This window comes from Podarcis vaucheri, assembly GCF_965113315.1.
Source record: "Podarcis vaucheri genome assembly, chromosome: Z".
NCBI lineage: Eukaryota > Metazoa > Chordata > Lepidosauria > Squamata > Lacertidae > Podarcis > Podarcis vaucheri.
Window position 1 is genome coordinate 25,346,217 of NC_138758.1, and position 72,089 is coordinate 25,418,305.

The 72,089-nt window shown below is 44.2% G+C and overlaps 2 long non-coding RNA genes across 2 annotated transcripts; both read right to left on the reverse strand.

Annotated features, from left to right (window-relative positions):
• Positions 1–13,447: 13,447 nt before the first annotated feature.
• LOC309523391 lies at positions 13,448–16,222 on the reverse strand. The gene is made up of 2 exons (XR_014215343.1): positions 15,929–16,222; positions 13,448–14,318 (listed from the first exon to the last, which is right to left on the reverse strand). It is a non-coding gene; the product is annotated as an uncharacterized lncRNA (long non-coding RNA).
• A 24,090-nt stretch (positions 16,223–40,312) lies between these two features.
• Positions 40,313–43,375, reverse strand: LOC309524130. The gene is made up of 3 exons (XR_014215812.1): positions 43,056–43,375; positions 41,050–41,141; positions 40,313–40,419 (listed from the first exon to the last, which is right to left on the reverse strand). It is a non-coding gene; the product is annotated as an uncharacterized lncRNA (long non-coding RNA).
• Between the last annotated feature and the right edge of the window lie 28,714 nt (positions 43,376–72,089).

Here is a 72,089-nt window from a genome sequence, read left to right on the forward strand (position 1 = left end):
AGGCTTTTTGGTGTGTTTGCTTCACACTACTGACATGTGTGCTGCTCCCAGCTCTCTCTAAGGCATGATTTATACATTATCAAAGCAAGATGGTTCTGATTTCAGAAAGGTAGGGTGGGGACAGTACCACCTTCTGCATGGCCAAATCCATACTGCATCTGTAGTTTATGCCATGAAGTTCTCCCAAGCCATAGATAGAATTGACCTGTGTATGGGTCATGAAAACCCACATCAACTGATAGGCAACTCTCAGAAACCTTCTCAGACCAAAATCTAGGGCATAGAAAAAATCCCTGTGTTCCCCCTTCCCGCACCCCCTGAGGCCATTCCCTGCCATTTCCCAATCCCAAAACACATGCATACACTCTTCTCTTTCCATACCCCCCAATATCCCTCAGATGAAAATGGGGACATTTGTCACTTGCCCCCTCCTCACCCACTCATTTTTGTCGTCCCCCGCCCCAGCACTTCCTATCAGAGAGAAGGAGACTGGCAGCAGTGGCCATGGAAAGGTCATGGGGAGGTAATGGGATGCTCCCCATGACCTTTCCGCCACTGCAACTCAGGATAAGCACTGGCTAATCCTCCTCCCCAAGCTCAACGGCAGCAATTCTGGTGGGGAAAATAGGAACATTCCGGGATCAAATCAGAAGCTTAGGTGGCTTTTGTAATTCCAGGACTGTCCATGGAAAATAGAGACACTTGGAGCGTATGGCTTTCCTTACCTCTAAGTAAGTAGCCACCACAAGGGCTTCCAAAATTCATTTTTGTTGTCCTTCTGTTAGTCCCCACAATGCAGGAATTTTAAAATGTAACTTGTGTGCTTTTAATTTTTGATTTTTGTTGTTTTTAAATTAACCAACGTAGGATGTGCCTGGGAAAGAGTTGCTGGGGGGGGGGCTTCTGAAATCACAGTGGTTCTGAGCAAGGGGAAGTATAGAGGGCACATGAGATATGGGGCACATGGCAACAGCAGTTAGTGACTGTGATGTACTGGACATGCACATGATATTATACAACTATTTAGATGTACCATTATTTGTTTTTGTATCTGTTTTGGAACAAGTTTTGTTATTTGAGCTTTTGAATCATATTTATGGGTCTGGACAGTTTTTATTCCAATAGAAGTCTGTTTTTATCCATCCTATTGCTTCATGCTGCACAGTATGACTTGAAGAGTGAAAATGTTCCTTTGGGTGATTAACATTCTGTGACCTTTTAAATGTGTTTGAAGGGGGTATTTTTTGTTTTGTTTTGATCTTATGATGTATTTTGTGTTCTCATTTTGTATTTTTATGTTGTGAACCATCCTGTGATCTTCGGGTGAAGGGCAGTATACAAATTTAATGAATAATAATAATAATAATAATAATAATAATAATAATTGCCCATTCATTGTGGAACATACAAATATTAAATCAGAACTAATTCAAACATGTTCTGTGGTGATTCCTGTATTGAATTGCCTGCCCACCAGTTCTGACAGTTGTTCTCAAAAGTATAGGGGGGGGACTCCAATAAATTGTATAGGTGAGACCTTTTCCAATGCAGAAGCCTTGAGCTTCAGTTTGCAAAGATGCACATATCCTTTTTCACAGGGTAAATCTTAGAGCAATGCTCATTTCCTCCAACTTTGCCCCTCTCTCTTTTTCCCAAAGTTCCTTCCTTGAAGTAGATTGGGCTATATGAAAAGAATGTGCCAAATATGTTATCTTCTTTTTTGCTTGGTTCCCTTAAACTCTACAGTGCACATTCTCCTTTTTCTTCCCTCGCTCCCTTTTAACAGCCTCCCCAGCTGCCCTCATCTTCACACATTAGGCCTCATTAAATGTTGGATGCATTCACAGAGACGCATGGGAAGAGGTATTCTAATAGTCCCCATTTGCTAGGCCCCTAGCAGACCCCGTCTACACACATACTAATAATGATGATGATGATGATGATGATGATGATGATGATGATAAAAGTTCCTCCTAGCTTTTTCCTCCTGTTTTTAGACAAGCTTTGGAAAACTAATTCAGTCTGACATTAGAGCCTTTTACTAACTGGCCATTTGTAATTACACTACAAGAGAACATACGCAAATTGAATGCAGTGGAAGCTTTTCTGATACACAATAACTTTCCAAGGATAACTACATCATTTTTCACATACCTTCCAACTGTGCCTAATAAATTGCGTAAATGTTCTTTCTCCCCACAAACACCCTGCATTGTGCTGGCTCCTGATGCATGCTGAACTTCAGACTGAATCTCTGCTTGCTGACAGAATAGTCTGCCATATTTCACAGATTAAAATAAGGAAATTCTTGTGGATAATGGCATGGGGTCAACAAGGGAATTATGGGGGTCTGCCACCTTCAGGAATATTCCAGTCCCAGCCCCAGCCCAATTTCTAGCTTGTTTTTAAAAATATGTTTATCACCCTTTTTACTTAGGGAGCTATAAGGGAAACTGTGTGTGCTTATTTTGCTCAATTCCTCCCTAAGCAGTAAATCAGCTTTCTAAAATATTATTCTCCTCTGTCATGCATGCTTTAGTTGAGATTGCTGTAAGGCAGGAGGTTGAACTGTATGACCCTCAGGGTCCCTTCCTACTCTACAATTCTAGGATTCTACGATTCAGCTAAATCATACTCAGAGTAGACAATGGTTTTGGTTAAGTTGGATCAGTGAGTCTAAGTATGGCATAATCAAAGAGAGAGAAAATGTATCATCATTTTTAAACAATAAATATTTGCATACTATTTGGATACACAAATTTCTATTTACAGATGCAAATTCAGAAATTTCTAATTTAAATAGAGATACACCTAACCATAGGTAACCAGGTGTCCCTGCTGCTGGCTCAGTCTGCTATCAAGGTAACTCAGTGTTGATGGACAAGTCCAGTGCGTCTGCTCTCCTTTTTTATGCTTTATCTTTAACCAGGAGTGGGGCAGGATGGCCCTTCATGTAGAAGACACCTTCAAATAGAGCACCCACTATCCTCCAACAGCCCTCTGTAGGTGACATCCTGCTGCTTCTCAGTTCCCAAGTTCCAATATTCCTCAAATATCCTGGGAGTGACTGCTCAGAAATAGGACTTTGCATCTGATAAAGTGGAAGATTCATTATTTTTTTGCGGGGGGGGGGGGGTTCAAAGAACCACGGGATTAAATTGTGCCAGGGTGGAGCAAACAAAGCTGTAGAACAGAGTGTTACAGGCAGGGGGCACCAGATTTTAGCATTACACAGAGTGCCACTGAAATTTGAGAGCCCAAAGTCCACCAATAGTGCCAGATGCCTTGTTTGCATCATTTGTGAGCTGGTGAACCTTTAAAATGATGAATTTCCATTTGTTGCTTCTGCTGAAGAGAATCTGCCAGTGTTTGCTTGCATCTGCAGGCACATTGAGCCGGAAACATCAGGGAACCATCACAGAACCGTCAGATGTACATGAATCAACTATGTATAAATAAACAATAAACTATGTATAAATGCACTAACTAGTTTAAGAGCAAGAGAGAGAGAGAGAAGAAATAGAAAAGAAGGCTCTAGTGCTTGCCAGTTGTTCCGTTTATTGGCCAGAAATTGGAAGACAAAAACATTTTTTCTTTGTAGTGAGCAATGGGGAAGAACTGGAGGCTTTCATTTTAAACAGGAAGCAGAACATTCAGGAGGTGAGTTCAGAGTTCCCATGCAAAGCCAGGGTCTCTCAGACCTCATCATGACTGTGGTCCTTTTCAAATGCATCAACTGAAATCATTAAGACGTGGGTTTTGGCTGAACTGCGCTTACTTTTTTCTTCCTTCACTGACCTTCACAACATCTCCCTTTTCAGATACTCATTACTGCTGCTTGAAAGGCATATTAGTTTGTCTAATGGTCACTTTCCTTCAGCAAATATATTTTCTCAAACAGGAGAGTGAGCTCTGACATTTTACATGGCTACTCCTTTCTGGGCCATTCAGTTGCATGAATGAATTCCAATTTCTGGGCAGTTTCCAAACTGAAACGGTGGTTTGGTGTGACATGGGCATGTAGCACTGTCACCCTGACAACCTCCATTTTAGAAGCCTCCTGCAGCAGGCACTTTTTCCTGTGGTGACATCATGCCACCTGTAATATTGGCCGCCTCACCCTTGCTTGTCTGATGCTGAATATCTCACCTTTTGTCAGGGTAAAAACTCTGCTATCACCTGTCTTTGTTCTTGGACAGCACCTCTTTAAGACCATCTCTTGTGGAGGCTGTCTTGACTTCAAACCCCACATTTACTAATTTCAGAAATTATAAGGAGTAAGAGAGTCATTACTTATTATCAGGGCTTTCTTGCCTTCCAGAAATCATTACACCACCTTTCCTCCAAAGAGCTTTAGATGGTGTATATGATTTTCTTCCTCCTCATTATATCCTGACAGCAACCTTATGAGGTAGGCTAGATTGAGAGATGGTCACATGTCAAGGTTCGTGGCTGAATGGGGATTTGAACCCTTGTCTCCCAGACCCTAGTCTAACACACTAGCCAGTACATCACTGTGGCTTTTTGCCTTCCACTTGCTACAGGCCTCACTGCTTACAATTCCCCCACTTAGGATAACATTATATGCATCTGATGGAGTGAACTCTAGTGCACTAAAGCTTATGCCATAATAAATTGGATACTCTTTAAGATGCCACTAGACTCTTTGTTGGTTTTGAATGTGATGCCAATGAAGAGGAATAGGCGGCAGATGCTTTTAAATTAAGTCTAGTGCATTATGTAATCTTTGCTCACACTTAATCTCAGCCTTCTAGCACCTAATAAGAAGTGGGAAATTACATTTATGCTTTGCCAGCCTATCAGTTCTGTCAAGTTGAGGTAGTTTTGAAATCTATCCATCATTTCCATGCACATAAAATTTATTGTCATTCAGCATATTTTATATATCCACATACATTTTATTTCAGGGGTGTTTGGCCAGTATGTTTATTTCTTTAGGCATTTATAGATGTGGTGCTTAGCATAAGCCAAAGAATGCTTTAGCACTAAGAGGCTGCAGAGCTTGATAATATTAGGGAGACATTGTATAGTGCCGCTTGATGACATGAGTGAGTGGAACAGATTGCTTCCACTTAAGTGCAAGTAACAGTCAAGTAAGATCTCAGACAAAAGGTATTAGGAATTTACAAACTCTTAAATTGGGCTTCTCTGTGAATCCTCTGCTAATGCTTTTTCTCCATCTAACTTTCTCTCTTTCTGCCACCTCTTTTGCTCTTTCCGCACCATGCATCACACATTAGATTAAGTAAAGGGGTTCAGGTTTCCCACTTCTGCTTTAACAGAACACGACTGGCCCTCTCATACCTGCTGTTCACTGCTTGGCCCCCACATTATGTCCTGATGGTTTGGGAGAAGTGGGACACCAACTGTGGGCAAAGCAGTGGATGCAGCTCTTCCCCTCCCACCCTGCACCTTACATAAGAAGAACTTGCCACTGGTCCATCAGGCCACTGGCCCATCAAGTCCAACATTGTTCTCACAGTGGACCTGAGCACAAGAGCACTATCCCCCAATCCTGGGATTTCTACCAAGCGTATTCGGAAGCATTTCTGCCTGAAGCAGCATAGCAAAGGTACCATGGCTAGGGTTTCAGCAAAAAATGCAGTTAATGGCTAGAATCACCTGATAGAGGTAAGGTGGGTGGAGGAAACATATTGAAAAGAAGTCCACTCCCTCCGTTGTAGCCTCACATGTGCTATTGACTGAAACTTTGGTTAGGGAAAGGAGACAGCTGCCTCCAACATCATCACAGTAAATTACCGCCTTCCCCTGGACCATCATGAGATGGTTTAGGGACCACCACCCTTAAATCATACCCTTGTTTCCACCCCATCACCTCAAATTTGGCCAAAACATCCGTTTTGATTGAATTTGGTACAGTCCTCATCATTACAGATAATGAAAACCAACAAAGAAGGTCATGATGAATTCTCGTTTTTGCAGCTGGGAAACTCGGGTTAGAAGCAGTGAGGCATACTCAAGGCAAACTCAAGAACTGGCGACGCCTTGCAAGAGGTGGGATAGTCTGGCAGCCATGCATGGGTGAATATTTTTCTATCTGAAGTTTAGGTTTACATTTCCACGTACGTTTTTGTTTTGTTTTTTAAGTCCTCATACAATCAGAAGTGAAGGCATAATTGTTGGGTGCGCTGATGCTCCCCAATGCAACAATTCATGAGGGAAGTTTGAACATCCTGTAGATTTTAAGCTCTTTGGGCCAGAGCAGCCTCTCCTTAAATTCTTTCTGAAGTGCCACTTTGTGTCATTAATAACAACTAAACAAGCAATATGTGTGCATCTAGTCATGGGGAAGGTCTGCAAGGAGCAGGGCCGTCTTAAGCATATCCTGCACTGTAGTGCAAATATCTCTCTGGCGCCCCCTCCCCCATTTTCCAGAGTTGTCGACCTTTTTTAAGGGGGTGGGACTTTGGTTTGGCTCGTTTACATCGCATGGTCCGATGCGTGCTTGGTGCTGCACATAAGTAAGAGGCACCCAGATCGCAGCCCAGACAGCCTCCCTGTGAAGCCTCCCTCTAAGCGCCCGGTGCCCCTTACCTGCCCCTCTGGGGAAATCCTCATGACCAGCAAGCAGATCAGCTGGCTCAGATCAGAGAGGCGCGCAGGCATTGACATGGTCATAGAGGGGCAAGAGAGACACACATGCCCCGCCCCACGCCCACCCCCAATTGCACCTGCCAGGCACCCAGGCAGCCCCGGAGGGAGGGGAAGCAAAGGGGCTTCCCTGAGCCAGACACAGCGTGCTCCAATGGGTGGCTGAGAGGAGAGGAGAGGGCTGCCCCAGAGCAGGGAAGGGAAGGCGCCCTGACGCTGCTTCCCGGACACTCAGCCTGTGGCGCCCTCCAAAATCTGGTGCCCTGGCACCCCGCGCCACTAACATCTATGGGTAAGACGCCCCTGGCAAGGAGGCTTGTACTTGTGCTTGCTTGAACATGAAAAGAACCCTCAATGTGCTTGTGGGTCATGGTAAAGCAAGATCATGCAAGGCATTTTGTTAAATAGTGGGTAGACATGGCAGACGACACAGCGATTTCTCCAAAGCAGCTCTTTATTTTGTAAGCTAGAACAGAACTGAACCGCAAACAGCTCAGCCGGCCTGCTTTTATAGGCAGCCGGCTGTCAACATTGTAGCAACAACAACCCAGGGTTTCGCCGCCTAAAATAACTGACATGGACCTGAGTGAAAACTATCTACAGTATCCCCCTGCTGGCCCAGGGTGAGAACTTCAGTACATAACACATTTCACTTATGTTCAAGTGGGCAGAAGTGAAAGCCTCCCGTGGACTTTTTCCTAAAATGTCCTGGTTTTCAGGCGTAAAAATGGTGTGGGGGGGAATTTTGTCAAATTAGCAAAAATGTCAGGGAAAACCCGGATGTATGGCAACTCAATGGGAAAAGCAGCAGAAACAGCTTAAAATAACTATTTTCGGGTTTGTTCCTCCAACAATGGTTTCCTCAACAATGTTGGTATGTTGGGGTCTTCCTAAAAAACAAAAAACAAAAAAACCACCTCAACAGGAATTTTATTTTTTGAAATATGGCAACCCTATTTTTCCCAGCCAACGTGGACCTGTTCAGGGACTGAGCATGATAGGAACATGGGGAGCAGGATTTCCTGCATTCCACCTACAGATTCAGTTTCACATCTTCATGCAGGCACAGTTCGTACCTGTAGATACGCACACATCCAAATACAAGAGCACAACAAACCCCCACAACAAACACTCTGTGAGATGAGTGGGGCTGAGAGACTTCAGAGAAGTGTGACTGGCCCAAGGTCACCCAGCAGCTGCATGTGGAGGAGCAGAGACGCGAACCCGGTTCACCAGATTACGAGCCCACCACTCTTAATCACTACACTATACTGCCTCTCTGGTTTAGGTTCGGTAGTGTTTGGGGCCCCTGAGCTGCCGGTTACTTACCTGACAAAAGAGAGAGAAAAGTGCCTTGGATGAGATGAAGACAGTTGAAAACAGTTAGTTAAACTGTAATGATCTTCCTGTAAAAAAAAGAAGAAAAGTCTTGTTTGAAGATAATGGTGTGGGAATGAATAGGGTTGAAAGAGGTTAATTATAAATCTAATTTAGGAAATCTATAGATCAAAGTATAAAATGCAAGCATTACCTTGGGTCACGTATAGTTAGAGAAACTTAAATAAAACAGAACATAATTTAGAAAGATCTTTTGTTTAAAATGTTGTACAGGCATCTCTTTGTTTTGGCAGCTTCTGCTTAGTCATGAGAAAACAGAGTATATAAGGCTATGGCCCAGAGATGGACCAGGATGCAAACAGGAAAGATCTGTGCATCTCGCTTGGCTTCATTCTGTTCTACTTTTTAGCAGCTATTGTAACAGTCTTAGATTAAGAGAAACCTCTTTACCTTATAATTGTTTTGTGATTGTTGTGTTATAATCACCATATGATGCATTGACTCAAAGTTGTTCGAAGTCTAAAGGAAAACAAAATAGTTAAGAAATTCCATATCTTATTCTTTGGTATAACTTAAATGTATGCTCTCTCTCTGTTGGACCCTTGGGAGCAAGTTTTGCATTAATGTGAACCAACCTAATTTCCACTTCCCAAAACAATATACAAACTGAAATACAAATATCCTTCAAAATCTGCATTATTCTGAATACTGCAATGCAGTCATCCAACCTATAAATAAATAAATGCAGTAAAAGCATATATCAGAGGAGTGTGTGCAGAAATATGTGTTGGCATCCTTCTGTCTTGGGAGACAATGGAAGAGTGTGTCTTAGCGGGTAAAGTCAGAGTGTGTTGGTGAAGTTGGAAGGTTGCAATGCCTTCTGTGGCTTTAGAAACCGAGACGGGAGAGACATGTTTTGTTGCATCAAGATCAGATGAAGGTGCCTGGTTGTGCTTTTGCAGATGCACCATGGCATTTCTTCTGTCTGTTATCAGAATCTGGGGGAATTCTGAATACTCAAGTTTCAGTTCCGATGCCACACCTGATTTATGACATGTTTATGACAAGTACATGACACTTTTTCCAAGGTGTTGTGGGTAACCACGGGCAACTTTTGTTCAGGGTTTCTCTCTCCTTCTTTTATGATGTAGTTTGAAGTCTTGTTGCAACAATAAAGAACAGGCCTCCTGGCCACTGTTTTGCTTCACTATCTTGGCCAGAGCCTTTTGTTTGACTATCCAACTTGAGCAAAGGGTATTCCTCGCTACATCTCTGTGCTCCTCCCAGAAGCAATTCCTTCTCTCGTCACTGCTGTGGATACACAACCGGACTGTCTCCAGGCACTACAGTCATTTGCAAGGCATTCCCACACGGCAGGGTTGTGGTTGCCAGCCTTCATGTCATGTTTGCAGATATCTTTGTAATGCAAAGTTGGTCTGCCAATGATCCTGGAGCTAACTCCCCATAGAACAAATCCTTGGGGATCCTGCCATCTTCTACTCTATGGTAATGACCAAGCCAAAGTAGATATGGCTGAGACAGGAGTGGGACATGTGTATATTAATGGAAATTGTCCTTTGCCTACAACAGAATTTATGTAGGATATTTTTGGATATTGGTGTAAGTCCATGGCAGGAATGGGGAACCTTTGACCTTGGACTCTAACTCCCATCATCTAGGACTAGGGCTGATGGGAGCTGCAGCCCAACAACATCGGAGGGTAACAAGTTCACTATTTCTGGTCTAGGGAAAGGGCCCTCACAGTCTCACTTTCTCTGTGCAATCTTAAATATAATGGACTTTTCCCACTAGAAACAAATAAGATAAAGCGTGCAAAAAATACCGTATTTTTCCATGTATAAGACAAGTTTTATTAACCCAAAAATTAGGTTTAAAATTGGGGCTCGTCTTATACACGGGTAGTGCTGAGGGGTGTTTTCTTAATTTGGAGTCCCCCCAAAATTGTCGTTGTTGTTTAGTCGTTTAGTCATGACCCCATGGACGAGAGCACGCCAGGCACTCCTGTCTTCCCCCCCAAATAGGGGGTGTCTTATACATGGGAGTGTCTTATACACGGAAAAATACGGTAATCTAGTATTAGAGTAGCAAAGTCCCCGTTTTGAAGGGGGCTTTTTTGCTGGTGGTGAGGGCAACAGTTTTAGCATTTCTGCCAGGTAATGGAGAGTTGTCATTCCAGGAAGATTCTAGAAGAAATTGAATTTACCTCACCACCAACCACCAGCGTTCTTGGTTTTCTGCTGGGTTCATAGCTGAATCTTATTTGGCTCTTCAAGAACACAGGAAGCTGCCTTATACCAAGTCAGAACAATGGGCCGTGTAGCTCAGCACCAGCAGTAACTCTCCAGGGTTTCAGGCAGAAGGCATCCCCAAATTTACCTGAGGCACTGAACCTCAGGGCTTTTGCATACAAAGCAGATGCTCTACCACTGAGTTGCAGCCCTTCACTATACCATCAGACCACTGAACCATCTAACTCAATACTGTCTACACTGATTGTCTGCAGCTCTCTGGGGATTTTAGATGGGGGCCTTTCTCAGCCCTTCCTGGAGATGCCAGGGATTGAAACTGGGGCTTTCTGCACAAAATGTAAATGTTCTACCACTGAGATACTGCCCATCTCATTCAACCTTCTTCCTCATCCCAAGTAGACCGTTCATTCCAAGGTGAAACCAAGATTCCTGGCAGACAAGCACTACCGCACCAACTCTGGGAAGACATGAGACAGAGAAACAATGATTAGTCCAGGATAGAGCCCTGAGACCCTTGTCAAGCAAGAATCCTCCAGCTCAGAAATCTTGACAGGCTATACTGCTAGAATTGGCAAAGCAGTGAATGTATCTGCTGAAGAATAATCTCCTAACTGTAGTTATTACTATCATTAGCTTTACAGCTATTTGGGGATATTACTGGCCCGTTGGTGTGTTTTATGTCTATTTAATCTTCTGGATTTTAAATTATTAATTATTGAATTGTTAATTTAGTGTTGTAGACAGTATTATCATTTTAATTATGTATCATGATTACTGTATTGTCTTCAGACTGTCATTTGGTTGCAAACCACTTTGAGCAGAAATTTGTAGAAAATGCAACATGGGAAAAGAAGCAAGTTTGTGCATAGGGCTGGTCCACCCATGAGGCTGGTCCACCCATAAGGTGACTGCCTCAGGCAGCAGGATCCATAGGGGCAGCAGATGTCAATGTAGATCTTTATTCCCCTTCTTGTTCCTGATGTAGATCTTCACTTACTCCTTCTTCCCTAGTGAGGAGAAGGGCACCATTTTGTGGTTGGCCTCAGGTGCCAAAATGTATTGGGCTGGGCCTATTTGTTTTGTGTTTATACATTGTGTTTAGGATTGCAGTCTATATGTCATTCAATGAGCTGGATCCATGTGGGTGTACAGAAAAATCTACTTGTAATGTATTGAGCTGAATGGTCAAGGTAAGAAATGTGGCTCAGAAAATATATTTCATTATGAGAAATTCAGATGAACCAACTTCATTGGTCTGGATGGTCTTTAAAGGAGGAGGAGAAGCTGGTGGTCTGTGTATTATTAACTCTTCAGGATCTATAAGTTGTGGCAATGATTGTGTGATTAACTATGGACCCCTATTTTCCCCAGCTGTGTCCCCCCCCCCAAATTCATGTCTGGCTGAGATCCCTTTTGATACTGGATTAAGAAAACTGAATACAGCTCAACAAGCTCTAATCGATGCCTCCAAAATTGATATTCAAGAAACATCCCCACTTTGCTTCTAAACAAATAATTTCATCATAAGATAATTCTCAGCAAAACTACAATACATTTTCACAATGTGTTATGGGAGCTGGGGCCATTCAGTTCTAAATAATGGTTTCTTCACTCGACAAGTAAATTGAAATTGATTGGTTTCAGTCTCCTGTGCAGAAGCACACAATACCTGTGCACAGCAATGCGATTGACTTCAGCACAACAGACCCCAGCCTTCCATTCTCAAGGACCCAGGGCAGAATTTTGCAATCACTCCCCTTCTGTACTGGAATCTTTGTGAACCTTGACTCTCTTTAAATGTCAGCTGGTGACAACAATACCTTTACAGAAGGGGAATTGGCCTCTTGTGTCGGAAAGTAGAATCCTGCATGTGGATATAGGGCAAAACAAGAAGAGCTTTTTAAACAATAAAAATGATGAATTAAATGAAAAGGTTATGCACCTCCTTTATACATTATAGGCGAAATAGATTAAAAAGTCTTGGCTATACAGAGAAAATGTGGCAATCCGTTCAACCTTCTGTGTGTTTGTGCAAGATGAAGCAGTCTTACACACATTTACCTGAAAGTAAGATGTATTGAACTTAATGAAACTGTTTCCAGACATGATAGCATTGTGCTGTGTATATATGTGGTTCACCTCACAGACACCCCAGTTATCAAGAAAGACACATCACTTTTCATTTACCCCTGCCCCAAGGTCACATTCCTGTTTAGTCACCACCAGTTCTGACCCTTGAGGTTACATGTGGAATTGCTGCTGCTGCTGCTGCTGCTGTTTTGGCCTGAATATGGGTCACTTTACACTTGCCTATATGGAATTGCATTTACCATTTTACTGCCGATTCAGCCAGTTTTGAGAGGTCCTTTTGGAGCTCTTCATAGTTTTTGTTTGTTTGCTTGCTTGTTTGTTTTAACAACCCTGAACAATTTAGTATTATCAGCAAACTTGGCCATTTCTCTTCTCACTCTTAACTCTAGACAGTGGCATAGGAGGTGCGGTGGGTGCAGACTGCCCCAGGTGTCATCACTAAGGGGGTGACAAAATGGCAAAAATATGGTGTGTGTGTTTTTTAAAAAATGGGGCTCATGAAACTTTTTAGTTCAGTCAACATACGTAATGAAACGCGGCTGGCACTGGGCACCACACCACAGGGACCAGCACTTACCGCAGGGCCTGCAGCATGCCTGATCCACACTTCTCTCCTGGGAGTGACATGGTGGCTTGGGCTTCACACTGCCTGAAACGGCAGCATAGGGCTTGCGTCTGCCCACCGCCTCTCCTTCAGCTGCCCTACAGCTGAGGGGGAGGCAGCGGAGAGGCTTTACACAGTGCGCCCTGCCCTGGCTTGCCCCGTCCCCATGGGCTCCACCCCCAGGTGCAGGACGCGTGCACCACCCTGGGCAGCCGAGCAGCTAGCTACGCCGTTGACTCTAGATAACCTATTTACAAGTTACAAAGCACAGGTTGCAATTCTGAGCCATTGGGAACTCCACCTTCTACATCCCTTCATCAGCACTCTCCATTTTTTCCTGCTCTCTGCTTCCTTTTATGCAACCAGTTTCTGGTTCACAAGAGGACTTCACCTGTTATCCCATGACTGCTAAACTTACTCAGGAATCTCTGGTGAAGTACTTTGTTGAAAGCTTTTTGAAATTCCAAGTACACTATGGCTTTTGTGTTTTTATTTTTTGTTTTTATATATATATAATTTTTATTCATTTTTAAACATATTAATTGTCATACATACCACAAAGCTTTACATCTTATACAATCTTTTTGGACTTCCATCAACACCTCTGATGATCCCCCATTTTTATCTTTTCTTCTGCATTTCTTAAGTTCATATTGGCTTTAATTATCTTCACTAATGTCTCCCTTTTTATCCAATTATGCAATGATTCAAATTATTCACCTCACAAAACTTCTTGCAAACCTACAAATGTAATCTGGTCATCACAATTACTTTTCAAATAGTCCGTAAATTTACACCAATCTTCTGTGAATCTCTGGTCCCGCTAGTTTCGAATTCTTCCTGTTAGTTTGTCTCGTTCTGCATAGTCAATCAATTTCACCCTCCAATCTTCTTTCGTTGGTAATTCTTCTTGCTTCCATTTTTGTGCCAATAATATTCTTGCTGCAGTCACTGCATATAAAAACAGCTTACAGTCCTTTCTATTTATATCATCTCCTACAATGCCAAGTAAAAATGCTTCTGGTTTCTTAATAAATGTATATTTCAAGTACACTATGGCTACTGGATAATCTCTTATATGTTTGTTGATATTCTTAAAGAACTGTAAAAGGTTTGTGAGACAGGGCTTAACCTTGCAGAAGCCATGCTGGTTCTGTTTCAGCAAAGTTTGTTCTTTTTATATGCTTAGTTATTTCTTCGTTAATGATATTTTCCACCAGATTTCTCAGGACAAATGTTATGCTAGTTTGCCTGTAATTTTCAGGAATTTCCACTTGGGAGACAAAAATTTATGGCAGATCCATGTGCATGAACTAACTTTTGCAGGAAGGGAGTCTGAGGAACTGAGGCAAATACTGGTGTTGAGAGATGAAATTCTAGGCCTAAGAGACAATAAATAAATAAATGGACAATTCACCATGTCTGGATGGCACCCACTCAATTGTTCTCAAAGAATTCAAATGTGAAATTGCTGATTTTCTACCAGTTTCTTGGGTTGCTGAGTTTGTTTTTTCTAAGCACTCGTGAAAATTCACCAGCATTTTAGAACTAATTTCTCCTAATATACATATTTTTGTATGCCATTTTTCTTATATACACATTGTACAAGCACATCTCAATTTTAGTAATACATGCATTGTTACACATATTTTTCTCCAACATACACATTTCTGTACAAACTGTTTGGAGAACTGCATTGAAAAATATGCATAAATGTGAATTTTGAAGTATAAGCTGGTTTTGGTTTGCATATATTAAATGAAAGTGTAAATCAGGTTGAGTTTGAAGGAAAATACTAAATGAACCGTGTCCTAAGTTGTGAGTTAAAGAAGGCTTACATTAATTTGGGGGTTCTGTATTTGGTTCTGGTGGTTTACAGTCACAGACAATGAAATGAGCAGCTTAAAGATGATCTTTCTGAATACCCATGAAGGGCAAGTTCTCTTTATTAAATTCTAAGTCATCTTACTCTTCTTCAGAGATCTTTGAAAAGGATCTTATATTAATGTTTTAGAAACGTGCAAATTAATTTCAGTATAATTGTTGAATTAATAAGTTAAGAGGTACATGTTTAATCAGCCAAAGATTCTTTCATTGGCTGACAATCTTCATGCATTATATTAGTTTAACAATTAAGCCAAGCTTAAAATAGCAATAGGGATTCAGTTAGTAATTGACTGCTTCTTTATTCATTCAGCCTCGACCTACCCATTACATGGAATTCTATCCTTCTTCTACTTCTTTCAGTCAGAATCAGCCTAAGAAGGATGTGAGTCCTGCTAGAGGAAGGGTAGGCAGCAACTACTTGATGCTTTCTCCTCCAGTCGTTTTTTCAGTTCAAAATCACCCTCCCTACTGTGGGGAAAGACTGAGGTTTCAAGGCTGACAAAAATCTCAGAAAGTTATAAAATAGCTAGCTATAAAATAGCTGTATTTACTCCTTGGAAAGCCTTTTATGGCCAGGAGGGGGGTGGAGTAGTGAAAGTAAAGGTGTGCATTCTATGTTTACTGTATGGCGTGGTGGTTTGAGTGCTTCACTAGAACCTTGAGAGACCAGGATTCAAATCCCCACTCAGCCAGGAAGCTCCCTGGGTGACCTTGGACCAGTCAGTATCTTTCAGCTCAACCGACCTCACAGGCTTGTTCTGAGGAGAAAACTGGAGAACAATGTATGCTTCTTTGAGCTCTTTGGAAGACAGGTGGGATGTGAATGTAACAAATAAATAAACCCACTTGTATGCACCTTGTTTGCATTTTAAAGCCTTTCCCAAAAGCCTTGCTTTATGGCAGCCCTGCTTCATGTCAGAACTAATTCTGCACACAGGGATTTCATTTCTGACTCAAGAGGGCACTTTCTGCTTCACAGGGCTATTGATATCACAGGCTAGCATTTAAAGAAAGTCTGGGTTCGCAATGGTTCCACTACAGAAGGAGAAGGGTTGAAGAATTCTGAGTCCAAGCAGGTACCAGCAGCTGGATTCAGACAACATACCATGTTGTTTTCAAGCATCCTCAGTGATAATTTCAGAGTCCAGGTGTTATGTACTGAAGTTCTCACCCTGGGCCAGCAGGGGGAATCTGTAGATGGTTCAGGTCCACATATGGAAATAAGGGATCGAAAGTGACATTCAGTGATTGGATATTACAGAAAGTTGTTACAGTTACGTTGTACTGGAGCTCTATATAAGCAGGCTGGCTGAACCCTTCAGTTCAGTTCTGTTCTGGCCTGTGAATAAACAAGAGCTGTTTGGAGAATCGCTGTGTCATCTGATATGTTCACCCACAACTTAACGCCAGGTATGATGGTTTATGTCTACCGCCACCTAACATTCCTTGGCCAGCAGATTTTTAAATGGTTCAGAGTGCCTTACAAGAAAACACAGGCACATACATTAATTATCAGCATCCAAAACTCTCTCATTCCAATCATTTAGCAATCCATGATAGTTTAGTTGGTGGGCATGAGACCCATGATCTCAGGGTCGTGGGTTTGAGCCCCACGTCAGGCAAAAGAATTCTGCATTGCAGGGGGTTGTACTAGATTATTCTCATGGTGCCTTCCAACTCTAATTCTATGATTCACACTCAGGGCCAGCAGTAGACATTGTGCCAATGTGCCATCCAAAGAAACTGCTGTCCCACTTACTTTCTCTGCCCCTTGTCAACTGCACAGCTGCCACTAGCATGGTAACAGCACTGACCATGCATTGACTCCAGTTCCCAGTCCCTTTATGCGGAGAAAGGGCTAGGGCTCCTTCAGAGCAAGGCATTCTGGGCAAGGTGGCCCAGAAGATTGCTTGCTCCACCATGGCTTGGTTGCTATGACCATCCCTACTTGCACTGGAGCAATGCCTCTCAATCTCTCCTACAATTAGGAGCATAATAAACTGCCTCCTACTGAGTAAGACCACTGATCCATTTAACTCAGTATGGCCTGCTTGGACCTGCAGTGGCTCTCTAGTGATTCAGATGGGATCTTTCTCAACCCTATCCGGAGGTGCTGGGGATTGGAATTGTGAGGTGGGGGTGCTGTTCAGGGAGCTACAGCCCTTCTCCTGTTAATCACTCTCTCTTAACAAGGAGAGGAGATGGGATTATCTGCTACTGTGGCCTATACACATTCACACAAACATCCACCACTGTCACATCTTAGAATATGGAATTTGGTAGAGTTAGTGGACAATTCTTTAAAATACTCTAATTCCATTAGCAATGAATGAGCTAGGCTGGAAAAAAACCCCAGCATTTGGTTACTGATAAAATCAATTCAAATTAAACTACACATTAGCATTGCAATATTAATATGCACATATCTGTATGCAATTGTCCCTGATATACATATTCTTGCAACACATTTTCACTGATATAATTCATTTTTAAATGTTATTTCCACTTTACCATAAATATATTCATTTTAATACACCTTACTTAGCTACATTTCAAAATTCAGAGAACTGCACATTTCAAAGATGGCAGAAAGCAATCTGATCTGAATTTATCCCCCATCTCTAGTGATTGCATATCATTGTTCTGATGGGGGCATCTGGGTTAAAAACATGACAGTCTACACTGCTGGAAGTCAACATCCAGAGACCCAAGGTTGAAGAACCATATTCCAGGGTGTTTCTGGGTAAGAGGATCATGGCCACTATCAGGTAGCAGCCAAGGGAGAGTAGTCTGCAGCCAGCCAGTTTTGCTCTAACTTTGAATATCACTTTTACCCTCAAAATTAATTTGACCCCATTTTCCCACCTCAATTTTGACGTGGAAGTTCTCATTAGAGAACTTTTGTCCCTTCTTAACTGTCCCTGAGACATGTTGGAGCATATGCCACTCAGAAATAATTCCAGGTATCCGTCTCTTCATAAACAGCCTTGTTAATACCATCACTTCTAGTAGATTAATTTTTTTAATATCTTCTCATTCCAAATTTAGTGCTGCATGTAGGAGTTCTTACCTTTTTCCAGGTTACTCAAGCAGAAGTATTCATTTAATTCTCCCAAACGGAGTTATAAGGGTTTAAAATTACCTTCACTCTCCTGCCTAACCTTTCTGTCTCTTTGCTCATTTATTTCTCAACCAGTGGCAATGGACTGATATAAAAGATAACACAATCTGTGTTAATCAAGCCATTTGTGCGGAGACAGAAAATACTGTTTGATTAAAGGGGGAGGGAATGTTTAATGCTGAGAGAGAGAGAACTGTGCAAGCACGTTACTGCATTGACACAAACCACTGAATGTCACCTATATTAATTTTTGTTTTGTGGAACATGCATATTCTTAGGATCAATGTCCTTTAGAAATATGTTCAATCTAAAACCTAAAAGCTGTGCTTCTGTGCTAAAACTTCTGCAAATATTTATATTACTGAAAAGTTGCCTTTTCCTGGTTCCAGAACATATTGTTCAGAGGGTGCTATGTGAGGGTTCACCACTGAAAAGGCCCTTTCTTTAATCACCACCTCCCCAACCTCTGACATTCTGAGGGGAGCCTCGGTAAATGATCTTAAGACCCAGGTGGGCTGATAAGGTGCTGGGGTCCCAATCTGTGTAAAGCATTATAGGGTTTGGGGGTGTTTTGTTTTGGTTTTGTTGTTTTGTTGAACAACCTTAAATAATATTTTGTGTTGAGAAAACTTGAAGAGCTTGCTGGATCAGACCACTTGACTGACGTAAGTAGTTATGCTGCTAGTAGGTTGTTAGGTTTTGTAAGGAAGTTACAAAAGTTGTAAGGAAATGAAATATTGTTTTTTAGTCTTGCTCTTCACTCTGGGAACATGGTTTCAATGAAGAGTGGAGAATAAATCATTTAAACAGGATAATTAAATAATAAATTATACTATGGTAAAAATTGTATTAATTGCTCTCCATTTTTACCCCTGGCCCTGCCTACCAATTGTTGCCCATACAGAGATGTCTGAAAAAATGTTTCCCCACTACTGCTTTGGTTAATGATTGCTGGAGGCTGTAGTCTACTCTATGCATTAAGGATCTGTATTTGAAGTATTTGGGGTTTTAATCATTTTTATCTTATTTACTCTTGTTATTAAGTGGAACTTTAATTTGGATGGGTTGCATGGCCCCCCACCCTTATATTATGATGAAGGGCAGGCTACTTCGAAATATTTTAAATAAATGCCAGTAAGTATAAGCAGAAGCAGGATATTTTTCCAACTGAGATTATTCACTAAGTGAATCTATGGGTGAGGCATTGATGATTGAGCAGAACAAGAGTGGCTTTAAACTTCACTGCACACACATATGGCATCAGTACAAAAACAAAGCAAAGATCTGAATAATATCCACATGCAACATTTGTGACATCTTAAAACTGAGATGTCTATTCAGTACTTTAAATAACATTTATCTTTTTAAAGGAAATCACATGCTAAATAGGGGGAAATCTTAGCAATCAGTAGGAAACTTCATCCAGGAAACAGCTGTTACATATCTTGTGTGTTTGTGTGTATGTATAACATTCATTTCCAGCTTTGCCCCTTTGATAGTCTGATATTGAAGAAGCATATAATTGTATTGGGCCCCTCAATGCCTCTTCTGGAAAAAGCTTGTCAAGCACAACATTATCTGCCATCTCCCTCTCTGATGGTATGACTAGCCCTGATCTGGGGCAAAATCCAGGCAAAGGGGGTTTCAGAAGTATCCCTGGTTCCTGAGACATGAGGAAGATCTCCTTCAGAAGTCCCACTAAGATTAATGGAAGCCTTGCAAGACCACCATGTTGTTCACTTAGCAATTTGACTAAAAGTTCAGCACAAACTCAGGGTGACTGTTTAGAGCCTGCCAATGCCCCCTGAGCAAGCATTCTTGTTATTCTGGAAGTAATTGTGAATGTTAAAAGGTATGATGTGAGCTTTGCTACAAAAAGAAATACATAACACTAAAAATACCCCAGTGATCCATGCACGTTGCCCATCGTGTCTGACAAATTCAATTAAGTCAGTCATACATCATTTCCCCCAGTGTTATTGATAGAGACACAGCAGTATTGAATTTTAATTATTCAGCACGTATCGATCCCACAATAATTTGGCGAGAATGATTTTCAAGTTGTCAGTCCCCTCAAGAGGCAACAGCTATTATCTAATTATATATCACACAGTGTCATTTGAGCAAAAAGGAAAAAAGTCTTGCAAATTTTTACAGACAAGAGACTCACACATAGCTCACAGTGACATGGAGTGGCTGTAAAGAAGAAGTGGCAATGGCCTTTTCATTTGTATTGAGAGGGGGAAATGCCATGTCAGAATTACACTTCGGAGAAGTTCACATTTTATACAATTCACTCGACAATCGCCGAGCAAAGGCCTTCTTCCACAGATCCATGTGGGCATACAGCTATGTGCAGTGATATCTCCATTCCGTAACCTGTTATCATCTCTCTCTGAGGTTGAACAAAGAAGATTATTGAGCCATGAGTAGCCCCACAATACACACAGCATTAATCACATGTAATTTCCCCATGGGGCTAAATGCAGCTGGGAAGATAAGGAATTTAGAAGCAGAATACTGACAAAGGGGAAAGAGTATATACTCCTTTTAAAAAAAAATGCTGTTCTAACTTTTAAAAATATGTTGCTCAAGTTTTAAAAAATGGAACATGGGGAAAACAACATAGGATTAACAACATGGCCAGTTTGATCCATGCACATGCACATGCACTCACAGACCGATAAGTGGTGTTCTCAGATATGTCCATGGCAAGTGGTCAGCCATCTGACAGAGCAAAGGTGGCTAGCCTGCAGTCCTCAATATTGATGGACTCCAATTCCCACCAGCCCCAGCCAACATGGCCAACAGTCAGGGAAGATGGAAACTGTAATCCAGCCACCTGTGTGGCAGATGCACGTGTGGTGGCCTTGCTCCTGAAAGAATAATTGGTCATACAGCCACATGTTGTGAATGCAAGGTTCCCTAAGGCAGTGTTCTTTGACCTTCAGAGCCCAGATGTTGTTGAACTTCAACTCTCATCACTCCTAACCATCGACTAGGCTGGCTGAAGAACATATTACCAGTTATGGATGTGGGTAAAATTCCTTCCCAGGCCCATCAACTAGCAGCTAACAGAAGTCTGAAAAAGAGGCTGAAATCTGAGGGAGGGAAGGGTAGATAAAGGTTGACTAGGGATAAGAAGAGGATGCACTGCACTCGGAGCTGTACCTAGGTGATCTTGCGCCCCTGGCAGAACCGTCTGGATTGCGCCCCCTAGCCACAAACAAATTAGTTCTTCTCTCCGCCTCTCCTCCAACTCCCTCACACACCCATTCAATCCCTCACACACTTCACCTTGTAATAAATTCTGATTGAAGGAAGACACCAAGATGAGGAAGGTTGACCTAGATGACGGTATATAGGCGTCTCCCTACTTGTGCGTAGGTTACATTCCAGGACCTTGCATGCATGTGAAATCGCATAAAGTGGGGAGCACCCCACTTTCATAGGGAGAAGGGCATGGGAGCCAATTCCTCGGGGCCAAGTTTCTTTCACCCCCTGACTGCACTCCTATTCCTGACTTTTAAGGTCAGGGGAGAGCTGAACATGATGGAAGGTTCCCCCTTGCTCAACCCAGCCCTACTCCTACTCAGGCAGTAACCAGCACCTAGTTGACCCCCAGGCAACATGGAGTGACTTATGCTTCAATAGAATTGGGTGCTGGGCAGGGAGGTAGCAGATGCCCCTCCCATTATTACTGTGTGTGATGCACAAAGTGCCCCATCCCAGGGGCGTAGGAAGGGGGTGCAAAGGGTGTGGGTCGCCCTGGGTGTCATCCTGAAGGGGGGTGACATTTGGGGTGGCCCCTGCCTGCCTGTGACTCCCCCAAGCCCAGCAAGCGGTGAAGCAGTGAACCAGTGTGGTGTAGTGGTTAAGAGCGGTAGTCTCGTAATCTGGGGAACTGGGTTCACGTCTCCACTCCTCCACATGCAGCTGCTGGGTGACCTTGGGCTAGTCTTTGAAGTCTCTTAGCCTCACTCACCTCACCTCACCTGTTGTGAAGGAGGAAGGGAAAGGAGAATGTTAGCCGCTTTGAGACTCCTTAAAGGGAGTGAAAGGTGGGATATCAAATCCAAACTCTTCTTCTTCTTCTGCAGCTCTCCCCCTCCCCCCGGCTCGCTGTAAGCTTGGAAGTCACAGGGTGTTGCTGAATGTCACCCCCTTTCAGCCCGACCCATGACTTGGAAGGGAGGGATGCTACTGAGTCTCATATCTGGGTGAGTAGAGGCAATATCCAGCAGTTGCTGCTGGGGAGGGGAATAATACACTTTACTCCCCTGTGTGGAGCGGTTGTATCCAACTAAGTTCTACTCAGAGTAGACCCAGTGAAATTGATGAGCCAAGTTAGTCATTGCCATTCATTTCAGCAGGTCTACTCTGAGTAGGACTAGCACTGGATACAACCCAAGAATTCCCCTTACCCCGCATTAGCTGCGATGAAGGAAAACAGGAGACATAGTTGCACAGCGTATTTAAGTGTAACATGTAGTCTGACCCTTTGAAGTGAAGGAGGACTCAGCAACATCCATCAATTATATTGCTATAACTGCATTATAAACATGTGGCACCAGATGGCGATGTAGAGCAGTGATTTGCCGCCAATGGGATTTTCCATTGACAGCTTTTATTAGGTGTTTTTCTATAGCGTTTTTTAAATCAGTATACAGTAGATCTAACCAGCCTGTCTGTGTTAGATCTCCTGAGCTTAACAAGTCTTGCACAATTCCCCTTCCCCAAGTCCTTGCATTTTTGGTGTGTGTGTTTCCCCCCCAGCAGACAGACCCTCTGCTTAGCTTTCAAACGCTCTTCTGCCTAGCTACATTTTTCAACTTCTCAGCTGGATGCCAACTCTTGCAACGCACAACCCCTGAACTCAGGGTGATTCTAGAAGTGATCGTGCTGGGATGAACTCAGCTGGAATGAACACACACACACACACACTTTCTTCATAAAGACAAATGGCACAGCAATACTCTCTTGGAAACAGCTTTATATAGCAAGGACAGAAATAAGCAGCTGACCACAGCTTCCTCCAACAGTGTTGTCTGAAGGGCTAGATTGCAGCAAATGTTACCTTGAGAGGTTTCTTTCCTTTTTTCTGCAAAAACCTTATAATATAGAAACAGATATAAAATAAATGGTGGGTGAACAGAGCCTCCAAATGGGGTGGTTAAATATTTAGAAAATGACACTCAACTTCCACTCACTTCAAATGGAGTCACATTTCAAAAAAAAATTAAAAGGTTACTGCTGGTTTGAGGGCAATTTAGGAACTAGATATATTTTTCATTTTGAAAGAGAGACATTCAAGAAAATCTGGACCATCTAAAAAAATTGAGAGGGAAATGACATCAGGAATTCAGCACAGAAGACTGGAATGGCAAACTTGCGCAAAACAAGAGTTACATATTGTAATTACTAACAGGTTAGTACTTATTTAAGTGGATGTGAGCATATATGCCAGATTCATTGCCACCTTGAAGATTCTCTGTATTCTTCATTATAATGCGAGTTTGTATTTCCCCTTTCCCATAATCTGAGTAAAGTTGCTGCATATGCCCATGATTTGTATTGAAGCACGTGAAAATTAGTGGTTTTGGCTAGGTGAACAAAATAAGGATCAAGCAGACTCAGCAATGGAGAATAAGAAGGTAAAGTTTATTGCCAGGCAATAAGGACCAGTTGGAATATCTTCCAAAGAACTGGGACCCCGATTGACAGAAATACAGGGGTCTTTATACCTGAGCAAATCACAGCAAATCATAGATCATAAGACAATCATGAGGGACTCATAACTTGGTCAGCAAAAATCAGCCAATCAGCAAGCAGTTGTCACGCTTCTAGCTCCTGGTCTAGCACTGGTCAAGCGCAGGGTTCCAGTTCTGCTTTCCGATGCTTGTGGTGACGCTCTGTCTAACCTTTCCCCTAGTTATGACAGGACAGGGAGCTTGGACATTTTGTGGTTTTGCTCTTCCTGTTCTGTGGATTAATTTAGCCTGTATCTGAGGGGAATTTGTACCAGAATCTCTGATTCATGTCTTTCCCCTTTGTCCGGGGTACACAGATGTTTCTAGGGGAAAGGTCGGTTCCTAACTTTGCTGTTTCAAGCAGTTTGCAGTTAGCTAAGGCACAGCTTCCCTTTTGATTCAAAATGGATTATAAGTACTGTAATCCTTGATTCATGTAAGCATATATGAATATATATTGAATATATTGATTATTGATAACTGGTTATATGGATAGTATAGGGGTAGCCCTTCCTTCCTTGCCTCAGTATATGAGATGAAATATTGCAGTTCAACAACCTCTGGGTGCCACCAGACTGGCAGCCTGTGGTGTAGATCAGAGTAGAACTGGAGAGACTTTGAAACTCAGTCATTTTCTCTCTGCTTAACCAAACTTGCAAGGTTGTTGCGAGAATTAAAATGGTGGGGAGTAGAAAAGCATATATGTCACATCGTGAGCTGTAAGAAGGAACGTGGCTTATGAATATAGTGAAGAAACAGAGTCCATGGCCACAATTGCTGCCAAGCACTACATGAAATTAATAATAAAACTATCCCATGTATTCGTTAGCATGGAAACACTCAACAGAATATTGAGGATAGGGGTGGGGAGTGGCTCAAGCTGAACTTTACTACAATGCATACCCTGTGATTCCTAAGCATTCGTCCATACTGCTAAATAATGGGTGCTTGCTGAGATTATCCATTGGCAAAGGAAATATACTCTGTATAGGCTGACGAGTGCTCTTATTAAATGACATGATGAGTCTTGCTACTGGAAATTGATCACCTTGGGTTCCAATTAATACCTGACTGTTCCAATAATTATTTCAGAGCAAATTTTTTTTTATAAAAGAGAGAGTGAGAGAGAAAGAAAAGAAGGAAAGAAGCAGTTTAAAACCTGCCAAGTTGTTCAGAGCCCCAATCGTCACATTTCCGTCAATAAATGTGAGCAGCTTTCCAACAGAAGCTCACAGGTGCACCTGAGATCAACATCTAGCTGAAGGCAAAAGGAAAAAAAAAATAGGGCAATTAAGCAAGGGCTGTGAGATGTTTGCAAGGCAAAATGCTCTCTGAAAGGCTCCATCAATCAAAACCCCTTATTATCTCTGAATGTGACATCAAATCCATGTAAAGTATAATACATTTTCTTGTCAGTCAGACACCTGACATTATGTGTCATGTATCTAATTATTCAGCTGTATGGGGAGGGGGAAATTCAGTACTTTAACTACTAGCAGAGCGAAGAGATGGGCAAACATCCTAGAGCATAAGAAAAGCCCTGCTGCATCAGAGCAAAGCACCATCTGGCCCAGCATTCTGCTCTCATGGTGGTCAACTGGTTGCCACGGGGGGAACAGCACCTTCCCCTGCTCAAGTACCATGAGACTGATTGAAATTGTTGCCTCACCCTATGGATGTATTCCCCCCCCCCAAAAAAAGAGCTTTGTTGAATTTTATGAAAATGCGTGTTACACAAATGTAACAAACAAAAACTGAATGCAATATTAGGCACAATGAAATCAGTAAGTAGTAGGAAAAACCATTTCGGCCATGAATTGTAAATGGGGTAAAAGAATAAAGACTCCAAAGAACCTAAACGTCTTTCGCTACTCAGCTTCATTGGATAACCCAGGTTGCAATGTTATGAGAGGAAGAAAAGCCTCTTTCTGTCTACTTTCTCCACACCATGCATTTTATACATGAAATGAAAAAAGCCCCAAACGTTGTAATCTGGAGAAGAATATACTGTTCTTACAGACCATTATGCCTTGAAGTGGCTTCAAACAATGTACGGTACAAATACAAAATTGCAACTAGGATTGTGCATCTTGCAGGAATTCAGCTTTAAAGTGGAACATTTCCTTGACAAACAAAATCAAATTGCAGATGTGTTTGTCAAGACAAGATCTCTTCACTCTCTGATTTGTTTTGACATCCCACACTGTATCCCATATGGAATGATAGTGTTTTGCTTATTAAGAATGTGGAGAAATTTCCACCTGTGCACTCATCAGTGGCACCCAGTCTGTTATCCAGTAGAAGGAGAACTTCCAGTTGTTCATAGATGACAGTTTTCTAATGGTATATTGGTCAGCAATGCCTGCAACAACTATTGAGTGCTGTACTGTACTGAGGGTTTCATATGAAACTCCCTAATTCAGAGGTCTGGGGGATTGCTGAGGATGGAGAAATGAAGAGGGTGAACTCTTAACGAACTGAAACATTCATCTAGAGGAACTTGAGCTTAACAAGTTCATTTCATAAATGGACAAAATTATACTAAAGCCAATTCCTTTTTTTAAGGGGGGAAAAGGTTGAAATAGAGCTAGTTCCTTCTTAAAATGAACTTTTCAGGCACTAGCTTTTGCCGAATGATAAGACATCTTCAGTAGCTTTGCTCTCAGTCCCTGATCAGCTGAGCTCTACACATAATGCTCAAATCTGCATATGCCAGTTGGCTGCCTGAGAGTTCAGACAGTCTGCTTCAATTCAACTGAAACCTAGAGGATTGTGCTACAAGGATGACCATCTTCTGACATCTGTCACCATGACCTAGTCCTGCTGGCTGCAATGACCTCATCTTTCTCCCCCCAAAAAACCTCTTGCTGCATTAATAATGGGAGCACCAGCAATAATAGCACAGAACGATTATTTAATGAAGTGTGGGGAACCCCACCAATGGAAGTTTCTCTTTTAAATCCAAGTTACAATTATTTTTATACTTCCAGTCCAAGAACTAAAGTAAGTACCTGAAGTTAAACAGAACCTCCTGTTGTGAAGGCAGACCAGATGAACTGACCTGGACCCTGGAGTCACCATCTGTGCCCCCTGTGTGAGAGATACAGACTGCGGCAACACGAGAACAGGCCTTTTCTGAAGTGGTTCCCTGTTTGTGGAATGCTGTCCCCAGGGAGGCTTGCCTGGCACCTTTAAAGTCTTTAGGTGCCAGGCAAAAGCGTTCTTGTTCTCCTAGGCCTTTTGCTAATAAAACAATCTTTGGCCTTTTAAATTGTGGCAGGTATTGTTTTTGCTTTTTACTTTGTTGTGCATTACTGTGCTTTTATATTGTTAACTGCCTCTTGACCCTTAGATGAACAGCAGCAGAGAACTTTAATGAGGAAGGGGAAGAAGAAAACCCAGAACATGGTTGAGATTAACAATTGCCAAGAATCCCAAGCTTGCTTACTTTGGAGTAAGCCCTCCTGAACTGCCTTAGCCCCTGCCTGGACAGCCAGACAGAAGCACCTCCTCCCAGATGCCATTAATGGGATGCCCCTTTCTTTGGAGGGGCAGACAGAAGCTTACAACCTCCCCTCCAACCAAGACTAAGGCCAATCCAATGCCAAATCACCAAAGTGGTGACAATTGCGATGAGGTAGGAAAAACCCTCAGATGGGGCCAATTTAGCCTGAAGGAAAATTTCTGCCCGGCTCCAAATATGGCAACCAACAATGTCCATAGCAAGGTCAAGTAAAACACAGAAAGAGAGGGTGGGTGGGGAATCCAACAAGGAACTGCACAAAGGGGAAGAGGCCTGTTTATATGCTCCAGGAGCGGATCCAAGTGAAGCCTATTGGCTCAGTTGGGGCTGCCCCTGGCTAGCCCCTGTCTCCCAGGTCACCTGCCATGGGACAATTCGGCCAGCAGACCTACAATCTGCTTCCCGACCAATGGAGAGAGCCAGTTTGGTTCCCCGTCAGCCAGGAAGCTTTCCCCATGCAGTTGCCATGTTGGATAGCATGGAGGATGCGGTAGCTGGCCCACAACACCACAGCACCAGAGATAAAGTAAGCCAACTTCTAGATACATTGAGCTAAAAGAAGTTCTGGTTCTTTAAGCAGAGAAAACAAAAGCCCCATGAAAAGCTTGTCCTTGTGTCATGAAGATAAGATGAATGGAGAAAGAGAGTGGATACCCTCAGAAATCCAGTCTCTGTGCCAAATCTCAAGCGTATCTGGAATCCTACACAGATGTAATTCCAAAAAACAAACTATCCACTCAGAGCTCCATGTCACAATACCTTTCTGCAATCCTATTTATGGTGTACATTATTGAGTGGCCAGTGTCTTAGGAGTCACATAAAAGAAACACAAAGTTTTTGTGAGTGAATGAGAAAGAAAGGGAGGCACCAAACCTGGAGAATTTATCCAATCTGATTTTAAGGGTAAGAAATTGGGATGCTAGCTTAGCCTTCTCAGAAGGCAGCTGGCCCCCCCTGCAGGTCAATCTTTGTATTAGCCTCCTTAGTCCTGGTTGTGTGGAATTCTGCTTGGAATAACCAAATGCAAGTGTACAGCTGAACAAGTCAGGGGCTAGTTGCCTGAGTAGTCTGCCAATTAAAGTGAGTTTAGAAGAAAGGCTGACAGCTTTGTGATGAAGCCCTCTAAATTATTTACTTGCCTTCTGAAAGAAGCACACCTAGAAGTGTTTTCTCTCTCCCTCCTACCCTCTTTCCTTTTAAAGAACAGCTTTGATACTTTTGCGAGATGAAAATAAGGTGAAAAGAAAATCATCCTTTAAAAAGATTCCTGAAGCTCCTCTTGACTGGGGAGGAAAAAAAGCCAAGCTCTTGTCTCCTACCTCTGAGTGATAGGAGATTCATTGTCTGCCTTTCAAGCTGTCTATTGTGGTTGAGACAATCTGCTCCTCCTCTAGCAATCCTATTGAAGCAACATAGCCATTTTATTTTATTTTTTGAAAAAGATTAATTGACTGAAATGCAACGAGACTGCAGAGCCCCGTTTTGCTCATGATCTTCGGGGTTGCTTTGTGCAAAGAGGTCAGCCCTTAGCCACGTTTGCATGGAATTCTGGGAGATGGAGAAGGCACAAAAGCTATTTCAAGCCCCTGTTTATGACAAGGCTTTGTAGCCACAGTAATGAGACGGTGGGCTAAAGCGTGTATTATTCGAAACCATTTTGCAGTCTTGCAGCATGGAAAATGAAGACTGTGCCTGAAAGACTACCGTCTCTTTAATTCTGTTCGGAGGGAATAACGATGAAACACTCGGCCATAAGAGGATGTAATTGTCAGTGCAGTCACTTTAATCAAAGGCATCTGCAAACATTAACTGACAACTTGCCCATTGTTTCAAATTTGTTGCACTCTTCCTAGTTATTTTTTCCCATTTAAAGCAATGATCCGAATCAAAGGGCCAACTACATGCGGGTGAAATATCATTATCGATTGCAAACCCCAATCCCATAATGACTTTGTCTTTCAGTAAGTATTTAAGCAGACACTGATAATTACACAGCTCTATACAGATTTAGAGATAAACACCACCTCTAGTCATTGTAGCATGGATTTTTTTTTTTCGAGGGAGGGGGCTGGTCGCCTGTTGTTGCTACTCCAATTCCCATTAGCCTCTGGTCTGGGATTCAGGACTCTCAAAAAATCACCATAGGTGTGTTATAAATAATAATTGTCTGGAGTAGGGATGGGGGAGAAATTTGATCCAGCTCACATTTTAACCATGAACCATAATTTGCACTTCCAAAACATTACATGAACTACTGTACAACCTTGTTTCAAAATTAGCATGTCTCCAAATTTTGGATTGCAATTTTGCAGCCAAGTAATATGTTTATACTAGGGTACAGTGTGCATTAAAATCTACATGTTGGTGAAAATAAAGAACAACAATGCATTATATTTAGGGAAGTTGCTTTGGGGGGAACATTGCATACAAGCATTACGAGAAATTCACACTAAAATGCTGGTGAATTTTCATGGGAGCTATTATTCATAAAACAAAAGCAAAATCACAGATTGATGTGGAAATGTGGAGAATGAGTTTAAGAATAGAAAAAATGGGAAATGAAGAAAAACTAAAATTGACAGATTAACCCATTCCTAGTCTAGAGAAACAGAAGAAGCGCAACAAAGAATAAGAAGACAGCTGTCACAAATCCCAACTGTGAGTAAATTTTGATAAGCAAGAGCACAGCTTTACTTTTGGACTATTTTTGCAGCATGCCTGCATGGGGCTGTTTCTAGGGGGTGAGTTGGAAGAGCATCATTCAACATCTGCCATGCAGACAGGTGGCAGGCCAGCAGGGGTTGAATGTCTCCCAGGGATTTGTATCACGGCTTGCCCTAAATTATTAAATATGTCCCTTTTCTCCTACTTGTGAATTCTGAGCAATGAGGAGCAGGGAACAGCTTATGCAAACTCTCCCTCAAGAGTAAAGTGCAGTAAGAGCCAGTATGCATTGTGCAATAAAGTACAAAAAACAGCAACAGGAGATCATTCAAAAGCACTGTTTAGCTATTGCTTCTCATCTCCATCACTTCACATTGAGAAGGTAAAGTCCATATTCACCCCAACCATCTTGCCTTCCCAGTATCAGTTTATTATATATACGTTCTCATTGCTTTCTCAGTAAATCAGTGCTCAAATTACTGAGAGGGAGATCCCTAATGATATCCACAAGCCCCACTCAACTCCCACCAAGATTTAGCCAAATCATTCCCCCCCCCCCACCTAGCCTTCTAAGTGGAGTAGCTAAGGCATACTCCGCAACTACCCCGGAAAAACTGGGAAATCCCATTTTTTATCATGGGAGAACTGCAGCCATTCTGGTTGCTGTGATCTCTTATAACTTCAAAGCACAATTTCACTGTGCCTGGAAAAACTACTTTTGGGGTGGAGCCATGGCATGAAGTTGCATGAGATCACAGCAACCAAAATGACTGCCATGCTCTCATGATTAAAAAAAAAATGGGAAGATGGTGTCCTAGAAGACGGCATCCCAGATTCTGGCTTCAAATTGTTGAAGGGTGTGGCTAAGGCAGCTTAGCCACACAGGAGCATGGGAAGCTGCCTTATACCGAGACCACTAGTCCATCTAGTTTCCCGTTGTCTATACCAATTGGCAGCGGCTCTCTAAGGTTTCATACAGGGTGCTCTCCTAACCCTAGCTGGAGATGTTGGACATTGAAACTGAGGCCTTCTGCATATGAAACATGTGCTCTGTCACTGAGCTATGGGGCTTCCCTGCCTCCGGTCTCCCAGTAATGTAAGTATTGCAATAAATTTGGCTAGATTTCACACTACCCAAAGTAAGTTACAGAATCTGCCCTTGGAATTCTCAAAAGCTTTCTTTTCATGAAGGAAGCTTACATTTTTCTTCCTCATTTTCAGGACACTTGAGAACTGCTTTAGAATTTCCATGGATGTGGGCTTTTGAGTTTCTCTTGTACATGTGAGGGGGCTGAGGGTGGTGTGGTGTATGTTTTTTTCTTTCTGGTCAATTTTTCTCAAGCATTCTGAATCCTGCCTGCCTAACTACACTTCTGGATCTTAGGGGGTGGGGTTACTTCATGCTGTCTTCTCCTGGGTTTTATAATGAACCACAGGCACCAGGGAAGGCTGAAGAATGCAGACCACCAGCAAGATGATCTGTAATGTGAAAGGAAGGACACTCACAAACACCCCTCTGCCACCTCATAAGTAGGTAAACATAACAGAACCACGGCACTCTACATGACAAATTCATAGAAGGTTTCTCTCCTTTTGGACAGTTTTCAGATTCTCATCAGTAGGTGGGGAATGGCTGGAGGTATGTGACCAAATTTAGGGCGCAGCTATTTCAGTACCAAAAGAAAGTATTTCAGGGGCCTTATTGCTTGCTTGCTTGCTTGCTTGCTTGCTTGCTTGCTTGCTTGCTTGCTTGTAGAATGTAGACTACTGATAAGACAATTGCAGGATGAAAGGAAGGACACTCACAAATATCCTTCAGACACCTCAAAAGCCACCCCATGAGAATTTCATTGAAAGTTTCTCTCCCATTTGATAATTTGCAAATTCAAATTATTTTCTCATTAGTAGATGGAGAATGGTTGGCAGGGGAACATGAGAAAAATTTCTGGCACAATGCTAGCTTTTTCCATTTTGAAAGAAATCGTTCCGGGGTGGTTGTTTCCTTTCTGTTTGCTTGTTTGTTTGTTTGTTTGTTTGTTTAACTCAAAGCAGCTCTGCATGCATCTGAGAGCAAAAAAAAGGGAAGCAGAAGCTGTTTCACTTTTACCCTTCTGGCCATTTTTATTTTATTTTATTTTATTTCAAATCACCCTCTGCACTTTTTTATATTAATTTGTTGTTTATTTGCTTGGGCATTTCTGCACTGCCCAATCAACTGTGTCCTCGGGGCAGCTCTCAATTTAAAAATCAATAAAACACAAATATAATCAACAGTACTAAAAAACAATATAGGAACACCTGCAGCATAAAACCATACAAGGGCATAAAATCATTAAGTGGTACTAATAATAAAAAAGAGGGGGGAAACAAAATAATACTGACAGATCAAAGCAGGCAATAAGAAAAGCCTGGGAGAGGGGAGGGAGGGGCCTTGCACCAGTAATGGTCAGCAGGGCTGGTGCACTTACCTGATCTCCCATCACCAGTATCACTGCAGCTCATTGTAGCTGACACAATGCAAACCCACCAGCAAATACAATCTAGCACTATTGTTGGTTCATTTGCACTGTACTGACCTTGCCGGCCCCTCTCTTCACTGCTCTCCCTCCTGGTAAGTTGCTCCAGCATTCCTCAGATGAAAATAGGGTCATTTCTCACTCCCCACCCACCCAACTGACTCCCCCCCTCATTTTTGTCCCACCCACCCCCAAGCATTTCTACCACCACTTTGCCAACAGGACACAGCACACACATCCTCCACTGTCCTGAGAAGACCCCTTAATCCTGATTTGATTTGATTCTTTGGTAGATTTACAAAAAAGAAAAGCAGACACCAATAAATAAATTTCAGAAAGGTGCAAGACTGAACGTGGATGCACAAAGCATTTTAAAAAAAAATCAAGACTCCTTGCATTCCAGTCCCCCTTTCTTCCCACCCAGGGAGGCCCTGACCTCTGCCTGCACCTCAGAGCCAGCACTTCATGCAAGTCTGGGCCCAGCAGCAGCAGCCTCTTCTCCTCACCACCACACTCCAGTAGCCACTGGAGTGTGGGAGGAGGCTGATAGCAGTGGCCATGGAAAGGCAGAAGGATGCTCCCTCACAGCCACCACTGCTGTCCTCACAGTCACTCGGGCCAAGCGCCAGCTCATCCACCTCCCCAAGCTTTGAGGTGGCGGAAGTGGTGGGGCAAACAGAGACCTTCCACGATCAAATCAGCTTTCATAATTCTGTAACTGCCCCTGGAAAATAGTGGCACTTGGAATGTATGGCATTGTGGCTATTAACATGAGGTCGGTTAAGTGTCCCTGCCCCACTGATCATAACTGTTTTGCATGTATAAAGGGGGAAAGAAAGAAAGAAAAGTGACCCTATATCTTCCCCTTCCCAACAGCTTGGGGAAAATTATTTGGAATTGAAAAATGGCCTGGGGAGGATAAGATTAAGCCGCTTTCCTCGAAGGAACTCAAAACGGGATATATGATTCACTCCCTTTTCTCCATTTAGGTTAGGCTAAGAGGCAGTGGCTGCTTCAAGGTCACCCAGTGAGCTTCACATCTCAGTAGGGATTTGAATTCTGGTCTCCCAGATCCTAATCCAGCATTCTAACAATTACAGTAATCTAGCTCTCTTCCTGAGCATGATTTTTCCATGCCGCATAGAAATAAAATTTGGGTGTAATTTGAACCTACCAGTGCCCACATTTACAGTGATCTCATTGCTGTGTTTTATACTGGCCCTGCCACCTAGCCTCTATGCATTTGGCAGAAGATCTGTAAGGGGCATTGATGGACACGCACAAGCACACACACACCATGGTCTTCCACAAATCAGGAATCCTGATTACACAGAATTCTCCCTCATGCAGTTGTGCTGGCTGGGGCTGATGGAAGTTACAGGCCAAAACCTCTGGAGGGCATCAGATTGAGGAAGTCTGGACTACACTCCCTCATGGTATGGAATTAGAAACTTGGTACTGCAAATTGCAAACTTTATAACTGTCGATATTGCTCCCTGTCTCAATAGGCCACGATAATTTTCATGAGGCTGCATATGTAAATCAGAGGGCAACAACTTTTTAGGCCCATGGTCATATATGGATTTCTGAGCAACCACCATAGGGGACTGCCCCCTCTGGTCACTTCTCTCTCACCTCCTGCGAATCAGCCCATTCCATCCCTGAAAGACGGAAAGGGAGAAGCAGCAGGCACACAGACTTTGCTGTCCCAAACAATCTGAGTAAAAGTCAGAAAGAGCAGAATTACTCTGAGCCTTGAAAAGCATATTAGACCTGAAAGAGAAAACAGGAGTCCTTCTTTAGCTCTATGTATTTCTCAGTGCAGAGAAGGATAACCATTGGCGGATGAATGTGGGGGCGATCCGAACCAGGTACCATCTGGGGGGGTGACATCGCCCCCGCCCCCAATGCTTGGCACTCACCGCGCATCCCCGGGGTGCTCAGCACTCAGCGCACACCCTGAGACACTCGCCGCTCGCCATGCATGTCCCGGGACACACACCGCTTGCCACGCACCCCCCCAACACGCGCCACACCCCCATGGTGGCACACCATGCCTCCTGGGACACGCACCACACACCCCTGGGACTCGTGCCAGCCATGCCCCCAGATATACACCACTCCCGGTGCTGGAGTAGGCAGCTTTGCCACTGAGGATAACCACTTCCTGTAAGAGGCTAGTGAGGGGTGTTCAGACAAATTGTGACCTCAATGATTCAGTTGCATCATATTCACGACCTCTGAATTGTTTAAAATGCTTGTGCGCAGAAAACAACAAGCCCGTATTGACAAACTAATAATGAATGAGATTTCAAAGAAGGCTCTAAGGATATTATCTTGGAAAATAAAAATAAAAATTTTATCTGAATATACCCACTGTTGCATTTTAGCAGCAAATAAAGAACCAACCCTGTGTCTTCTGCATATTTATATCAGAAATGGGAGGGGCAAGCACTGTCTGTTTTTAAATCAGCACAGCACCCTAGAGACCGGGGATTAAAGAACAGCAGAAAGAATTCTAATCCTCAGTGTCCTCATTTTCATTTTCTTTTCTTTTCTTTAATTAACTAAGGGAGAGATTCTGCAACATTTACTATTGCATCAGACAATAAAGGCAACATCAAGACCTTGTAAAAGGTACCATATGGATAAAGGTAAAGGTAAAGGTACCCCTGCCCGTACGGGCCAGTCTTGACAGACTCTGGGGTTGTGCGCCCATCTCACTCAAGAGGCCGGGGGCCAGCGCTGTCCGGAGACACTTCCGGGTCACGTGGCCAGCGTGACATCGCTGCTCTGGCGAGCCAGCGCAGCACACGGAAACGCCGTTTACCTTCCCGCTAGAAAGCGGTCCCTATTTATCTACTTGCACCCGGGGGTGCTTTTGAACTGCTAGGTTGGCAGGCGCTGGGACCAAACGACGGGAGCTCACCCCACCGTGGGGATTCGAACCGCCGACCATGCAATCGGCAAGTCCTAGGCGCTGAGGCTTTTACCCACAGCGCCACCTGCGTCCCTTACCATATGGATAGTCAAGCACAATTAAAACATAGGGGGAAGGGCCATAGCTCAGGGGAAGAGCATCTGCCTTGCAAGCAGAAGGTCCCAGGGTCAATTCCTGACATCTCCAAGTAAGGTTGGGATATCTTGCCTGAAATCCTGGAGAGCTACTGCTGCCAGTGTAGGCAATGCTGAGCTAGATGAACCAATGGTCTGACTCAATATAAGGCAGTTTCATATGTTCCTATGTAGCAGCCACACTAAGTACCTTGCACTGCAGACAGGGATTTCTGTTATCCAGAGATTATGTACAAATCTGGTATGTGGATTTGGAATATTAGCATGGCTTCTACACAGGGATGGGTAAATCTCTTGATTTTAGCTTCTTCCTATTCCTTGTTGGTTTTTTCCCCAGTTTTAAGTTCAGTCCCACATCATTTTGCAAAATATATTTTAAGTCCTCATTAAACTTTGTCAAATTTCCCTTAATGCAGACATTGGTGTACAGAATGTTTCATAGTATACCTATTTTTTTTCCGATGAAAAGCATGTAATGCTATTTTAGTAATATATGCATTTAAGTGCCCGCTTTAGTCCAGCAGGTGTTTTTTTGCACACATTATTTAGTTGGAGAACTGCACTGAAAAATTTGGAGATTTGCAGAATTCAAAAGAAAGAAGTGTGGCCTAGGAAAACTCCCAAGGGTTAGCTGGCTGGAGAGTGGTTTGGAGGGCCACATCCAACCCTCAGGCTTGGGGTTCCTCACCCCTGAAACAGAATGTGTCTTTAAACAGAGGAATGTCCTCTGCAAAGTATGGTGTATGGTCACCCTAATCTCACGTGACACCACCCATCACCCTAATAGGGTCAAGGGAAAGGACTCTTGCTACACTATTCAGACATCAATACCTGTCTTCATCCATTCCCCTCCTATTCATGGTGACACCTAGGATAATTTCACCTGCTGCATGTCAGGACCAGTTCTAAGGGTGTGGGTAGTGTAAAGGAAGAAAGGCAGTGAGATGAGCTGGTTAATTCCATGCATGTTCACTCTAGGGTTGGATCTGCTACTACAGATTTCAGTGGTATTTGCTACCAGGGCAGTGTGCATAAGACTGAAGTGTAGGGACTGGCTTCCATTCCCCTGTGGACTCCGTACACACTGGGATTCATAAAATAAAAATAGGTGGCCTAGCTTCCGTGGACAGGAGCGCATGGGAGACTTGGGAGCTGTGGCTCCCCAGCTGTTGTTGAACTCCCATCAGTCCCAGTCAGCTGGGTCAATAGCAAGGGGTGGTAGGAGTTGGAGCTCAACAGGAGGTTCCCTGTACATGACTTATAGATACTGACAATCTAAACTAGTTGTGAAGCTGGACAAGAACTTTACTGTCTCCTTTAAGGAAGAGCAGGCAGGATAGACACAGAAAACTAAGCTTGGTGACACCAAGTGGCTAAACCTTTTAATGGCATGACCCATGCACCCTGCCTCCAGGATCCCTGTAGCCCATAAATCTTATTTCCGTATACTTTTTGCAAGTAAGTTCTATAACTGTGTGAGTGTGTGTATGTGTAGTGCCACATTACTTTTACCGTTCTCCAATTAATCACAAGCAATATTTATGCACAGAATATCCTATATTTCAATGTTAGCCATAATGTATGCATTTTTCAACCTTTTAAGCTGTTTGTGCAGCCACTGATTAGATGTCTAATTAAAACTTCTGTTGAGTTTGTCAGGTTAGACTTTGACTTCATCTAGCAAAGAGGCAGAATGGAGTAGTAGAGAAAAGTGCAAGGAGGGTCACTCACATGAGCAAATTAAAAACTGAGCAATGCAGCTTGAAATTCATTAGCATCTTGGCTGGGGAACACACAGGGCTGTTCGTTTGATCGGAGGGGGAAACTGGGCTATTCCCTCACAGAACCTCTGATCCTAGAGGTCTATCACAAAAATGAGTGGAATGATGAAATGAATTTATCTGCCTGACCAAAGGTGATCTTAGTCCTGACAAAGAATCAGCCAGCACCCTTTTTTAAAAAAATGAAAGTACCCCTCTCTTACTCTCTCTTTTTCTATTTAACCTTCTGAGCAACAGCAGCAGTGGCAGCTAACTTGAATAAAATGGGGGGGGGTGTCAGGTAAGCCCTGCTCCTCATAATCGATCATTTGATGTGGTGCACGAACACCATTTGAAAGGCAATGCCCATCAACTTTCGGGGAGCCCTGGTCCCCTCAAATATTTTATTGGGGGGGGGCAAAGAACCCTCAGCCCCTAAGAGCTGGCTCCTATACCTGAAACAAAACCAAAAACTATGAAAGTGATACTGATCCGAGGAATGTGCCACACCAGAAAGGGATAGTTCTGAAATTCCCCTCATTTGAATTGTTCAAGTTCCAAGTTGTTTTGATTTGATTCCAAAGCAGAAGTGATGCAGCTGGGAATTAGGGATGTGCACTGACCACAAGATTTAAGTTCAGACCTTAATTCAGTGCTTCAGGATTCAGCGGTTCCAAAAACAGCCCACCTCAGTTTAAAGCACTTGGGAGGCTGCCTGATTCAGTCGGAGTCCAAGTCGACTTTGCGGGGTGTGCTACAGGTTTCCTTCCCTGCATTTCCTAATGGGAAATACAGTAGTACCTCGGGTTAAGAACTTAATTCATTCCAGAGGTCCGTTCTTAACCTGAAACTGTTCTTAACCTGAGGTACCACTTTAGCTAATGGGGCCTCCTGCTGCCGCTGCGCCACCACCACACAATTTCTGTTCTCATCCTGAAGCAAAGTTCTTAACCCGAGGTACTATTTCTGTTGTGTTTTTTAAAAAATATTTTTTATTAACCAACCAACCAAATCAAATCAAATCACATCACATAAATTCCGAATTACAAAGCCGAATTTTAATTTTTTTTTGAGGGGACCCATATTTCAAGTTCCAAAGGGGGATTCCAATCGTCTTCTTGCTGCTGCATCAAATCAGTCCAAATAAAGTTCATAATTCTATCCAGTCTTATCTTGCTGTTTCCACATCTTATCTTGTTCGTATATTTTTTCTTTTTTTCTTTATGATCTCTTCTGATAATCTCCTTAAGCAGATAAACCCCAATTGTAATCCTGTGTGAATTTTTCCGTTCGTCCAATTCTCATATCAAGATGGTTTCCATATATCATCACTTTCATAAATAACATCGCTCTTTCCATCATTTATCTCGCAAACTGTCGTTCTTAAGTCCCTCTGAGGAGTCTCACACACAATACAAAAGCAGCTCTATCCCTCCTCCCAGACTCAAGTCCTCCGACAGAGCTTGCCAACATGGCGACGGTATTTTTAACTGCGTCATTCCAAAGCTCTTATACATTCCACAGTCTTCTTAAAACATGCTTTGGTTAGAAAATTTATCTCCACACAGTCTTAAATCCACAGCTTAAGTCATTAAAACGACCTTTCTGACTTGTGAGGGGGGGATTCTTGTTTAAACACATAGAGGAAAGAAAGGAAAGTTTTTTTCCCCTTCCCCATCAGTCCCTTTGCCATACTGAGTTTTGGCATATCTTCTCATGATTTATACTTGTTCTTCCAACTCGTCTTGTTTATCAGAGATCTCTTCAGTTAGCAGTCTTTACTCCCCCTCCTTCCTTGAAATATGTGCATTCGCTTCCTCCTAATTGCTTCTTTTGAAGTTCTTGCAGCTAGTGGTGCGGATCGGAGACAGCGTCCAGGAGCACCGAGATCCCACAGGAGGGCATTCTGCCTAGTGCCCCCATCCCCACAAATTCGGGGGTGGTATAGGACACAGCAGGCAAGGGCAGCCCCCCCACAACCTTGGGGGGTAGGGAGGCTATTTACTCCCATCACAGCCTCCTAATTACCTCGTGCGGGTCGGAGAGATGTTATTGTCAGCCATCTTCCGATGCACCCCTAGTGGCCCCTCTGAGGTACTATTTCTGGGTTAGCAGAAATAGTACCTATCCTACGGCCATACTACCCTGAACACGCCCGATCTCGTCTGATCGAGGTACTATTTCTGGGTTAGCAGAGTCTGTAACCTGAAGCGTCTGTAACCCGAGGTACCACTGTAATAATAAAAGAAACTATAACTTTCATTCTTTTTTTATAGAAGTGGGTATAATTTGCCTCTTTAGAGTGGATAAAGCCTGCCAAAGTACAGAAAAATAAGTGTAGGGATTTTTGTGCTAGGAAGCTTTGAAGTTTGGTTTCTTTTGTAGCCTTTTTTTTTTTTGCAAAATGTCATGGAATTTGCAGGTGTGTGTGTGTGTGTGTGTGTGTGTGTGTGTGAGAGAGAGAGAGAGAGAGAGAGAGAGAGAGAGAGAGAGAGAAATAGCCACGAGCACATATAGGCATAAAGAAGAAAATAATAATAAAGGCAATGGGTTTACTGATAAATAATACAATAAGTAAATATCACTCAGGATAAACTAAGGTGCCTTTGTTTGAAAAAGCCACACACCCACACAAATAACAAATTTATAACATAACACTGAGAGTGGCTTAATGAATTCACTTGAAACAGACTAAATAAAACAAATTGCATTGAACTTAAAGCAAACTCCTCAGACCAGAATAATTTGAAGGTGAAGATGTGAGGAGGGTGAACCCACTGCCTCTTTTAAGAAAAACAACACAAACAACACAAGATAAACAACAGCAAGAGTCATTCAAAAGGAGTAAATGAAAAAGAACTACAGAATTTGAAAAAAGGTGTAGGTAGAAGAAGGAACTGGGTTGGACTTAAGCAAAAGAAAGGTCTCCCTTCAACTGCTCCACTAGAAATCTTTTCATAATGTTACTGTCCCCCATAGGCAGAATTTTCAAAACAGCAATAAACACATGGGATCAAGACTATATATTTACATCAATATCCCTCCCACAAACCATTTGGATTGGAGGGTCCGAGTGAAATCACCCCCTCTGATTACAAGTTTGACATGTCAATCATAAAAGAGCTTCCCGTATTTCCACCTTGGTGTTTGGTCTCCCTTCCCTGTTCATCACATCCTTATATTTGCCCTATAAAGGCAAGCTTAGAGACATTAGTTTTCCTTTTGCAGACACTTGTATGCAGCACTTTTAAAGGAAAAACCCCAGTCACTGAGCCACCACAAAATGCACTTAGGTTCTCCCCTTCAATTTGGAGCTCCTCAAACAGGTCCTACTTCACCTATTATAAGCACCTCACTTTGGCTCATAAATCATACAAATCCACTGTGAACCCCATTAGGAAACACTGCTTGTTTCGTGTGGTATTCATTTTTGCAAATTCTGTTGTGCATGCCAAATTTGTGACATCTTTCAGCTCCCTCCGGTTCATTTGTGACTTTCCGTTTCCTTATATTACTGGTCTGCATTGCTTTTTGAGGAAACACTGCATAAAGAAAAGAAAATATTGATGTGATTGTATCTTCAGGGCACAGTCTGAAGCCCATGATATATCAGTCTGGCTGAAGCTAAGCAAATCCGAGTCTGATCTGTGCCTGGATTACAACCCCTACCACAAAATATAAAGCAAATACAACAGTTGATCCTTTGGGTCTACACAGAACAAGCCCCTATCCACTGACCAACATTGTGTATTGTACACAGATCACTGATGTGAGTCATTTCTATAATGGTCTCTCATATGCATTCAATCATACTCACTTTGAGTCGTCTACCAGTTGAAATGTAGACATTAACACAACCACTTCATTAATATTCTTAGATCCTCAGAAAATGAAGGTACTGAGAGAGTTCTAAATTTGGGGTGAGAATGTTTGGAGCAATTAATAGATTTCAACCTCACCCCCAATCATAATAATACCATCGTTCAACTGCTCTTTTCAATTCACCCCAAAATTGCTGAAAATGAATGGGATAATACTTTGGCTCAGCACTCATTATTTCCCAAAAATGTTGGCAGATCTCTGCTGAATAAAGAACTGATGTGACAGGAAAAATGACCTTAGAGCTCCTGGGAAGACACCATCCAGATATTTGCTAAATTTAGATGATTCTCTCTGACAGAACAAGGGTACAAGGGGTCTGACCTCCCACCAGAATAATTGGGGCTTCATTGAACAAACAGCAGCATGGGAAGTCCAGCAGCACAGTGAGATTCATTGTTCCCAATTTTTTTTGCCCTCTGTTGAAGTTAATAGGGCTTTTGGCCTCTGTATTTTATTTGTCCTTTGGTTCAGCTCCAGTATAGGCTATACAGCAGAAGATCAGAACACTTTACAAAGCTGATTCACATGCATATTGACTTTACAGGCTGACTCCACAGCTGCCTTTGCCTGCTGTGTTAGTCTTGGAGAATTACAGGAAACAAAAGTGCCTTTAGTTCCATGACCCTATGCTTACCATGCTTGCAAGAGATGCTGCCAGTCAGTGTGATTGTCATCTTTGGATCTGACCAACAAGGCCTTAGGCTGGCATGTTTTGGTTCAAAATTGGTCAAAGGTTGCTGGAATATGGATAGCTCCAAGTGAGCAGCTGATTCCAACAAAGGTTGGGAGCAGACTGAGGGCTTATATGGAGCTGTCTTCACACTACCCACTCCAAGCTCCACCCCCTTAAGAGAACCTCAGATCCTTAAAGGTCAAAAATTTATGAAATCAACACACACACACACCATACAGCCATTATTCAGTCACCATATTCAAATGTCACAACACCATCGAAAATGCTTGAGCCAAATACTTCAGTCAAGTACTAAATAAATAAGCAAATAATGTAGTCCTCTGCTGATGTCCTATGCTGAGCTTGCTAAGAAGCTTGTGGGGCAAGTCAGCACTGTGGAGAGTTCCACAGCACTGCAGAGAGATGAACAACTTGCTCCAACAAAGGCTGGGCAGTGGCCTTAGTCCTACCCATTCTAGGCTCATAGCCTAAAGACAAGTGATTATCCATCCCTCTGTGAATTTCTGTCTCATTTTATGCCTATGGCATTGGGTAAGCACTGTGTTTGACTCCTCAAGTGAATCTGGCTTGGGGGAAGGCATTCATTAGGGTCCTGGCCAGGGCCAGATTTATGTATAGGCTAAGTAGGCTGAAGCCTAGGGCCTCTAAATTTAGGGGGCCTCGCCAGCCCACTCCCCAGCGCTGCTGTCTCCCCTCTCCCAAAATTGCAAACCCAAGACTTCATGAGAGGGCAGGGCAACTCGGGCCCAGCAACTATGAGACTCAGGGCTAGCCAATGGGGCCCAATTTGAAGCTCTGGGGGCCCAACTTGGAATCTTAGAGATATAAATACAATCCATCTAGATTGCCCTGGTGCGGGGGGTCCCTTAGGAGTGGCCTGCGGGACCCAATTTGGCCCAGTTGCTCCAATTGCCTTAAGGCCAGCCCTGATGAGACTGTGCAGGGGTTGGGCTGACAAGTGCTGCCACTTCTAGGTCCCTGGTGTCACTATTCAGAGTACAGACTCAAGGACTTGCAATGGAAATAAAGGAGGAAATAAAGGGGGGTACTTACTGGAAATCATTTTTGTCACCTCTCAACACCTCTCCTCCCTCAAAACCCTGGGACAATGAGCCTTTGCACTGTTAATGGAGAAAGCTCGCAAATTGTATCCCTTCTGGTTTCTATTGGCAAAACTTGTTGCATTGTTGCAAAAAAGTGTCAAAATTGTATCCCCTTGTACCTGACCATGCTGATGGACTACTAACCTCTGAAAATCACATAAAATCAATGTCATAACCAATTCTCCCATTTCAATGACATTTGCTTCAAAAGGAAAGGCAGACTTGGACATCGCCTTCCTCCATAATCCTCTAAGCGAGAGGTCACATACTCAACTTGGATACCACCCTCCTCCATAATCTTTGGGATTATACAGTCAAGTACAGAGCACCCCTCCCTTGAGGGGAACAATGAACATCCGTTGATGGGTTTCCTGAGGCCAGGTACTCCCACAGCTCATCCTCAGGAAGGCCGGAAGGCAAAGATATGCATAGATAGTTTTGTTGTTCTTTAGGTGGCGGGTACTTAAGGTGTTAGGAACTTGATCTGATAACGAGGGCAAGTTGATGAACTTGGGTAACCTCATGACTCCCCTCCCTCCTTGTGACATGATGATGATGTATCAGCGATGTATCAATGATAGTTCTGGAGGGAAGGTCTTCAAAGAGCTTGTAACCCATGTTCGGGGTTCTTACTCTGTTGCGCAACAATAAGGATTGTGGTCTACAGACCACTGTTTTGCTCCTGTATTTGGCTGGAACTTCCTTCTTCTGCTAACTGCAGAGACCTGCAGGGACTTTTGCCCTGATGTGCTGGGCTGTTGAGTATCCCCACACCCCAGAATTTTCCATCTCAGAATCCAGAGCCAGCAGGCCCAGAGTCAACAACCAGTTGTACAGCCTTCCTCAGCTCAAGGATCAGGTCAGTAGTGGTACATGCTACACTTTAATCTGTGGGAGAGTGTGAGTGGGGAGCCGCATGGGGCAGATAGACTAGGCAAGCAAGCTCTCCCAAGTCTCTTCCATTCCTTCCCTCCTCCTTGGCTTGAACAGAGCAAGGCAGGCACATGTGACTGGCACTGACCTCACCCCTCCCAGGCAGAGAAGTCTGTCTTTCACACTTCACAGAGCCCTGTTGGTGCCTGCAGCATGCACTGCAGATTGCCCACAGGCAAAGAGAGGCCTTGGGGATCAGGGAAGGCAGCAGTGGGAAGGGATTCACAGAGGGATCCAGAACTACCTGTAGAATGCAGAAGACAAGGCTGTAGGTTGGTAACTGGACCTCATCCTGACTCTGATGTTAATGGGAAGGAGGAGACTAAGCTCCAAACTAACCATCTTTTGCAGAAAATGAAAGAACTGAAATCTGTGTTTATGCTGCATTTTTGGACCCGTGTGCTAGGTCATTTTCACAAGGTCAGCAAAGCCCTTCAAAAATCAGACCTGTTATTGAGTTCTTGTGCAAATTTGTACAGTTCACCTCTGGATTTTTTAAAGGAAAATTAAAGATGATTTTGATGAGCTTGAGAAACAAGCAAAAACCACCTTGCCAAATGTTAACTACAAAACAAGGAGACGAAGAGTGAGGGAATGGCAAAGAAATGACAGAAGTGCACCTGATGCCTGAGATGCATTTTCTTCAAGAGATAAGTTTAGGATAAAATCCTTTATTCCTATACTGGATGCACTTGAAGCCAATTTAAAAAGTACTGTGTACAGTGATGTTGCACAATTGTTTGCCATTTTTGCTAATTTGACAGCATCTAAGCAAGAAATTAAGCAAGGTGTTGAACAGTTGGTGGAAGCATACCCAGAAGATATTGACCTCAAACTTCTTGATAAACTTTTGTACTTTCACCTGTACAAATTATCAAATTATATACAAGGACAAAATTCATATGGCCTTTCCTAATGTGGAAGTAACCTTTCTTAGCCTTATGGTCACTAACTTCTTGGGAGAGGAGTTTTTCAAGACTCAAAAGAATTAAAAATAAATTAAAGGACACAATGTCTCAAGAGAGGTTGTTCGCACTGAACAGTCTGTACACTGAAAGTGACAAACTTATTTTGATGAAGTTTTGGATTATTTTGCTATGAGGAAGGCTAGGAAAAAAACATTATAGCCTTACTATATTTGATGGTTGTAGTTTACTTCTTAATATGTATTTTAAAACTGACTTTTTAATGACAACATAAAGTAGATTCTAAAAGTGCCACACTGTCACACTTTTACGCTTTCCAGGCAATATAATTTGTAAACTCAAGGTGTGTGTTTTTAACATCACAACTTCATTTTCCTAAAAACTGATGCTTATTCCATAAAAGGTTTACAAAGTTCATTTATTGCAAAAGTTTTTCGGTGTTAATTTTATGCATTTTTAAAAAATCACCATAGTATTTAACAATAACATCTTATGTCCTTTAGAAGAGAAATTGAGAATTGCATAATTTTAAATACCCGTCACCATCCTTGGCATCACTCAATTTTGTTTATAACACTCTTCCATTTTCTTCTAGTCGTGAGCATGGGGGATTGGGAGGGGCCTCACAAGTGGAGCAGCCTAGGGCCTCTCTTCATCTAAATCCAGCCCTGGTCCTGGCAGCGGAATCACAGATTCGTGACCCTCAGGCTCAAGTTCGGTATCAGGAACCCAGTCCAGTTTCTCAGCTGGCAGTTTAACAGCCATGCACTCAGCCAGCTCATCTTCCTCAATCTCAGCCTCAGCTAATGATCAAGACCAGGGAAAAGGAAATACTGACCCTTACGCATGCACTTTCTTTTATCTGTTTCATCCCCCATTTGTTCATGTATATTCTTTTTTTTTATTTTCAACAAGTGATATCTCACCCTTCTGTTTTAAAAACTACTGGGTTGGCTTATCATCTGCCCACCTCACTCTTTAACAGTTCTACTAAGTCTAGCTACTGTTGAGTTGCAGCAGAACTGCTGGGAACAGTAATGGCATGTACAGTGGTACCTCGGGTTACATACACTTCAGGTTACAGACTCCGCTAACCCAGAAATAGTACCTCGGGTTAAGAACTTTGCTTCAGGATGAGAACAGAAATCATGCTCCAGTGGCGTGGCGGCAGCAGGAAGCCTCATTAGCTAAAGTGGTGCTTCAGGTTAAGAACAGTTTCAGGTTAAGTACGTACCTCTGGAATGAATTAAGTACTTAACCTGAGGTACCACTGTACCTTGCTGCCACATTGGCTGCCCCTGCTTCTGAATCACAGCAGCCATGGCTGTTTGCTTCCATCTTCTAAGCAAGAAAGCTAGTGTTGTATAGTGGCTAGGGCGATTAGATTAGAGCCAGTGGAGACCAGGGTTCAAGTCCCCACTCAGCCATGACCATGGGCCTGTCATGTGACAAAGACACATGAGAGCAGAAGCAGCAAAGCAGGCTGGGAAGTGCTGGGACTGAACAATCATTTGGGGCTACTAAAGTTAACCGTTGAGTCATTCTGACATGTGACTTAGTAGCCAGTTTCACTTTGTGCTCTCTGTAAGATGTGAGAGTTTGTCTGCTTCAGTTGTGAGTCAGTATGTAATCTCTGTCAAACTGTTTGGAACCATGTTGTTTATGAAGAAGTTTATTTTAAAGATTTTATTCTTTAAAACTCTGCATTATTAATTTACGCTGTGCGTCAGGGCCAGCCTCAGCCTCTTAGCCTGACCTACCTCACAGGATTGTTGCAAGGATAAAATGGGGAGGGAGAGAAACAAGTGTGCTTTCTCTCAGGGGGTAAGGTGGGAGATAAATGTAATAATAAATAAATAATGAATAAGAGAAAGCAAGACTGATTGTGGGGTTCCTTTTGGGCTGCGAGGTGAAGCCCCCACCCCACCCCACCCCCACTACTGAAGTCTCAAAGCAGACATCGCAGTTCATCAGGGAGAGAAAGGCACTATCAATTCTGTGGGGTAGAGCTCTCAGCCTGAGCAATGTCCTTTCAATTGGCTCCATTATTAATGCGGAAAGCCTGTTCTAGGGAGACTCCCTCAATGACAAGTTCTCACTTCCAAACATTTTTATCTCTTCCTACAAGTCCTTGGAAAGAAGGATAAAGGAGAGGAGGGGAATCCATTTTCTGTTGACATAAAAAGCAATACCCATTAAAAAAAAGGAACCCCTACCTTTGGTGAATACTGTTGAAGGCAAGGCTGTGAGTCTTTCAATCTCGTATCAGGGGAAAAGGCATGTGTGCTTTTAAGATACCAAAGAGCTGGATGTCACTAGTATATTTCCAAAGCGTTCAAAAAAATAAAAAATGAAACAATAATAAATGCATTGTGATTTATGCCAAGCTGTTTATGAAAAGAGATCACAGAAACGTTTTACTACTAACCAGTATAAATTGATCAAGAATGTAAACTTTGTAAATCACCAGCGCTGGAACTCTGCCAGTGGGCCACAGTGTGAGACCTGATTCCTTTAGGTACCTTGCAAAGCTTTTTAAGAGTCATAAATAACCTTGCTCCATTGATTAGTGCAGAAATGTGTTTCTTGTATCTTTTAGCCCTGAAGAGTGTCTTGATAGAGTCATCTTCTAAGTGCAGGTGGGTTGGGAACCTCAATCCCCAGGGCTGAATCTGGCTATTTGGACTTTTCCTAGGCTGTACCCCATCCCCAGACACACTGCTCCCCCTGTTTTATACACCCCCTTGAATGTTTTCATGAGGCTGGGATGTGTCATTGAACTCTGATAATGCTTCCTCTTTGCCTGCACAGAGAATAAAAAAGTGTGCCAGTGTTTATAGGAACAGGTGTATTGTGAAAAAGTAAAATTCACATTCATTGCTGCCCAGCCACTTTTACCTCTAGCACCAGCCAACACTGGCATGTGGCCCCCAAAAGACTGCCTATGAAGGAATGTGGCCCTCAAGCTGAAAATTGTTCCCCAAACCAGGGGCAATGTATCCACTGCTTGTAGATGTGCTTTGTTGCCTCCATTTGCCCTCTGCTTTTATAGTTGTAGAATAAAAGCAAATATTATGAAGAGATTTGAAGGAAACTAAACCACACAGTGCTTACTGCCCCTGAAATGCCTGAGAGCTCAGAGAAGTGGAGAGCATGTAGCAAGATGGATGAAAGCACAGCCATGAGATGAGGGTAGCAGCAAAGAGCATTTAAGTTTCTAGCACAAGAAACATGGGGTAGCGGGGGGCGGGGAGGCAACCCACATGCTTTGGCAGGGCCTGAGCAAGTGGGAGCAAGAGCACAAGGAGCTGGCAGTGGTGCAGCACCCTCTGCCTGGTTTCTGAGCAGGGCCGGCCCTGTTATTTGGCAGAGTAAGGCAGCCATCTCCAGCAGATGATTTGAGGTGTCATGAAAAGGCAGCAACTTGTTCTATTCTGTACATCCAAGGGGACTGCTTGTGGATGTACTTGCTTGCTGGCAGAACAGTATGCATTACCAATTCCTACCTACTTTAGACATGATCCATTTCCCTCCCCTGCCCCAGCCCCTGTCCCAGATAACACAGAACACATTCTGCACAATGGGGTGGTCATCTTGCCTTGACTCCAGAGGCACAATGGAAGTCTCCAAAGCGAAAGCAGATTTTGGTGAAAAGACCCTTTAGTGCCAAATCCTCCCAAATTTTCCCCAAATTCTTGAATCCTGTGAAAGCCACAGGAGCCTGTCTTGCCACAACTTCTGCAGCCTCAGCAGCTTAACTATGCCACTGTGTTTTGGCTGACATGTTTTTCATGTCAAGATGGGAACCTTATTTACTTCCCGTCCCTAGCTGACCCTCAGCTACATGTTCAAGGGTGCAGATACACTGAGATGTGCCAGCTGTCACTCACAACAGGAGGATTATGTGTAGCTCCCATACACTGTATGTCTTCAGCTGCTTCTCTCTTCTTCAGGGCCACCACCTGTCAGTAAGTGATGCTCCAGAACAGCGGCACTCATCTTGTCCTCTTTAGTCTTTACGAAGCACATTTATTGGACAAGCATATGATATTTCTAGAGGGTGGCAGATGGTCTAAAACCATCTTATGCCCCCACCAGGAGGCATGTTAAGATCTTGGGAGGGGAAGAGTGTAAGTGCTTCCAAAAATATATACAAGTAAAATAAAATTAAATGTCACACAAATTCAATTTTATTTGAAAATTTGAATAAAATAATTATGGGAGCCCAGTTTTGTTTTGTTGTTTGTTACCCAAAAATGACCTCATGTACTGCTTCGGTAATTTTTTTGAGCGAAAGAGTCCAGTTATCTCAATAAATGAATACATAAGAGCACCATTTACAGAGTATTGGGCAATGGGTGTGAGTCCACAGGTTTGAGAATGCCAGTCCCCTTCTACAGGGGGAGCAAATTTGCCACACCCCTCTTTCCCTGGAAGGAGAGAAGAGGTGTTTTCCACCAAAGGGATGAACTTTTAGGGTCATATGAAGCATTTTCACCCAATGGGGGAGGTGGAGACAGACTGTTTAAGCCTTCCCTGCACACTCTCCTCTTCTCCCTTTGACACCCATCCTCTTACCTTTTACAGTGTGGGCCTTTGGTTAGTCACCCTTTTGGCAGGTGTGGGGAGGGCTTTGTAGGATTTATTATTTTTGGAAGGTCCTGAGTGGCTCTGGGTTTTCTCCTTTTGGCCTACTGTTGGGTAGTGTCTGCCTGACTAGGGCGTTGTTCTTTATTTGGCTAATTGTCATTTAGTCTGCACAGGTGAGAGGATTTAAGAATTTACAGGTTTGATATCTGAAGCAGTGTTTGGTTGAGGGTACTCTTTAGTCACCTTTATGAGGCATGGCCTGCAGAGTGCTGGGGTGCTTTCTGCCCTGGCAGGCACATCAGGATAAACATTGTCCAAAGGGGCCATGGTGTGCCTGCTGAGTTCATGCATGTTGAGTTCATGCATGGTCCATGCAGTGGGGAGGGAAGAATTTTAGGAAACTAAAATTGGTGGGCACAGTGTGTGGCTGTAAACTTTCCCCTGGTGATGGGAGGGGCAGATTAACCCCATCAGGACTACTGCAATGCACTCTACGTGGGGCTGCCTTTGAAGGTGACCCGGAAACTGCAATTAATCCAGAATGCGGCAGCTAGACTGGTGACTGGGACATAACACCGGTCCTGAGAGAGCACAATTCAAAGTGTTGGTGCTGACCTTTAAAGCCCTAAACGGCCTCTGTCCTGTATACCTGAAGGAGAGTCTCCAACCCCATCGTTATGCCCGGACACTGAGATCCAGCACCGGGGGCCTTCTGGCAGTTCCATCATTGCGAGAAGTGAGGTTACAGGGAACCAGACAGAGGGCCTTCTCGGTAGTGGCGCCCACCCTGTGGAACACCCTTTCTTCAGATGTGAAGGAAATAAGCAGTTATCCTAACTTTAAAAGACATCTGAAGGCAGCCCTGTTTAGAGAAGTTTAGAGAACCCATATTCCTGTTGTTTTGAGTCTTCTTCTGGGTGTGCTGGTGAAAAAAAAGGGGGGAAGCCAGAGTATTCACAGAGGATTCTTATTTCAGGTTTTTTCAGTAGCATTGTTATCCACACTCTTCCAAGGAACTCTTTCAAATCACTTGCCTCAAAGGTCTATACAAGGCTCCAAACACAACGGTAATCTTTCTGCCTGCTTTCTTGTCCAAACTCCTTTTCTCCTAGGCTCCCAATTTAAGAACCACCTAATTTTTCTTGGATTCTGAAAAATAAATTGTCTCTCATTTAAAATTATGAAAAAGGGCATCTAAGAAGACAATGTTGTTTTCCCAGACCGAGAGAGATTGTTCCTGTCCTTACACTTAAAAAAAAAAACTGCTTTGAGAGACAGACTCTATGCCACAAAAAGGAGACAGACACAGGGAAATCTAATTAGCCTCAGCATAAAAACTAGAAATTTATTTGTACTCAAATGGTGGTTGCATATTCCAAATAAAATGGAAGCATATAAGAAACTCAACAGACAGATTAAGTAAAGAACGGGACTGATAAAAAACAATGCAAGTCATCTGAATAAGCAGGAGGTAATTTACCTCTCTTCAGGTTTGCTCCTTGACTTGCTGGTCTCTTGCAACTGGCCTAGGAAACTGAAGAGGTAACAGGCTTTAGTGAGTAGGAAGAGTATGTGGCAGAGAGCACTCCACAACCAGAGGAAGTAGCAGAGTGTGGCCATGAGGCAGGCTTGTTTTATAATGTAATTTGTGTTTTTATCTTTTCTTTTTTTAAAATAATATTTATTACTTTTAAAAGTTACAAAAAAGTAGAAGGAAGAGAGAAAAGACAAAAAAGAAAAAAGGGGGGAAACAAGAAAAAATAAAAACAAAACAATACAATATATAAACAATACAAACCCACCCTAAACCCATTAAACTAAACACATAAACAAAGCAAAACAATAACAATTTAAAAACACCCCTCCTTTTCCATACTCTGTCCTTCATTCCCTTGTTTCCTCGACTTCCTCACACCTCCCTTTTTGTGTCCCACTTCTACTACTTGTTTCAGCAAATCCTTTCCATCTTTCTCTATTTTCTGTCATATTATAAATAGCATATTCTTTAACCTTATTTCCCATTAAAGGTAAATTACTTATATACACCCAACTTCTTATAGCATTTCTGCTAAATCCATAAAATATCATTCCACCATTTTTCTAACAATCATTACTTTAACAATATTTCTAAATAAACGCTTTACATTTTCCAGTAATCTTCCACTATCTCCTCTCCCTGGCTTCGGATTCTGCCAGTCCTTTCCGTCAGTTCCATATAGTCCATCAACCTGGTAATCTTATATCTGAGGCTCTTAAATCACTTCCAAGTCCCTTCTGCAGGTTTTCTTCATATTCTTTGATGCTCAGGAACCAATCTCGGGGAAACTCCAGCCTAGCAATACTTTTGTTCCTTCTGGACAGTTCAGCCAAATTTCCAAAGTTAAAAATAGTCCATAGAGTGTTTCAGAACGTATTTCAGGATTCCTCCAATTCTAGCGACCCCCAAAACTTCAGGCTCCTCCAAACCCAAGTCCATGTCCCCAAAATCAGTCAATCCCTGGATAAAGGGTTCTTTCCAACTTTCCTTCTTCAATCGAAGCCGGGATCCTAACCTCAAAATTTGACTTTTGCTAGATTCAGTCTTGAAAGACCTCAATTTATAATCCTCAATTTGCTTCTGAGAAATTAAGGATCCCGCTTGTACTACTTTTGGTTTCACATCATCGGCTTTCTCCTTTTCCTCCACCATTTTCACATCATCAGCTTTCTCCTTTTCCTCCACCATTTGTCCAACCAAGATATGTTCCTGTACCAACTCCTGAATTGTTTCTGTGTTGGCACTCACTTTTTGACTCAAATTATTCACGTTCCGTTCCAAGTTGTCAATTTTAGGGATCGTGTCATCTGTCTTTTTATGGAGCTGTTCCAGCGAGTAGTTTATCTTGTATAATACAGTCACAATAGCTTCTCCTATCAACATTTTGAATGGTCCAAGGTCAGACTCTAGTTTTCAGAATCTTTATCTTGCAGCTGGAGATCTCCCTCTTGCACTCCTGTAACACTTTCACATGCTCCCTCTAGAGGGAAACAGTCTCCGTTTGTATCAATTCTTTCAAGCGCAACTCGAGCAAATAACAATAGTTTCAATTTTTGGTTACTTTTTCCTCCATTTTTAAACGCAGAAGAGAACAACGGAAACAGTGCCTTTCTCATTTTAGCTAGCTGTCAAATCCGTTCTGTCAATAAACATTCCCCGAACGTCATCTGGCAGCCCTTTTCCAGGTTCAGAGCAGTGGCAATTTGATTTTCACTCTCTTCTGCAGGCACACTAGATCTAAAACTTCCCCCCTCTTCTCCTGCTTCCAAGAGGGGTTATATATTTTTATCCGGTGGGAATTTAATCCTTTATCAAAAGCTTTCAAAGACTTTAGCTTGTAACGTCTTTGCTTCAATCTATTTACAAAAACGGGAGGCGGACTTCCTGTTTAGAGCCTTCCCGCTTCGGCGCCAAATTAAAGTGTTTCAAGATCCAATTTTCAGTTCTACTCACGGGTAGTCATTTAAAATCCAATTGTCCACAGGAAAAAGTCAGCGCCCTCCGGCAACAGCAATGTGGCTTCACTCCGTGAAAGAAGCGGTCGATTCAAAGCACCGCGCCGCTCACCCCACGTCGCTCCAGATCCCCAAAACAGGGTTTCCCCGTGAGTAGGGGAGGCGCAAAGGGTGCCAGCCGAATCCCAAGTTCACAGGCTTCTCCCGCCTGTGATTTCTATGGGTCTCCGCCTTCACCGTGGCGGTCAGACCCTGCTTTTCACGGAGCAAGTTCCTCCCAATCGGAGGAGCTCCGCCTTTGCCAGAGGCGCCAACCCGGAAGTAATTTGTGTTTTTATCTTGTGTTTTTATGCTGTGAAGCACCCTGAGATCTGCACATGAAGGGCGGTATACAAATAATAATAAATAAATATTGGAACATGTTGACTTCACAGCTCAAAAAGCAGAGCAAGTGAGAATAGTAATTTGTAGGTTTTCTTCACAATGGTTTCTCCAAGGGATCTTTTGCCATATTTAGTGATATTAAAGGACTTGCTACCCAACGGGAGGCATTGTTTTCTGTCATTCAGCAATACTTAGGCACTCGGGGATAATCTGAATGTGTTATAATAGTTGTCATGGTGTTTTTTCTTCCTTCTGATCCAGTTATTTCATTACAAACCCACACTAATTCCCTACAGATATCACCCGTCTGCTGGATTCCACCCCCACCGACTCCAGTCTTCCCCAGCCCATTTCATTTTGAATCCAGCTTGCTAGCAAATTTCTTCATATAAAATTAAATCTACTGTATCTCAAGTTTGTATAATCAGATCATTAAAATGCATGGCTAATGTGTGTAAATTGGAACTCAGCTCATTACCATAATCACGCTCCATAATTATTAAATAAACAAGCACTGGAGAATTTGGAAACCTGCTGAATATGCTATCCCAGGTCAGCAGTCTCTTTTTTAAAAAAGTTTTGTTTAATAATGGCAAGGCATTGTGGAAAGACCATTAAATGACCAAACCCACAGCCTCACTAGCCAGAATGACAAAAGCCTAGAGCAAAAAGTAGCATATGTGCAGTGCTTTTTCCCCCCTTAAAAAATGTTTAGGGGTACTCTCATTTACCTACTCATATTGAAATACTGCCCCTCAATGAGGCCAAACTTAGATTCACAAAATGTTTAGGGGTATGCATACCCCTGCATCCCCCCCCCCCAGGAAAAAAACCCACTGCATATATGCCCACAAATGTCAGAATTGCCTATCCTAGCACCATGATCGTAAACCAAATGGGCACAATCCAACTAATGCTAGTACTATTAAATCCTTTTGTTTTCATTTTGAAGATCTGTAGCCAGAAGTTCAACTTCCATAAAATTTAAAGGTGCTTAATTATTTCTGGACCATGTTCTAGGGGTGTGATTCCCATAATGCAGCTATCATCTGGATGTTCCCTAAGAAGAAAGACAGCAAGAATCATATATGGACCCATATATACAGCTGCAAATAAAACGTTTTGAATGTGTTGTAAAGTGCAATATACAATTTTGACACTAGATGGTTACAGTGAGATACAGCAAATTCAATGCATTTTTCAAAACATTTTTTTTAAAAAAGCATTTTCACAACGTTTTTAATGTGTCTAGATTCCACCCATGCGTCTATTCACGAGCACTTCTCCATTGCTTCTCACAAGTACAGGATTGCAGCCACAACTACTTCTATGTAGGGCCATCAACTTGTTGCAAACCCATCAATGTGTAGGACTTAAACTTTCTGTTCATTGATTAACTTTCTCTTAATTGCCTTTTAAGAGATTAATTGATCAAATAATTAATTCAGTGTAAAGAAGTTTTGCCAAAACTCATTGTGAAGGTGCCCTTGAGGAAAGTTTCCTTTTAAGTCTGGAAAAGATTTGCTTCCAAATAAACTTTTGTCCTTGCTGTCTCTCCTGTCAATTAACCAGAGGACAAACTTCAATCTGCAATTGAAATGTTAATCTGCTATTAAGGCTTCAGTTGCTAAATCACGCCAATTAATCAATTACAGATTGCAACCCTATTTATTTGGGAGCCCAAAGGGGCTAGGCACTATTAAGCGTGGTGGGGAATGGCTTTCAGCAAGAGGATAGAATTTCCTCCTGGGCAGCCTACCACATGCTGGTGGTGGGTGGGGCTAGAGGCAAAAGTAGGCGGAGCAACAGATGCAGTTCTTACTTTCCACAGTAGGTCACACACAAAAAGGGCCGGAGGTATATGGGCACCCAGCTCATTATCCTTTATTGAAGCAAATAAGAAGCATTGTCAAAATTTAAGGAGCTCCAATAGTGTTAAATAAGGAATGTGGGTGGCGCTGTGGGTTAAACCATAGAGCCTAGGGCTTGCCGATCAGAAGGTCGGTGGTTCAAATCCCCGCGACGGGGTGAGCTCCCGTTGCTTGGTCCCAGCTCCTGCCAACCTAGCAGTTCGAAAGCACATCAAATGAAAGTAGATAAATAAGTACCACTCCAGCGGGAAGGTAAATGGCGTTTCCGTGCGCTGCTCTGGTTCGCCAGAAGTGGCTTAGTCATGCTGGCCACATGACCCGGGAGCTGTACGCCAGCTCCCTTGGCCAGTAAAGCGAGATGAGCGCCACAACCCCAGAATCGGTCACGGCTAGCCTAATGGTCAGGGGTCCCTTTACCCTTTATCTTTATAGTGTTAAATATTCAAATTCACATAGGCTCTTGAGCTTGGCAATAGGGTTATAGGAGGCAATGTTGGTGAAAGGAAATCTCTCTCTGAAGGCAATCCATTATCGGAATATATATAACAATAACAGTTGGGGATACAATGGGACAAGAGACAGGGAATTTAATAACCCCCCCAGCTGCTATTTGCTTGAAGGAGGAAAACATAAGTGTCCCATATGGGTGGAGCAAGGTGTTGATTGAAAAAAGCAGTGTAGAGTGGAGAGTTAAAACACACCTCCTTGGTGCTGTGGTACCAGTTTTGGGACACACAAACCCCAATTGCTTCTAACTTTCTGAAGCAAAATGGTGAAGAATTCCCATGTCACGTTTCATTTGGCCTCAAGTTCATAAACACACTGAAAGGAGTTCAGGGGTTGTCACTTAAGGATAATTGATCAAGTAACAAGCCTCCCGATGCCTTTTGATGTAGCTTGTTTTCTTCAGAGAGAAAGACAAAAGTGATATTAAACATTTATTGTTCCAGGACCAAAGGCTGTTTCATCATTGCTGCATTATAATAAAAATAAAAAGTCCATAGTATACTTTGCCTCAATTAGGTTTGACATTTCAGGTCTGCTTACATAGGAAAGTGAACTACAAAGAAGCTCTCAAATTAGATTCAAGCCATGATGGACATTACCATTTTGGTGAGCTGGAGCTTATCAGGTTGCCTTACCCTTGGGGTTGAGCTCCAAATTCCCAGAGCGTGCAATGGAGATTTGAGTTGAAATTACATTTTATTATGCATTTATGGGACAGAGTGGCTGTTCTTATCTCAGATATGGGAAGAAAGATCAGAGTGTTATAGAATTTTTTAAAAAAGCTTTGTTTACATGCATTGAGAGGAGCACCATCGTCCGGTTAACACGGGAGAGCCTGCTCTTCTCTTTTGTGCATGGATTGCCCACAGTCCTGGTTTTGATCCTTAAAAATAAATAACTCAACAAATCAAATAACTGCCTTGTAAAGAACCCAAGCTGAAAAATACTTGGGGGGTGGAATTTAGCTGGTAAGAAAATTCCATGCAGGAAAAGAGGAATAACTAGGACCTAAGAAAAAGTAGAGTCTGAGGAAAGCGAGCTTAAATCTCTGCTGATCCCATTAAATCCTGAATTCAAGACTTCCCATGTGAAGGCCTTCCCACTGTAGGGAAGTTACCAAAGAGTGCAGATTAGCCAGTTATTCAACAGAGCAGAAATGCCATGTCAATAATTTTCATAATGTGGTGTTATGTGTTTCTCTTTTCACTTTCAAATCATCTCATATCATCAAGGGGTTTGCAAGAATTATTCCTTCTATCTGTGATGTTTAGGCTATATAGCCAAAATAACACCACCCATGTAGAAGAGGGAGCTATCTACAATTTTGGGAGAATCCTAAGGTTTGCAGAGGCACACACATACAAAAAAATAAATAAATAGTGGCTAAATCTGTTTTCATTGTATCGCCCGGTGTCTTGATTGCTGTTGTAACTTCTGCTGCTTTTAAAGTGTTGAAGTTTCTTAACTGTATGGTTCTAAATTGATGGTTGCTATTTTATGGTTTTAATTTATTGTTGTTAGCCTCCATGAATTCTTGTTGAGGGGAAGGGAGACAAAAATTTACTTACATAATAAGCTACAACAGGAAGTGACTTCTGGTCTTTGGAATACCAGTAGCCACAGAGACAGGCAATTGAGGAAGGAGACAAAAGTCCTATATACGGTAGGTGTTCTAACTCCCCATGAAGTGCAGGAGAGTGCGGATAGGCTTGCCTCCATAATCACTGTCCTCAACACTATCCACAAGCTGGAGGCAAATCTCTACAGAAGGAAACCTGCTCTACTCATATAGTCTTCAAACACAGTTTAGGACCGTGGAAAACCAGGGTTCTAAATCGTACAAGGAACCTATATAAGTAGAAAATGTTCCATGCTGCAAAAGTTCATCCCAGGACTATCCATAGAAGCTGAACATTGGAAGTATTTGGGGTCAGACAAAGGGGAGAACTTCCTCTGGCTTTAAAGGGGGATTAGACAAATTATTGAAAGATAAAGGTCCAATACCTACACTGTCAGAGGCAGTATTCTTCTGAATATCAGTTGCTGGGAATACCAGTTGCTAGGAATCCCAAGTAAAGCAGAGCTGTTGCACTCAGGTTCTGCTTGAAGGCTTCCCATAGGCATCTGGTTGGCTATTTTCAGAATGGGATGATGGACTAGATGGGGTTTGGACTTGGTCCAGTGGAGTTCTTCTTATGAGCAGTGACAACTAGAATTCTAAATGTATGTGGTTGTTTGTCCAACCAGATCTAGAAGGTCAAATCTACAACAGCCAGTGATTTTATCTTATTACTTTGCATAGATATCAACTTCATTGTATGCATATGGCGCATACTAATTAGACTGCTTCCCAGAGTATTATGATAATTAATTCAACATCAACATGTTTAATTCGTAAATTCATTTAAATGTGGTAACGACAGTGGCATATTAACAGCTCTAAGAGATTGAAAGGAGGATAATTCGTTTGTTAATTTAAAAAAAAAATAATACTGGAATTGTACAAAAGCAAAATGCTGCAGGTAAAATGTAAGAAAATAATAGAAGGAATTTTGGAATAAAAAGTACGGTGAGGTCACAAAAGGCTTGTTTCTGCTATCTAAAAAACACAGTTAAAGAACAAAACTGAATAATTAGGCGGCAATCCTAAAAACATGTGTACAAAGGAGTAGGCACTCTTGAAAATCTTTCTGCAGAAAAATGCATAGGATCGCACTGTTAATCCATTATATAATAGTGACCCAGAGGCGTCCTTTGCAGGTGTCCAAAACACACGATCACATTCAGCAAAGGAAAGCATAAAATATAAGACTGTCAGTGACTACTAGCTATCCCATTTGCTGGCCAAGTCCAAAGCTGGGTCCTGCTTGCAGCACTAAAGTCATGCCCAACCTTTATAACTGGAGTCTGGGGGTATGTCAACCATTGGGTCATTGTTTTAGCTTGCTTAGCCATGTATCACACCTACTGTTCATTTGAGGTTTACCTATGTACCATACTGAGCTGAGTATTAAAGGGATTGGGGGGTTTTTTGGGGGGGAGCTTTATTCAAGTTTGAGTTCTTCATTCCGTGGGTAGCAGGGCATGGCGTCATGACCTCCAGTCCGAGGTCATAGATGTCCAGATCCATCCACTCTTCAGCATCACTGACAATGTGGAGATTGCTTGGGCTGTCCTGCTCATACAAGCTTTTCTTCAGAAGAGACCCCAGGTTCCACATCTGGGCAGGATTGAGCCCCAGCATAAGGCAATGATTAAGGAGCTCAGTGGTGTATTACTGGCACATTACAAATGGGCTCATTAACTTAATTACTATCAGATACACTACATTTCAAGCAGTAGTTTCAGAACACTCAGGCTATATGCACTAAAATGTAGGAAGTTGCCTTACACAGACTAAGGTGGCAATGCACAGGTAGGGCATCACCGTCAAGAGCACACAGCCACACCCTCAAGCCTGCAAACAGTTCAGACAAGCAACCTTAATCCAAAAGACACAAGGTCACAGGCACACTGTCACCTTATACCAGGCATGTCCAAAGTCCGTTTTGGGGGCCTAATCCGGCCCGCCGGTCAGTTCAATCCGGCCCCCATAGGCAGTTCCTCCTTGCGGTTCTAAAAAAAGGTCAATGGTCGGCCCTCATGCATGTTCACTTCATCAAATCTGGCCCTTTTTGAAAAAAGATTGGACACCCCGCCTTATACTGAATCAGCTACACTACCGTAACTGGCAGAAGCTTCTCCAAGGTTTCAAGAAAGGGACATTCCTAGCTGTACCTGAAGATGCCAGGGATTGAACCTAGGACATTCTGCATGCAAAGCAATTCCTCTACCACTGGGCTACAACCCTCCCCCAAGTAGTATCAATTTGCCTGGATTCATGCCAAAACATCGAAGGCTAGTATTTGACCCCAGTATATAGTGTTTTCGTTGAAGAGTAGAATCAATGCAAAATTGTACAACGTAATAGCGACACCTCCCATCCTTTTCTCACAGCTTCAAGAAAGAAAAAGATTGCCACACAATATCTAAGAGACTATCGCCAGTCTGTAATCACTTCCACATTAACTGAGAAGCTAGAAGATTGATGAGGTACTTTAAGGTCAATTGGTTTCCTTCTTTCTCCCCTTCTTTCTTTTTCCTTTTTTTTTAATTGCAGTTACTTTAATCAGCCTGGTTTGTTTTAAATAAGAGGCTGTAAGAGAGATGTGAATCACAGAATATCTCAGTCAATTTGCTCACTTTTGAAGGCTGACTTTGGGGGGAGATAATCCACAGATGGCTGTGCCAACTGACTGCCATCATCACCAACCCTCAGAGTACGAGGCCCACACAGGACCTTGAGGTGCAGCAATGTACAACAGTTAATCTGAAATGGAACAAAGCCTCTTCTCAGGCTTGTCTTAATAATCTATTTTTTGTTTGTTAAAAAGAAATGCAAATTAGGATGGGAAGGGAGATCAGGAGGAGGAGGAGGAGGAAAGAGAAGGTGAAGAGATGAGAAGTTAAAACAAGTGTTGCTAAGGTGATGCTCTCCAGATGTTGCTGGACCATGAATCTGAACATCTGGGACCCACTCAGCAGACATTATAATTTATGTTTAAATTTATAGTTTTAACTTTTTTTATTTGCATTCCCTCTTTGTAAACTGCTTAGAGACTAGTATAGTGAAGTGGTTATATGAATTGTTCATCATCATCATCATCTCCCATCATCCCTGACCAGCTCCCTGGGACTGATGAGAGTGGGTGTCCAACAACACCTAGAAAGCAACAAGTTAGCCACTGAGAGGTTTGGGAGAAGAGAGATGCTTTCAGATGCTAAGTAAATGCCTGGAGGGAGAAAGACAGATGTTAGGGGCAAATGAAATCCAGGGTGCATCAGCATGATAATCTATCATGGACCCAGTGCCGCTCAGGCATGCAGGTTTTTCACAGCATCTGCACAATGTGGTCCACATCCAAATACCATCCCACATTCTCTTCCCATTTAATCCAGATCTTCCAATTCAACAGCAACAACAACTGTAATGTTAATTCACCCCCCTATAAATATTACATCTGGATTATATGGAATGGCATTTTGATAAGGTTTATGTTGCATGGATGCCACAATAAACTCTTGTTTGCAGAAATTGCAGTGTGAAAGCAATCCCAGAGCAAGGGAGAAAGGGAGAAATGAAAGACAGAACTCAGAAAACAGAAGTATCAATCCAGAAGGCAAATAGAACTAGGAAGACCAATGAGTATGTGTTATATCCAGTGCTTTTTTCTGGGGGTACACAGGGGTATGCATACCCCTAAACATTTTGTGAATCTAAGTTTGGCCTTGTTGAGGGGCAGTATTTCAATATGAGTAGGAAAATGAGTGTACCCCTAAACATTTTTTATATCCAAATAAATTAAACGCAGAATAGACCCATTAACATTAATAAGCCTAAATGAGTCATGTGCATTAATGCCAACAGGTCTACTCTGAATAGGGTTAACATTGGATACAACCCTGTTTGTGTATTTATCTAAGTGTTGTGTCAAAAAAATTCTCTCAGTGTGTATGTGTGTTTGTTTTTTACCATTCTCTATCAATGAAAAAAAGAAATTGCATCCAAAAATTACTAAAGGGTGGGGGAGAGAATGGTGGATTTATCAGGGGTGGGATGCATGGTTTTAGTTGTACTTGTTTTACTATGCAAGTAAAGCAAGTTCATTTTTCCCAATTCCTGTGCTTCCCGAAACCCCATATGGCATATTTTTGTTGGGCCCTCCAAGATTTGTAAGAAGACGTTATACCATACTCTTGGCAGTTGTTCCTTTTTGGGGGATGGGGGACAACCTGTGTGTGTGTGCATGTGCGTGCATGCGTGTTTGCTTTCGAAGAAATCAGAGACTGTAGGGAAGGTTTTAGAAGAGCACTAATTTATTTGTTATAACTATATTGCACTTTTCAGTCAAGATTAATGAGACTGGCTCCCAGTGAGGAAAGTAGTCTGTGATAAATGTTAAAAGATAGAATGATAGGATTAAGGGGACAGAGATAAAGGGAGAGAAGTGGACCTAAAATAGGCTCATGTTTACTCTCCCAGGCATTTGAGCAACCATACCTTCTTGGTTTGATAGCTATTTTAGACTGTTGGTTGAGGGAGAATATTCTTGTTTTAGAATGGCTTTTGTGGATGGTCGCTTTTAGTGGGTAGTCTTTTTAAATGTATCTGGTGATGTTGTTATGTGTTATATGCATGTATTTTACATTTATTGTAACTTGTTTCAACAGTTCCTTGGTTGTGGGGCGTGATCTTGGATCCCCCTCATCACTGCTGCCCCAGATGAAGTGATCTAAAAGTGAAGGCCAGCTTAGGTTAAATGAAGCACCAAATGTCTTCAGTGCCCTGCCTCCATTTTATTCAAAGTCTGAACACTTTAAAAGAAATCCATTGGTAGCTCATTTCACACTATTGACTTAAACATGTTCAACCAGAATGCCATGGCACCCTGGGGTACCTTGAATTGGTCAGGGGTGCCACGGGCAACACTGGCCTCTACCTCTTTTCTTCCCTCCCTCCTGATGCCCTCTCATGTCTCTGCCGCCCCAAGGTTTGCACAGCTTTCTGTTGCAGCAGCCTGGGTATAAGCTCGACAGGTGAATGGTGCCTCTGGGGGCATCTCTCTTTGGGGCAGCGGGGGTGGGAAGCTCAGAGACAAAGGACAGCAGCAGCTGCTGCCCAGAAGACTCCCAAGGAGAGAGGAGAGGAAAGGAGGCTGGGGGGACACTCCACAAGGGAGAGTATTCAAAAAAGAGTGAGAGGCTGCCAGCTCTGCAGGCAAGGGCTCTCTTCACAACTGGGCTCCTGAGCCCCACAGGGGTGCTGCAGAAGGAATGTAGTTGGTCAAGGGAGCCACGGATTCAAAAAGGTTGAAAACCTTTGGAATAAGGCAATAAATTTATAGTATAATGCAATAAACGTGCACCACAATCACTGACATACACACTGTAAACTGAATGGTTTCTGATGTTACACATTTCTGATGTAAAACAGCAACAACCCCCTCATAGTTAATGGCCACACAAGGCAATGCTGCATTACCATTCAAAATGAAATGTTTGTACTGTTTATTTTAGTGGGAGTGAAGCAAATAGCCCATGGTATGTGTGGTTCCCTGGCTGTCAGGATCCTGTCCAAAGGTACATGAACAAGGCATGAAGCCTATAACTGAATGGAAGCTTTGAAGATATTCCAACAGTTGATACACCCCCCTGCCAAGCTTTTAAATACAAGGTGGGTGGAGCTCACTCACAAGATTCTCACCCTACAGATATGACATGTGCACATGTGCTGTCCAGATGTGTGTGTCTGATCCCAGCTATGAAGATGGTACCTGGATCTCATTCATAGGACTGTGCCCAGGTCCATCACCACCACCTCCTATTCAGCCCTCTACCTCTGACTGGTACCTGATGAGGCTCTGTGCTCTGCAAAAGGATCTGTGGAGAGAGCTGACAGATAAGCTTCCTTCTGTCTGATACCTAGAGTCACATGGGGAGAAACCCCCCCCCCCTTCATCCCTGCATGCCAGCCATCAGCCCACCACCTGCTGCTTCTCCTTCTTCCTCATGCCAGATCCTCGTAACGCTAAGGGGCCCATTACACTGGGACACCTACACATAGATTCAGCCCTGGCTAAAGGTACCAACAATCATATCAGGTCCCTAGCCTAGCAATGGGAACCATGCACACTGCCCAAATGATTCAGTGCAAGCTGGATGCTCTGTTGTTCGATTCAGCCAGAGGATCTATGCAGAGGAGCCTGCTTCCCTGATGGGATCATGGAAAATATATTCTAATGTGCATTAGCATCACAACCCTTTGGCAGCTCCTCCTATACATGTCTCCCAATTAGGCACCAGGGAGAAACTCATTTCAATTTTTTAATAAAAAAATAAAATTATATTTTCGTTTAGAAGATATTTAAAAATATATTTTTGCCATTTCTGGAAGCAATCTGTCTTGCCAATCACTGGTATTGATTGAAATAGAAATAACATCGCTGGTAATATCCGCCCTCCCTTCCTAACAGGTGGGCAGGGTTTGCAGCACCAAGTGAGGCTCAACTGGGCGGGTGCCACCCACCTACCTGAGCTGGCCTTCGACCCGCCCTTGGCCAGGGAGGACAATGGACAGCCATCCGGCAGCGGGCCTAAGGCCAAAAGAAAAGAGGCTGACTGCTGGGCTCAAGCCTCTTTTGCTGTTCTTCCTTCTGGGATCAAGATCAGGGTCAGGAGTGTATCCAGGCGGCCGGACTGAGGTAAGTAACCGGCCTTCTTTACTTTTGCTTGCATTTGGGTGGCGGGGGGCATCGCTCCCCACTGGCGCCTGCCCAGTGCCCCTTCCTACCCAGGCAGGCAGCGCGGGGCTCCAGCAAGGCCACGGCTGCGCCTGTTTGCTTTTATGTCGGGGGGGCACTAGGAGGGCGGCCCAGGCCTGACTAGGCCTCAAAACGTGGCCTAGTCCCTTTTCTCAGTGGCGGGAGGGCGGCATTGCCCCCTGCCGCTGCCTGCTGGCCCAGGAGGGCGGCCCAGGCCTGACTAGGCCTCAAAATGTGGCCTAGTCCCTTTTCTCAGTGGCGGAGGGGCGGCATTGCCCCCCGCCGCTGCTGGCCAGCACAGGCCTGACTAGGCCTCAAAACGCGGCCTAGTCCCTTTTCTCAGTGGTGGGGGGGCGGCATTGCCACCCGCCGCTGCCTGCCGGCCCAGGAGGGTGGCACAGGCCTGACTAGGCCTCAAAATGCAGCCTAGTCCCTTTTCTCAGTGGGGGGGGGGGCGCAGTGGCGTAGCGTGGGTTCTCAGCACCCGGGGCAAGGCAAGTAACTTGCGCCCCCTAACCCATGGATTTTAGCACTCGAGAGTCTCTTCCGCGCCCCTCCCCAGATGTTGCGCCCGGTGCAGCAGGCCCCCCCTGCACCCCCACGCTACGCCACTGCTCCCACCACAAGTCTTCAGGATAGCCATCCGAAGGCTGGCGCGGGGAGAAGGCCTCTCCACCCCACCGCCAGGCTTTGGAGCAGCCTTCCGAAGGCTGGCGTCAGGAGGAGGTCTCTCCGCCCCACCGCCAGGCTTCGGAGCATCCTTCCGAAGCCTGGCGGCAGGAGGAGGTCTCTCCGCCCCACCGCCAGCCTTCGGAGGAGGTCCAAGGACAGTGGGGAAGACGCGCTGCACTTCCCCGCTGTCCCGGAGATTTCCCTATGGGCTTTCGTCTTGCAAAGGAAGCCCATAGGGAAATTCGTTTTGCGAAGCGCCTCCAAAACAGAAAACCCTTTCGTCTAGTGGGTTTTCCGTCTTGCGAGGCGTTCGTCTTGCGGGGCACCACTGTACCTGAGCTCTATAGTTAGAGACTCACCATTTCCCCAGTTGGCTTGGCCCCCAATTTCTCTTTCTATAGAATTTGGGGCTGGTGGTGGAGGAAATCATTATTCTTCCCCCTTGCTACCCCCCCCAAAGCATAAGAGAGGGACTCCCAAGAAGGTGAAGCGGGACTTCACCCCAGGGTATCTCGGAAGCCCTCAAGGAAGCGACGCTTCCACCCCCTGGAAACAGCAGTAAGGGAGAGTGCTCTTGTGCCCGGGTCCTGCTTTGAGTGCTTCTCATTGACGCGTCTGCTTGGCCACTCACTCTACATGGGCCCTTGTGGCCTTGATCCAGTAGCCGGGTCCTTCTTTGGAAACAGCGAGCGCCTCCTAAGCACGTGCAGAGCGCCTCCCTCCGCCCCCGCCACGCGGAGCTCAGCCTGCATGTGGGCAGGCCCTTTGCATCACGTGCGCTTGGCGCGCTGCTCTCTCCAACTTCCTCCCAGCCGGGCCAGCGGCTCCACCTCTTTTCCTTTGCCTCTTTGAGCCGCTTAATTCCCAGCAAGCAATTAGCAGGCTCGCTCCACCTCCTCCTCCTCCCGGCTTTGCTGCTGCTGCTGCGCAGCTCTTTTCCTCGACCGACGGCGCGCTGCGCCTAGGAGAGGTTCCCGCTTCCTCGAGGGGGGCTGGCCAAACGTGCCCCCCCAAATGTTGCCCCCGGTGCGGCCGGCACCCCTGGCACCCCCCATGCTACGCCACTGGGGGGCGGCATTGCCCACCACCGCTGCCTGCCGGCACAGGCCTGACTAGGCCTCAAAACGCGTCCTAGGCCCTTTTCTCAGTGGCGGGGGGGGAATTGGCCCCCCCGCTGCGTGCCGGCCCAGGAGCGCGGCCCAGGCCTGACTAGGCCTCAAAACGCGGCCTAGTCCCTTTTCTCAGTGGGGGGGGCGGCATTGCCCACCGCCGCTGCCTGACGCCACAGGCCTGACTAGGCCTCAAAACGCGGCCTAGTCCCTTTTCTCAGTGGCGGGGGGCGGCATTGCCACCTGCCGCTGTCTGCCGGCCTAGGAGGGCAGCACAGGCCTGACTAGGCCTCAAAACGCGGCCTAGTCCCTTTTCTCAGTGGCGGGGGGCGGCATTGCCACCCGCCGCTGCCTGCCGGCCCAGGAGGGCGGCACAGGCCTGACTAGGCCTCAAAACGCGGCCTAGTACCTTTTCTCAGATGCGGAGGGGCGGCATTGCCCCCCGCCGCTGCTGGCCGGCACAGGCCTGACTAGGCCTCAAAACGTGGCCTAGTCCCTTTTCTCAGTGGCGGGGGGGCGGCATTGCCACCCGCCGCTGCCTGCCGGCCCAGGAGGGCGGCACAGGCCTGACTAGGCCTCAAAACGCGGCCTAGTCCCTTTTCTCAGTGGCGGAGGGGCGGCATTGCCACCTGCCGCTGTCTGCCGGCCCAGGAGGGCAGCACAGGCCTGACTAGGCCTCAAAACGCGGCCTAGTCCCTTTTCTCAGTGGCGGGGGGCGGCATTGCCACCCGCCGCTGCCTGCCGGCCCAGGAGGGCAGCACAGGCCTGACTAGGCCTCAAAACGTGGCCTAGTCCCTTTTCTCAATGGCGGGGGGGGCGGGAATGCCCACCGCCGCTGCCTGACGGCCCAGGAGGGCGGCACAGGCCTGACCAGGCCTCAAAACGCGGCCTAGTCCCTTTTCTCAGTGGGGGGGGCGGCATTGCCCACCGCCGCTGCCTGACGGCACAGGCCTGACTAGGCCTCAAAACGCGGCCTAGTCCCTTTTCTCAGTGGCGGGGGGGGCGGCATTGCCACCCGCCGCTGCCTGCCGGCCCAGGAGGGCGGCACAGGCCTGACTAGGCCTCAAAACGCGGCCTAGTCCCTTTTCTCAGTGGCGGGGGGGGCGGCATTGCCACCTGCCACTGTCTGCCGGCCCAGGAGGGCAGCACAGGCCTGACTAGGCCTCAAAACGCGGCATAGTCCCTTTTCTCAGTGGCGGGGGGGCGGCATTGCCACCCGCCGCTGCCTGCCGGCCCAGTAGGGCGGCACAGGCCTGACTAGGCCTCAAAACGCGGCCTAGTCCCTTTTCTCAGTGGGGGGCGGCATTGCCCCCCACCGCTGCCTGCTGGCCCAGGAGGGCGGCACAGGCCTGACTAGGCCTCAAAACGCGGCCTTGTCCCTTTTTCTCAGTGGCGGGGGGGCTGCATTGCCCCCCACTGCTGCCTGCTGGCCCAGGAGGGCGGCACAGGCCCGACTAGGCTTCAAAATGCGGCCTTGTCCCCTTTTTCAGTGGCGGGGGGGGGGTGGCATTGCCCTCGCAGGAGGTGCCTGCTGACCCGGGAGGCTCTGTTGAGTTTTAAGATTTAATTTGTCTGTTGAGGCTTATTTTTGTGCTTGGTTGAAGCTGCTGCTGCCGACCCAAGTGGGATTCCCAGGCCCCAGCTAGGCAGCAGACACTGCCTGCTTGTTTATGCAGCTGGGGGGTGGCATTGCTGCCAGCCACTGGTGTTGCTGGCCAAAATGGGTGGCGCGGGCCTCAGCTGGGCTGTTAGGCCGGCCTGCTTGTTTTGCCACCAGCACAAGGGGGCCACAAGGCGACCTTTTTGAACTGAATCACGCTGGGCTGGCCGGGCTGCAGGGCAGCCCACTTCAGTTTGTCCTTATGGGGGCAGCTAAGTCAGGCCACATGGCGGTCATGCTTGCTCCCCCCTGTTCCCCCAAGTTGGTGTTCAGGATGTGAGCTAACTGTGTCTATTTTTTGCAGTCTTAGCGTTTGTGCAGTTAGATTGGCTGGTTCTGTGTTTCACCAAATTGCAAATATAAATAAATCTAATAATTATAATTAATATAACAAACAAATACAACAAACTGCCATCATACTTAGGTATTTGCAGGTCTTAGTAGTGGTTGACTTGCTTCAAGGTGCATTATGTCTCTAGCCGTGGCTGCTGATCAAAGAGAAGTCTCCCCCTTGCACTCTCTTGGTGCCGTAGGGGTGGGCACCCCAAGAGCCGCATCGAGGGATACCCCTAGCAATGCTGTAAAGGCAGCCAACAGGATTAAAAAAGGGCCTTGTCTTCCAGCCGGAAGGTCCCACCTATGAAGTTAATTATCTCTAAGAAAAAAGTGAGGGATGATGGCCCCTCCACCTCTGATGCCAGGCCCTACAGGGCCCTTCTAAGAAGAAAAAGCGGGCATACACAGAGGAGCTCACTGCTGAGAGCGATAACTCCCAGTCCAGTGAGGACGATGTGCAGGAATTGCTGGGTCAGAACCACAGCCTGCAGCATTGCCAGGCTAGGGCTAAGGAGCACTTAGATAAGTCTAAGTCCCCTCGTCGACGCTTTTGTGAGGGTAGGCGTAGGCATAGGTCACCTGTTTCGAGTTCATCAGACAGCTCCTCCAGCCCTGATTCGCGCAGAACACGTCACAGGAAGAAGAGGTCTTGCAGATCGAGGAAGCATGGGCGTAAGTTCAAGAGGGATTCTTCAGGTACGTGTGATTCCTCCAGTGGCAAGTTGGAAGAACAGTGCAAAGGGTACTGGGTTACTACCCACAAGGCCCCTGGCCTGCCTAGTTGGATTTGGGAACGTCACACCCGGCACCATCGCCGTACCTTTGGGGCCAAGGAGCCATGTGGGGAGGATGGGCTTGATGCGGAAGGGAAGGTGCGGGCTTCTAACTTCAAGACCACGGATCAGCCTCCTGGCATCCGGCTTTAAAAGAATATACGCAATCGCATTCTAAATGGGGAATTTGTGGACTTGTTTGCCCTGCTCTCCCCGGCTTATTCTTGTAGTTCGAAGTTTAAGCCTGAATCACGTCACAAGAAGGACAAGGCAGTGGATATTGATAGAACTTTTGGCAATTGGCTAACTGCTTTCGCCTCTTACATGGGATTGGTGGCCTCTGCTTACCCCGATAGGGCTTGGCACTTGGCTAACTATCTGGGCATTATCTTAAAAGCCAAAAAAATGGCAGGGGACTCAGTGGCTTTGGCTTACGATGAGCTGTTCCGTGAGAGGGCTGCTGAAGAACCCATGGCCCGTTGGGACATCAAGGACAATGATCTTTGGTCCGAAGTAGTGGCCCCAAACTTCCAAAAAAGGGCTTTTGGGGAGAAGTCAGGTAAACCCCCCTCCAAAGTGCAAAGGGTGGCTATATCAACATGTTGGGAGTTTAATAATGGGTTGTGCAGCAGGGACCGATGCCGCTTTGACCATGCTTGTGAGCGTTGTAGTGGTCCTCACTCACGGACTAAGTGCTTTCGGGCTAAGCCCCCTTTTCGCAGTTTTCGAAAAGCAGGATTGGGGAGTGGAGCCAAGGGAGACTCAGGAGCCTCTACCTCTGGAGCCCAGTAAGCCAAGGCTGCCTCCCGAAAATGAGGTTGAGGCACCACAGACAGGGTTTAGCGCGTGTGCCCGCAATGCATTCATTTTAATGGCCAACACTCTACCTAACAATGAAAGTTTCATCCTATCCCATATTTGCAAGTTTCTTTTAATATCCTCCCAAGTTTTCAAATAATCATCTTTACACAAATTGATATACTTTGCTGTTAACCATACAGTGGTACCTCTGGTTATGTACAGTGGTACCTCGCAAGACGAATGCCTCGCAAGACAAAAAACTCGCTAGACGAAAGGTTTTTCTGTTTTTGATTTGCCTCGCAAGACGAATTCCCCTATGGGCTTGCTTCGCAAGATGAAAACGTCTCGTGACTTTGTTTCCTTTGTCTAAAAACCGTTAAAACCAAGGGTGCTTAGCTTGAGCAGCTGCAGTTGCGACTTGACTTCGAGGAGCAACTGTTAGCACGTGGTTTTGCAGCCTTTTCTCAGACTTTGCTCACTTTTGAAGCTTTTCCAAAACTTTTCCAGAACTTCTCTTGCATCCATTTGGTAAGTTAAACTTTTAAAACTTTTTTGGGGGGTTTTGGATTTTGGGTTGGGGTGTTTGGGATTCAAGGACTTGGTGTTGTGGGGGGGTTTGCAATAATCTGGGAGCTTGTGGGCCTTTTTTGGGAATTTTTATGATTTTCTGTGACCATTGGGCCAGGTTTTTTGTTTTTTTTGAAAATTTTTCTGAGTTTGAATTTTGGAGTGCTGGCTGGCTGGGGGAACAGTTGGGGAGGTTTCTGCAGGAATCTGGGGGCTTGTGGGCCTTTTTTGGGAATTTTTATGATTTTCTGTGACCACTGGGCAATATTGGGTTTTTTTGAAAATTTTTCTGAGTTTGAATTTCTGAGTGCTGGCTGGCTGGGGGAACAGTTGGGGAGGTTTCTGCAGGAATCTGGGACCATTTGGGGGTTTTTTTGGAATTTTTATGATTTTCTGTGACCACTAGGCATGGTTGTTTATTTTCAATTTTTTTTCCTGAGTTTGAATTTCTGAGTGCTGGCTGGCTGGAGGAACAGTTGGGGAGGTTTCTGCAGGAATCTGGGGGCTTGTGGGTCTTTTTTGGGAATTTTTATGATTTTCTGTGACCACTGGGCATGGTTGTTTATTTTCATTTTTTTCCCCTGAGTTTGAATTTCTGAGTGCTGGCTGGCTGGAGGAACAGTTGGGGAGGTTTCTGCAGGAATCTGGGGGCTTGTGGGCCTTTTTGGGGAATTTTTATGATTTTCTGTGACCAGTGGGCAAGATTGTGGGTTTTTTTTGAAAATTTTTCTGAGTTTGAATTTCTGAGTGCTGGCTGGCTGGAGGAACAGTTGGGGAGGTTTCTGCAGGAATCTGGGGGCTTGTGGGCCTTTTTTGGGAATTTTTATGATTTTCTGTGACCACTGGGCAAGATTGTTTTTTTTTTTTTGAAAATTTTTCTGAGTTTGAATTTCTGAGTGCTGGCTGGCTGGGGGAACAGTTGGGGAGGTTTCTGCAGGAATCTGGGACCATTTGGGGGGGGGTTGGAATTTTTATGATTTTCTGTGACCACTAGGCATGGTTGTTTATTTTCATTTTTTTCTGAGTTTGAATTTCTGAGTGCTGGCTGGCTGGAGGAACAGTTGGGGAGGTTTCTGCAGGAAACTGGGGGCTTGTGGGCCTTTTTTGGGAATTTTTATGATTTTCTGTGACCACTGGGCAAGATTGTTTTTTTTTGAAAATTTTTCTGAGTTTGAATTTCTGAGTGCTGGCTGGCTGGGGGAACAGTTGGGGAGGTTTCTGCAGGAATCTGGGACCATTTGGGGGTTTTTTTGGGAATTTTTATGATTTTCTGTGACCACTGGGCATGGTTGTTTATTTTCAAAAAAAAATTTCTGAGTTTGAATTTCTGAGTGCTGGCCATGTTGTTATTTTTTGAAATTTTTTTTTGTCTGGGTGGGGGAACAGTTGGGGAGGGGTTTGCAGTAGTTGGGGAGGGGCTGGGGGAGCAGTTGGGGAGGGGTTTGCAATTTCTGTGTTGTGGGTGGGTGGGTGTCTGTGGGAGCAGTTGAGGTTTTTGAAGACATTGGTGATTTTTGAAGCTTTTCCAAAACTTATTTTGCAGCCATTTGAGGTTTCTGAGGACTTCGGTGATTGATTGTTGAAGCTTTTCCAGAACTTCTCTTGCATCCATTTGGTAAGCTAAACTTTTAAAACTTTTTGGGGGGTTTTTGGATTTTGGGTTGGGGTGCTTGGGATTCAAGGCCTTGGTTCTGGGTTTTAATTTCTGTGTGGTGGGTGGCTGGGTGCTTTTGTATTTTTTGGATTTGAAGCACATCACTGATTTTTTTTTCTGTTTCTGAGTTTACGAAGGTAAGAGCTGTGCTGCCATGGGACCTAAGAAGACTGCTGCTGCGGTGGCCGGCGAGAGGAAGAAGGAGAAGGTGACGCTGGAAATGAAGAAGGAGATCATCCGGAAGCACGACGGCGGAATGCATGTGACGGACATCGCCAGGGAGTACGGGAGGAATCCATCAACCATCGGGACCATCCTGAAGATGAGGGAGAAGATCCTGGCGACTGATGCAGCCAAGGGAGTCACCAGGATCGTGAAGAACCGCCCAGCTGTTCTGGAGGAGGTCGAGAAGTTGCTGCTCATCTGGATAGAAGAGAAGCAGCGTGCAGGGGACACAGTGTCTGAGGCCGTCATTTGTGAGAAGGCCAAGGCCTTGCACGCTGACCTCATCCGGGAGCAGCCAGGAACCTCAGCCGAGCCAGA